The sequence below is a fragment of the Podarcis muralis genome, chromosome 13 (genome assembly GCF_964188315.1).
Source record: "Podarcis muralis chromosome 13, rPodMur119.hap1.1, whole genome shotgun sequence".
NCBI classification, from domain to species: domain Eukaryota; kingdom Metazoa; phylum Chordata; class Lepidosauria; order Squamata; family Lacertidae; genus Podarcis; species Podarcis muralis.
In genome coordinates this window covers 50664002-50734772 of record NC_135667.1, presented here as the reverse complement: position 1 = coordinate 50734772, position 70771 = coordinate 50664002, and the positions used below count along the sequence as shown (strand labels likewise).

Below are 70771 nucleotides of genomic sequence, written 5' to 3'. Positions count from 1 at the left end.
CAAATGCTTGACAAAGGGATCACTTAGAGGCTCCCAACGACATGTTGCAGAACACATCTGCGAAACAAAATGGGAAATGGGAAAAAAGAGTCCTGGCTCTCTACCTACTGCTTTAGAAAAGGACATGCCTACATAATGGAAGCCAACTATTGTTAATCCAAAGATATACGTTTTCCTAGGTTATTACTAAGTTCTTGTTCCTGTGTGCATAGGCTTGTGTTGCCAGTGAGGACCTACCTTGACTATTCGTAGGTCTTGTCTGTTTTCATTGGCAAATCTTTTACGTTCACTGGCCTTTTGTTTTGCGCGGATAGGCGGAGACCCCAACCCCAGGTTGGCTCCCGCTTGGAATAAAGACACACAACACTGTGTTATGGGATTAAAATTGGCCACAACTTTATTTAAGATTCAGATGTAGGGAGACATTATGGTGAAGTGGTTAAGAGCGGTAGACTCGTAATCTGGTGAACCGGGTTTGATTCCCCGCTCCTCCACATGCAGCTGCTGGGTGACCTTGGGCCAGTCACACTTCTCTGAAGTCTCTCAGCCCCACTCAGCTCACAGAGTGTTTGTTGTGGGGGAGGAAGGGAAAGGAGACTGTTAGCCGCTTTGAGACTCCTTCAGGTAGTGATAAAGCAGGATATCAAATCCAAACTCTTCTTCTTCTTCTTGGCTTAGGCCTTGGGTGGTTATTCCCCCCAGTCCCCAGCTGGGGATCTGGGGAACATCAGGGTTATCCAGATTGGACTGTCTCTGGAGAACGTCTGTTCAAGCAGAGAACTCGCCCCCCAATTCGCCACAACATGGGGGAGACCAATGACATCCTCTTCACATATGGCCAATGACTCCCCTCAGAACAACCCCTTTAATGGGGAACCCTGGCATCGCCGCCGCAGGGGGGGGGGGCGTGGATCACCGCTTCATTTAAAAAAAAAAAAAATTTTTTTTTTATTGCGTTTCTTTCCATATATTCACAGAGTTAAGAACGTACAAGAGCCACAAACAAGAAACAGATTTTGAGAGTAAAGAAGATAATAACAGAAGAAAAAAGAAAAAGAAAAAGAAAATATATGCTTGTCCAATCATCTTTCCATAATTTATCACTGTCAATTAGACCTCCTCAGATCTTCCAGGCCCTGTGTTCCCTGTAATACAGTATCAATATCAGCAATTTGTTACCTTATTTCGCAACTCAATGTATCTTTCAATTATTATGTTTCCAATTTCCAAAAGTTGTAGTTCCATTCCAATTCCTTTCACAATAAACATAATATATTTGTTTCAAATTGTCTCTTCTTTTTTGTTATAACTTACTTTAACTTTTACCTCCTCAATTTACAGAAGCATAACGTTTCCTAATCGTGCACCATCTTAACATTCAAACAACTTATAATGTTTTTGCAAATAGTCTTTAAATTTTTTCCAGTCCTCCTCTATTGTTTCCTCGCTCAGATCTCGAATTCTGCCAGTCATTTCAGCTAGTTCCATATAGTCCATCAATTGCGTCTGCCAGTCTTCCAGAGTGGGTAGATCTTGTGTCTTCCAATGCTTTGCGATGAGAATTCTTGCTGCTGTAGTTGCGTACATAAACAAAGTTCTATCCTTCTTTAACACCTTCCGGCCCACCATGCCCAGAAGGAAGGCTTCCGGTTTCTTAGGAAAGGTATATCTAAATACCTTTTTCAGTTCATTGTAAATCATTTCCCAGAAGGCCTTCACTTTTGGACAGGTCCACCAGAGGTGAAAGAATGTCCCTTCTGCCTCTTTACATTTCCAACATTTATTATCAGACAGGTGGTATATCTTAGCTAACTTGACTGGGGTCATGTACCACCGGTATACCATTTTCATAATATTCTCTTTCAAGGCACTACATGCCGTAAACTTCATACCGGTGCTCCATAACTTTTCCCAGTCCTCAGCCATAATGTTGTGCCCAACATCCTGTGCCCATTTTATCATGGCAGATTTAACTGTCTCATCCTGTGTGTTCCATTTAAGCAGCAAATTATACATTCTTGAAAGTACCTTAGTCTTTGGCTCTAACAGTTCCGTCTCTAGTTTCGATTTTTCCACCTGGAAACCAACTTTTTTATCCATTTTAAATACCTCTTGAATTTGAGCATAATGTAGCCAGTCTCGCACCTTACTTTTTAAATTATCCTGGCTCTGCAGCTTCCAATTGTCTCCAGTTCTTTCAATTAATTCCCAATATTTTGGCCAATAGGCCTCCATATTGGGTCTTTTTCGAGCCTTGGCCTCCACCGGTGATAGCCACCTCGGGGTCTTACCTTCTAATAGGTCTTTGTATTTCATCCAGACGGCAAAAATTGCTTTTCTGACAATATGGTTTTTAAACAATTTATGAGCTTTCACCTTGTCGTACCACAAATATGCATGCCAACCAAAGACATTGTCAAACCCTTCCAGATCTAGGACATCAGTGTTCTCCAGCAGAAACCAATCCTTCAGCCAGCAGAAGGCTGCAGCTTCATAATACAACCTCAGGTCCGGCAGGGCAAACCCCCCTCTATCTTTCGAGTCAGTTAGTATTTTAAATTTTATTCGGGGCTTTTTGCCCTGCCAGACAAACCTAGATATGTCCTTCTGCCATTTTCCAAAACATTCCACTCTGTCCACGATCTGTAGGGCTTGAAACAGAAATAACATTTTCGGCAAGACATTCATCTTTATAGCTGCAATTCGACCCGACAAGGTGAGTTTCAATCTTGACCAAATTTCCAAATCTTTTTTGATTTCCGACCAACATTTTTCATAGTTATCTTTAAATAAATTCAAGTTCCTAGCAGACAAATACACCCCTAGGTATTTCACTTTTTTAACCACACTTAACTCTGTTTCTTTCTGATACCCCTCTGTTTCTGTAAATGTCAAATTCTTAGCCAAAACCTTGGTTTTTTGCTTGTTCAACTTAAATCCCGCCACCCGACCAAACTCAGAGATAAGTTCTAAAACTCTTTTTGTACTAGATTCTGGCTCCTGTAATGTTAAAACTAGGTCATCTGCGAAAGCTTTCAGTTTATATTGTTTCACTCCGACCTCTATTCCTTGTACCAACCGGTCCTGCCTAATCATATTCAGCAACACCTCCAGGACTGAAATAAATAAAAGAGGGGATAGAGGGCACCCCTGTCGTGTCCCTTTTTCAATTTTAAATTCCTCCGTCACCACATTATTCACTATCAGTTTTGCTTTTTGCTCTGAATAAATTGCTTCTATTCCATTTTCAAACCCCCGCCCCACTCCCATCCCTGCCAAGTTTTTCTTCATAAACATCCAAGAAATGTTGTCAAATGCTTTCTCCGCATCAATAAAGATTAGAACCGCCCTTGTGTTCCTCTTGGTCTGCAAAAACTCCAGGATGTCAATAATGTTCCTGGTGTTATCAAACATATGTCTGCCAGGGAGAAAGCCTGCTTGGTCCTTATGAATTACTTCATTTAGTACCTTTTTAAGTCTATTTGCCAAAATGTCTGCAAATATTTTGTAATCCACATTCAGGAGTGAGATGGGACGGTAGTTCTTAAGCTGGGTCTTTTCAGTTTCTGACTTAGGTATCAATGTGATGAATGCTTCTTTCCACGTTTCCGGTGCCCTCCTCCCCTCCATAATCTGGTTGCATACCTCCATCAAAGGTTGTATCAAATAGTCCTTCAAAGTCTTATAGTATTTGGAGGTAAGCCCATCCGGGCCTGGAGATTTGCCAAGTTGCATGTTCTGAATGGCGCCTTCAATTTCCTGTTGAGTTATTTTACAGTTCAAGATTGATCTTTTATCTTGACTTATTTTTGATAATCCATTTGTCTTTAAAAATTGGTTTATCTCAAACTCTTTCTGTGGCCCCTGAGCATAAAGTTCTTTAAAATATCTATGGAAACACTTCCTGATTTCTTCTGGTTTCTGAACCATTCTTCCATCAACCTCTAGATTTGTAACCGTATTTAACTTTTGTCTTTTTTTCAGCTGCCATGCTAGCAGCTTTCCACATTTATTTGCTGATTCAAACGATCTCTGCTTCATTTGTTTAATTTTCCATTCAATCTCTTGGTTAATCAATTTCGAGTATTGTGCTTGATGGAATTTGATTTCTCTCAGCACCTCCTTTGACTTTGGTTTAGTTCTCAATTTTTTCTCTCCTTCGCTTATTTTCTCCAAGATTTTCTCCTTTTTACCATTCCAGAATTTTTTCTTGATTGAGTTCTGTTGTATCAGAAACCCTCTCATAACAGCTTTGCTAGCGTCCCAGATTGTTCTTTTCTCCACCGCAGTATTCAAGTTTATTTCAAAATAGTCCTTTAATGTTTTTTGGGCCTTCTTCACAATCTCTTGGTCTCTTAACAAGGTGTCATTCATTCTCCATCTAAAGGATCCGGTTGAGGTAAGTCTCAATTCCATTTTCAGAGCATTATGGTCGGAGCAGGTTTTTGGGCAGATTTCCACTTTTCTTGTTTTAGGTGCCAGCCCTCTAGATATCCATATTTGGTCGATTCGTGTCCATGACAGGTGGGCCTCAGAAAAGAAAGTTCCTTCTTTACCTAAGGGGTTCTTTGTCCTCCATATGTCAATCAAATCCATATTGTCAGTCATTTCAAAAAATGTTTTAGGGAGTCTGCCGTCTGTTGTTAAGTTTTGATTTTGTGATTTGTCCATATTTGTTGACACCACCCCATTCATGTCTCCCATCACAATGATGTTGATATAATCCAAATAGTCCAGCATGATCTCATGCAGCTTCTTGTAGAATTCTGATTTTCCATCATTTGGTGCGTAGATTCCTAATATCAAAATTTTCTCTCCTTGTGTTTGGATTTCAATTGCCAAGATTCTTCCTTGGTCGTCCTTGAATAGAAATTTTGGTGACAGGTTCTCCTTTGCATAGATTACCACTCCTCTTTTCTTGACCTTGTCCGATGAAATAAATTCTTGGCCTAGTCTCTTGTTGATTAACACTTTCCTATGGAGCCTAGTCACATGTGTTTCTTGTAAACAAATTACATCCAGTTGTTCTTTCTTTAAAATATGAAATATCCTCTTTCTTTTTTCCGGAGAGTTTCCGCCATTTATGTTCCAACTAAGTAGCTGCAGAGACATCCTGTTCTATTTTGTTGTTCTTAAAGTGGGGTGTCTTCCTATTCCTCAGATCCCGAGAGTGTAGGTATTGGCCCGCCTCCCGGCGGTGCAGGTGTAGATGACGGTAGTGGCCAAGCTGCTCCTTTTTGGAGATCTTCTCCGTGGTCGTGCAGGAACTTTTGCTGGTCTTCAGTTGTTCTAATTTTAACCTTCTTTCCTTTGTACGTAAACGATAGTCCTTGTGGGAACTCCCACCTATAAGGGATTGCGTTGTGTCTCAGCAGTTTTGCTAACTCCTTATAGGTGGCTCTAAGGTCCAATAGTTGTTTTGGAATATCTCGGTAAATTTCCACCCTTTTATCTTGAATTTCAATTCCTTTCTTAAAATGAAGGCCTAAAATTTTGTCTCTCTCTTCCCTTGATCTCAAGATTATCAAACAGTCTCTGGATCTGTCCTTCCTTACCAATCTTCCCAGTCTGAATGCCGAAACAATTTTAAAGTCTGTATCTTCCTTTATACCCCAGAACTTGGAAAATTCTTGTGTCAAATATCCAATCAGGTCTCCTTGCTCCAGTTCTGGTATGGCTCTTAATCTGAGGTTGTTCTGCCGTTCTTTCAATTCCACCATCGACAGGTAGGCTTGTTGTTCGCCTACCTGTTTATGCAAAGGCTTGACTTCTCCTTTAATCTCCTCAACCTCCTTCTGTAATAATCCTACTTTTTGAATGGCTTCTCCAGCTAATTCCCGATTTTGGGCCGTTGCTCCTTGCAAATTTTCTATTGCTTGTGTATGCTGGGAAACCTGTTCAGTCAGTTTTTGAATCGAGGATGTTGCTTGGTCAATTTTCAATGACTGGTTGTCCACCTTTTGATTTAACGTTGATAATTGCTCCAATATTTGTTTCAACACTGCCTCAGAACTGCCTAATGCCATATCTTCTTCCCCCTTCTGTGCCACCAGCACAGCTGGGACTGATGATCGGCGTCCTTGGGTCAAAGTTGTTTGCACAAGTTGTGCAGGTTTTTTCTCCTTTTCTTTTTCCTTAGCCTCCTTGGCTTCTTTCGCTTTGGATGCTCTTGTCTTCCCTGCACCACTCATTACACATCTGTCAGTACTCAAGGTCAAATTATTTGTTATTCCATGGGAAAGACAGATCCAGTTATAAACAATCAGTAGAGAGAAAGTCAAAACAAAAATCAGTTCCCAGGCCTTTATAATCCCACAGCCCTCTAGGGGGAGTTCCAGCAAGCTACAGGAACAGAGAAGGAAGTTTCCGCCATTAAATTCCAAACTTAACTCAGTTCAAAGAGTACAATAGTCCCCTCACAGCCAAAAAGTTCTCCAGAGCTCTTTTTAAAAGTCAAACAAAGTTTCATAGAAGGTGCCTGCAACAGTATCAAATCCAATTTATTTCTGCTCAAAAGTATCACCTAAGTTCCATTAAGTTTCAGTAACTGTATCCGCAGTTTGACAGTCCTCTTCTGGCTAGCAGCCCGACTACCTTGTCAGCAAGAGGATAGCTCCAATTTAAAGTCCCTTTCAAATTAGGAAATCATTTGCTTGTTTCCCCCTTTAACTTCACTGAAATGCACGATAGTCCCAACTTTTGACAGTTCCTTTTAAAGCGCTTCCCGCTTCTTACGGTCTTTGCCTTGATCTTGTAAACAGAATCGGAAGACTGACTTCCTGTTTTTAGTCTTTCCGTTTTCGGCCGAATTTCAAAAAATTTAGTCCCGAATTTTAAGCCCTTACTCACGGGTATGTTGTTTATATCCTGATGTTCACGCTCCCCCCCCCCCCAATTTTAGGGAAGAAAGACTAAAAGATTCCACCCAAGGCCTGAAACTGCCAAAGTTGTGACGTTTTGCTACGGGAAAGGCAAAACTTGCCTATGCAGGAAAATTCCTTTCTGGCCCTTCAACAGCAACCTTGACATAGCAGCGCCCGCCTACCAGCGGAGAAAAGGTTAACCTGCAAAAGAAAGCTTAACTGAGGGAGGGCAGGGTGGGAGAAGCTCTTCAGCCGACTGTGATCTCCCAGGTAAGTTCCACCCTCTATTGTGTGAGTAGGGAAGCCCCACCCCCTATCTGGCCAACTCCCCTGGCAACGCCTCCCCCACCGGGATTGGTTGATTGTTCAAGGTTGGGCGGGAACCTCCAGGTATCCAGCTTGGGCTGGGCAATGCCATACAAATACTACTAGGAGCTGTGTAGGATCAGGGGTGCTGGGTGCGACCACGAAAAGTACGCCCCCATTTGATGTGGGGAGCGGTCATTACAGAATGTGCTCATCCCTGAGTTTAACGATTGTTGTTGATCTCGTTCTTTCACCTCCACCAGCTTGTTGCTTTTCCCTGCCCTCCAAAAAGAGAGACCTAGAAGTTAGGTGTACTTTGAATTTTTCAGTTTTGACATAGCGACAGATTCATCAACCTAAATTTAGAGTGCGACCTGCATTCTGGAGTAAATTCAGCCCTCTGATCGAGCAGGATTCCTGATCACAGGGAGGATTCTAGACAGGCTCATTCAAGCATGCTTAGAATCTCTCAACATGGGAAGGTCTCAATTGGATCCAGTCCTCCAGGTATGGGGCACCCCTGTTCCTTCCCTCCTATTAGCCCACATAAGGACTTTGCACTCAATACTATTTACCCCAGCTCCAGTGCACTCTCACTGGTGGAGTTTGCTTCAGGATGAGAACAGAAATTGTGCTCCAGCGGCGCGGAAGCAGCAGGAGGCCCCATTAGCTAAAGTGGTGCTTCAGGTTAAGGACAGTTTCAGGTTAAGAACGGACCTCCGGACCGAATTAAGTACTTAACCCGAGGTACCACTGTACCTCATGAGCAGAATTGTTAAAGGGTGGATAACTGAAAAAATCACTGTATGAAGGAACCAGACCTATAACGCCAAAAACAACCGAGAGCGAATTAAAGTGAAATTGCACTGTATTCCTGAAGTAACCTAAGTTTAATCCATTTGTGTTATTTAATACAGTGGTACCTTGGGTTACATACGCTTCAGGTTACATACGCTTCAGATTACAGACTCCGCTAACCCAGAAATAGTGCTTCAGGTTAATAACTTTGCTTCAGGATGAGAACAGAAATCGTGCTCTGGCGGCGCAGCATTAGTACAGTTTCAGGTTAAGTACGGACCTCCAGAACAAATTAAGTACTTAACCCGAGGTACTACTGTATCTAGCCTTAAATAAATCTTTATTGTTAATTTAAAGAAAGCCTGTCTGAGACTCCAACTTACTAGCTACTCCCTCACAAAGGTCCCCTGCAGGGCATTCTGGGCTAAAATTTAAGGGGAAAGGTAAGAGAGACCTTCAGTTAAAGGGTTGTTCAGTGGGGTGGGGGCAATTTGCCTAAGTGAGAGCGGGCCCAACGGTGTGAGAGGAAAAAGTGCCCCCACGCCTGTCGCCGCAGCCCACAACGCTGTTGGAGTTTAGTAAATATACCACAGCTATGTGCAGAGAGACATAATTTGGTGAGGCTGCTGGTTGAAAGGATGGAGAAAACTCAAGGTTTATTTCTCATGGCAAACAAAGCCATTCTAAGGATAGATTTTAGATGCAGCAAAGATGGATCCAAGATGTGAATGCTAACAGATGCCAGCTCATACTGAATGCTGGCTGAAACTGGAGAAGAAGAAGGAAGGAAGGACGTAAAGGCTCAAAGGAAGTAATCACCTTCACCAACAAGATGTTACTAAAAGATAATGAATTGGTGAGAAGGGAGAACTGGTTGTCTTTCTGTCTGCCACCTCCCACTGGTTCAGATACCGAATTGCACTGTTGCATTACTCCCGCAGTGGGTAGATGTATACCAAGATCTCAGTCACCATGTCTTCATTCACCTGGGGCACACGCAGGGAGGAAAAGGCAGAGATAACCTGATCAAGGGAAGGGTTTTCAACCATGTGTCAAGTAACCACATCTAGAATCAATCTCGGTGGAATCTACACACACATTAAAAAAAACGCTGTGAAAATGCTTTTCTAAAAAAACGTTTTGAAAAACACATTGAATTTTGCATAGCTCACTTTCGCCATCTAGTGTCACACTTGTATTTTGCACTTTACAACGCATTGAAAACGTTTTATTTGCAGCTGTGTAGCCGAGTCCCTAGATTGAAAGCAGCATGAAGAGGAAGAGCCTGAACGAATCCACATTGAAAAACTACATTTCTGTACCGCAAAGGAGATTAGGAATTACGTAGCCTACAATTCAGTTCTCCACATTTCTGACGCAATTTGCATAAAAAAAAACAACTTGTCATCATTGTAGTACTGATTTCTCCTAATAAACGTGTTTTGTGTGCGGTTTTGCTTAACAAAGTTTGCAAGTGAATAATAATAATAATAATAATAATAATAATAATAATAATTTATTTATACCCCACCCATCTGGTATTTTAGTATGCTGTTTTCACCAGTATATCTACTTTCTGCACCCTCTCCTTTAATGTATGCATTGTTGTACAGCGATTTGGTTGGAGGGCTGCATGACAAAATCTGAAAATGTGCACATTTCGAAGGAAAACTGTTAAGTTGTGGGCGAACATATCAGATGACACAGCGATTCTTCCAAAGCAGCTCTTTATTTGTAAGCTGGAACAGAACTAACTGAGGAGCTCAGTCAGCCTGCTTATATAGAGCTCCAGAACAATTGTAACTGTTGCAACTTTCTAAAACTATCCAATCACAGAACATCACTTTTCGATCCTTCATTTGCATACAAACTATCCAATCACAGAACGTCACTTTTCGATCCTTCATTTGCATACAAACTATCCAATCACAGAACGTTACTTTCGATCCTTCATTTGCATAACTATCTACAGTATCCCCCTGTTGGCCCGGGGTGAGAACTTCAGTACATAACAGTACCAAAAGTGAATAAGGAGTGGGCTATCTTTAAGGAATACATCAAAATTTACGTGGAAAAAGTAGAATTTCTGACAGATACTGAGTGAATCCAGAAAATGATTAGAGTGAAAGGAGAGTAAAGTTAAGAGAAAAGAAGAGATTAAAGAAATAATGAAATGCTTTTAAGCTAGTTGGAAAATTAAAGTAGCGTAACAAGAACGGCTGGAAGTCAAGTCACCTGGTGGGTGTCCGTGTGGGGTAGGTGTGTAGGTAGGTTGATATGTATAGTATAGGTAAGTATTATATAGAGTAATGTAGGTATGTTTTATGTTATGAAAATTAGGTAATGTGTTGTGTACATGTATTGTGTAAATGTATATGTATGTGTTTTATATGTTAATGAAAACAACAACAACCACCTGACGGACGTGGTCTTCAGTCTTCCAGCTAAACTCATGCCTTCTTGTTACTCATGATGATCTAAGAAAGTTTAACGGGCACCCTTTCAATTCAACCCAGCTCCCTTCATCCCTGAGGTTCTAGAAGCCTCAAAACAAAAACTATTGGCTCAAGGAGTGAACATTTAAATAGTTTCCCATCAAAATGCAGACAAAGAAGCATTTCTCCCCTCTTCCTTCATAGAAGTCCTAATCAAGCCAAAAGATTTACCTCACAAATCTCATCAAAATGAATGGGCGTGCATAGAATAATATGACTATTGCACTCTTTTACAGATCCTTCACAACTCTGTTGGCTCATACAAGAGAGCTTGCAACAATTGTGACCAAAGGCTCTCACTCTTTTCCCCTCTTAAACTTCCAGCTTGGTAAGTCGTACCTGGAGATGAATGGTGTTGATGGGAGTAAGCAAGGTCAATTCTTGGATGTGTGACAGTGGAATTGCCCAAGAGTCGAAAGAACAAAACCTCTGCAAATTATCAAGGCAGACTATGGCTAATTATCACCTGCCTGTCACATTTTAACTAGCTACTCCCTGGTGTACATATGTAAGGAGACTGAGAATCCATATTTTGGTCCTGTCAGGGACTGGTCTGAAGAGGGGGGCTGCGAAAGGCCCTCTCCCACTTTCAGAGGGGGGGGGGAGTCCACCCCCCGCCCCCGTTCTCCAGTAGCTGCAAGAAGCGACAGAGACAGGACTGATTTACGACAGGACAAAGAACTGCCAAGTTTCGAGGTATTGAGAGAAGGAGAGGAAGCTGGAGAACAGATAGCAGACACATCCTTAGAGAGCCTGGGAAACCCACCCACCCCTTCTCCAAGGACACGCCGGTCCATCAGGAGTCAAGAGCAAAGAATGCGGAGACATTTGACTCCTGAGATTTTCCATAAGGACACAGGATGTTCTTGGGGAAGGAAAAGGAGGGGCTCAGAATGAGCAACGTCATGTTGTTGTTGTTGTTTAGTTGTTTAGTCGTGTCCGACTCTTCGTGACCCCATGGACCAGAGCACGCCAGGCACTCCTGTCTTCCACTGCCTCCCGCAGTTTGGTTAAACTCATGCTGGTAGCTTCGAGAACACTGTCCAACCATCTCGTCCTTTGTCGTCCCCTTCTCCTTGAATGTGGGGATGTTTCCCAACATCAGGGTCTTTCCCAGGGAGTCTTCTCTTCTCATGAGGTGGCCAAAGTACTGGAGCCTCAGCTTCAGGATCTGTCCTTCCAGTGAGCACTCAGGGCTGATTTCCTTCAGAATGGAGAGGTTTGCTCTTCTTGCAGTCCATGGGACTCTCAAGAGTCTTCTCCAGCACCAGAATTCAAAAGCATCAATTCTTCGGCAACCAGCCTTCTTGATGGTCCAGCTCTCACTTCCATACATCACGACTGGGAAAACCATAGCTTTAACTATATGGACCTTTGTTGGTAAGGTGATGTCTCGTCATAATGGCATCCAAGTCTAGATTCGTTGTTCTGCTCCTCGATTGCTGAATAAAAGCATTTTAAAAAAGAACTTCCTTGTTTCTTCTTTGATCGTGGACGCTACCCGGGGAGGAGAGAACCCCTTGAGTCTGACACGTCCCTGAATGCCCCCTGCCCCCTTCCATGGGTCTGTCTCTCGTTTGATGCAAGCGAAGCATCCCAAAGGAATGAGGAAGGCCCAGCCTGCTTGCAGCCAGCTTGCCTATCAGAACACAAGCCAAGCATGAAAGCGAAAGGATATAATTACTAGTATAGTCTAGTTTGGGTTCCAGTTTATTGTTCCGCTTGAGAATTTGGGCAGGATTCTTGAAGAGGTGCAGCAGACCAGGTGCCTGCTCAATCTCTCCCCCCCCCCATCCTGGCTGATTAAATCTGCTAAACTGGGACTGTCTGGACAACAGATGTAATTGCTACCTTGGTGACAGAGGGTCATGTTCCAGCTGTTCTGAGGGAGGCAGTAATGTGTTCTGTATTCAAGGCACACCCACCCACCCATATAATTACCATTTGTTCTCAAATAGTCCATTGTTAAGCACTGGAGGCTGGTAGAGCATGAAACACTTAATCTCAGGGTCGTGTGTTGAAGCCGCACATTGGGCAAAAATATTCTTGCATTGTAGGGGGTTGGACTAGATGACCCTCGTGGCCCCTTGCGGCTCGACAATTATATTATTCCAACCTCACTCTGCCCATAGCCAGACCCTGCCTGCCTGGCTATCGTCCTTCTTAGATAGTCTCAGCGTTGCCCTTGTAGTTCTTAGCAAAGAGGTCTACGGGCACAGAAGCAGGGGCGGACAAAGGCATCGTGTGCCGCACATAGCGGTTTGCTGGCAGCACCGCTCCAGCGCCGTACGGACAGTGGCGGGATCCTCTGCTTACAGCTGCAGCCGCAAACGGAGGATCCTCCGTTTTTGGCTGTAGCGGCGATGGAGGGATCCCATCACCGTTTGTACAGCGCTCGAGCAGCGCCGGTGGTAAACCGCTATGTACAGCGCATGTGCGGCGGCATTACGTACAGCGAACGGAGGGTCCTCCACATGCGGTGGCAGTGGGGCGAAGTACAGAATCAGAGGCAGAAGTTGAAGCAGGAGGGTAGGAGGAGAGAGGACAGGGGGCAGAGATGAGTCAGGCTGCTGAAGGGTCATGGGTGCCTCTCCTCCCTGTTTGTCCCCCAGAACCAGAAGAGGCGTGAAATGGGAGGAGCAAAAGAGGCATCCGGGGACAGTCTCCAGTTGTTTGGGGGGGGGGAACACCCTGATGAGGAGGGGACTGTGCTCCTTAGGCCTGACACTCCTGTGCAGACTGCATTTTCGCTATGTTATGGGAAAGAGCACATGGAGATTTTGTGTGAGAGCAAACAGCATACAACCGCCCACAGCCAGCTCTCCCAATCCTTTTCATCCAACCAGGGAATATTAAATCTAGCGCTTGCTGGGCGCTTGCTAGCTACTTAAAGCACTCAGGGCACTGCTCTGGGACAGGAACCTGCATAAAGTTTGCATGTGCTCATTTATGTGGATAGCTTCCTCTGGGCAAAGCAAGATGGTCAGCTGCTGGGATCACAGTGGAACTTCGTTTTTTTACTGTGTCAAACTGCCTTATAACCGGGGGAAAAAGTTTAGTGGTAGTGAAAGGGGCAGGATATCTGGAGAATGGTTGCGCTGTATATATAGTTGATTTCAGGTGTAGAAAAAGCATGGGTAGACTTTGCAAGGGGCAAGATATTGCAAGGGTTAAGTAGGGACAGAGCAGCCAAAGTCGCCTTTTCTGCACTCCTCATTTCTGTTGCTTCTCATTCACTTAGGTCAACCTCTCAGAGCGACTGTGACGCATTATACCGGGGCCTGTGGCTGTAGCACCACCTAGCGCCGAATTCTGCACTGTGCGAATTTCCTAGGCAGCAACAGCTCCTGAAGCTGAGGCTCCAATACTTTGGCCACCTCATGAGAAGAGAAGACTCCTTGGAAAAGACCCTGATGTTGAGAAAGACTGAGGGCACAAGGAGAAGGGGATGACAGAGGATGAGATGGTTGGACAGTGTTCTCGAAGCTACAAACATGAGTTTGACCAAACTGCGGGAGGCAGTGGAAGACAGGAGTGCCTGGCGTGCTCTGGTCCATGGGGTCACGAAGAGTCGGACACGACTAAACAACAACAACCCCTGAGAGAGATGGACAGCTAGAACCATAGAGCTAGAACTCTGAGCGACTTCCTACAAATATAAAGTATTTTGGCCAAAGTATTGGAGCCTCAGCTTCAGGATCTGTCCTTCCAGTGAGCACTCAGGACTGATTTCCTTAAGAATGGATAGGTTTGATCTTCTTGCTGTCCATGGGACTCTCAAGAGTCTCCTCCAGCACCATAATTCAAAAGCATCCATTCTTCGGCGATCAGCCTTCTTTATGGTCCAGCTCTCACTTCCATACATCACTACTGGTAAAACCATAGCTTTAACTATACGGACCTTTGTCGGCAAGGTGATGTCTCTGCTTTTTAAGATGCTGTCTAGGTTTGTCATAGCTTTTCTCCCAAGATCTCTCAGGGGTGCCAACGTGAATTAAAATATTGGGGTGGGAGTGGGGCCTCAAGTAAGCCCCGCTCCACATCAACCACATGACACAGCGTGCGCACACTATGTGAATGCCAATGTGCATCAGCTGGGAGTGGGGAGCGGCCCCCTCAAATATTTTATTGGGGGAGTTGACTCTGTTATGTACTGAGTTGAATAGGATCCAAACTGCAGCAGTCTGATTGGTCCTAGAACAATAGGATTCAGAATGCAGCAGTCTGATTGGTCCTAGAATAATGCAGCAGTATGATTGGTTGGCAGGAACCACCCAATCATGCTCCAGATTGAAGTGAATCCACAACCTGATTGGCTTACAGTAGAATTCCGGAATTAGCCAATCACTTGCAGCCCATTGTGTAAATAATGTATATAAAGCAGATACTTGGAGGGGACTTTCATTCATTCCTCCTCACCACTATGAGCTGAATAAAGAGCATGAAATCACTTTGCGACTCGAATGAGTATATTTCAGACTCCCAGGCTATCCATCGCTCTATATACATGTTCCACACTTTCTTTCTTTTTTAAAAAAAATTATTAGATTTTCCACAATGATAATAGAAACCACAAAGCAGAATAATACACAAAAACAGAAAAAGAAAAAGGAAAAAAGGAACAATAAACACATAAACAATAACAACAAACTTAATCATTCACAAATCCAACCTTTTAAACATCTTCAAAACAAAAAAAAATCCTTCCAGTAGCACCTTAAAGACCAAGTAAGTTAGTTCTTGGTATGAGCTTTCGTGTGCATGCACACTTCTTCAGATATAAAGGAGACCCATATTGTCATGTATCTGAAGAAGTGTGCATGCACACGAAAGCTCATACCAAGAACTAACTTAGTTGGTCTTTAAGGTGCTACTGGAAGGAATTTTATTTGTTTTGACTATGGCAGACCAACACGGCTACCTATCTGTAATTTTAAACATCTTGGTTGACTTCCTCAAGTCCCTCCCTTCTGAGTTTCCTTGTAGTTAAAACTAACAGCTTTCCAATATCATTATTAAACTAAAACAATTTCCAATTATAATCCATCTTATTCACTTTTCTTAACATTCTAAATCCCATTTATTTAATTATAACTTAGTTTAATCCTATTTTTTTCTTTCAAGTAATTTCTAATCTTTTTATATTACAATATTTATCCAAATAGTCCTTAAATTTCCTCCAGTCCCCTTGAAACTCCTTTCTGATCGCGCACGCTCCACCCTTTCTAGCTCTATGGTGATATCCATACATCTACCTATCGGATCTCTTTGTCACTTCTCTAGCCGTAGACACACTCTACTCTTTCGTAGCTCTACGGTGTGTTCGGGTTGTTGTTGTTGTTTTTCGTACGCCATGAGGTAACGGCGCCGCGCCCCGGGACGCCCTGGGGGAAGTGAGGGCGGAACGCGACTTCGAACCTCGCACCGAACCCTTTGCAACTCGCGTCTCTACGTTCTATCTCTATGGTGATCTTTTCATTTACCCCACCCTCGCGAGTGAGAGGAGAGCGCGTACGCCGTGAGGTAACGGCGACGCGCCCTGTAACGCCGCGCGCGCGCGAGAGAGAAGAAAGCGTACGCCGTGAGGTAACGGCGCCGCGCCCTGTGACGCCGCGCGCGCGCGCGCGCGCGCGAGAGAGAGAGAGAGAGAGAGAGAAGAGAGCGTACGCCGTGACGTAACGTCGCCGCGCCCTGTGACGCCACGCGCCGAAGGGGCTCCGTAGGGCCTTGTGGGAATTGTCGCGTAGGAAGTATATAAAGCCGGGAAGGAGGGGGCGGGGCTTTCGGCAGGAGGAGGAGGAGGCGGGGCCGCGAGGGGGGAAGAGCCTCCATTTTGCTCGGCGTCCTGAAGGGAGCAGCTCCTGAAGGGGCTCCATCCCCCTCCCCGTTGCCTCCCTCGCGTCCTTCGGCTGCGCCGCTCCCACCTCGCCTCCCGAGACTCCTCCGCCTCCAGAGAAGGCCGCCGCCGGTTCTTCTTCCTCCTCCTTCCTCCGCCGGGGGGACGATGGCGGCCGAGAGCCGGGAGGAAAAAGGTACCGCCGCCGGGTGTTTCCCTTCCCCTCAATCTCTAGGCCGCTCGTTGCCATGGCAACCGGGGCTGGGGGGGGGCTGTAGCGGGAGGGGGCGGCCAAGGCCCAGGGGATGTGGGGGGGGGGGAGAGCCCTGAGGGGCTTAACGAAGGAGGGCGAGGGGCTTTTTGGAAGACTTACTGCTGCCTCCTTCTCCCCCCCCCCCAGGGAAAAGTGGGCAGGGGGGCGGCGGTTTAATTGCATTGAAATGAAATGCTACTCGCCATCAGCCTTGGGGGGGGGGTCACGTTTGGGAAAGTAGGGCGGCGGGGGGGGGCAGTAAGGTAAGGGATGACCGTTTAATAGGCCTTGAAATATTGGTTCTCTTTCAGCCCCCACCCCGGGAAAAGTGGGCAGGGGGGCGGCGGTTTAATTGCCTTGAAATTAAATGTTACTCGCCTTCAGCCTTGGGGGGGGGGGTGTCACGTTTGGGAAAGTAGGGCGGCGGGGGGGGGGAGCAGTAAGGTAAGAGATGGCCGTTTAATAGGCCTTGAAATATTGGTTCTCAGCCTTTGGGGGTCACGTTGGGGAAAGGGGGGGGGCGCATAGGTTGGGGGCTGGATGGAAAGGCAACGTTGTTGGTTGCCAGGCTTGGGAAAGCAAGGGGGAGGCATAGGGTTGACGCTTTAAGGGGGACAAAATGAAATCTTGGTCACCAACACCGTCATTTTGGGGGTATTTTATTTGTTTACTGAATTTATATATCGGTTTGCAGAACAAATTCAAAATATTAAACCACAGTGTATATAATCAAAGTAAAAGCAACCCAATAACACACAGACACACAAACCCTTGCAACACCTTTCCGTAGTTAAAACCAGTCTGGAGGCAGCTTACAAGATGAAAAGTTTTGCATACACAACCGGATTGGAATAGTTGCCACATAAATTGTAACAAGATCTTTTTAAAAAAGGGGGAAAAGTTATATCAGTCGTTGTTGGCATCTGTCTGTCTCAGAAGACAATGGAGGAGGGCACATTTGGGGTTGAGGTCAAGCTGTTGGATCATTACAGCAACAAACCCGCAACAAAAAGCCATTGGTCTCAAGTAGGAAACATTTTAAGCTTTCCATTTAAAATTGGTTAAAATAGATAAAACATATAAAAAGTATGCAGCCAAACTGAACAGTTTCTGCGTAAAATCATATTAATATCTAAAAATTAGAATTGATGTTAATAACGGCAACAAACCCGTCCAGCGAAACATCCTAAGCAATGGTGCTGTCTAGCCATTGGTTTCAGGTAAAAAATGTCCATAGGCTGTTTGTGCTTTAAAATAATGATTTAAAAACAAAAAAACCCTGTTTTTTAAACAGTCTCCTAGTGAGTTTTGGCTGATTGCTTTCATCCTCCTCCCTCAAATTCTGTGAATATTAGCTAGTAATCCTGGAAATTAAAGTTAAAATGCTGCTGTGTTCCGATAACATCTCAGTAAGACTTATAACTGCCTTGTAAGATGGACCACTTCCGTTTTCCTAATGCAGATGAGATTCTGAGGATGAGAGGATAGTAGTGTACCTAAGACCAGCCAGTAAGTTCTTGGTTGGCCTTACGTTTGAGCCAAAAGTATCTTGGCTATATTATAAAGTTCACACACTTGGCCGCTATGTTAAACTAGCTTTCTGTTTTTTCATATATATACACAGCTCTTAGGCAGGGATATTATACTAGTGACCCCCTCCACTCATTCAGCTGATGCTGACTAGATTTGTGTGTTTCCCTTCTAGTTGGCATAAAAGCAAAACAATAAAACAGCTGATCTGTGTTATTCCCATGTCATGAGATGAAGTACAGCTCTGCAGCGCTTGAAGCTTTTTGTTTGCCTGTGTTAGGTTTATGTTACTGTGCTATTCAGCATTTATTCAAACTGCATTACAGGATAAGATAAAACAGTGGAGGAAATGTGGTGAGCAAGAAGGTATCTGAGGTTAGAGGTGAAGGCTGCAATTTGAAACATACAAGATTTGATTTAGATGATGTATAGTCTGACAGGACTTATTAGTAATTCTGGGTACCATTGAGCTGCTTACAAATATAGAAGACAGGGGGGGCAATAATATGGTGGAGCAGGCTTACCTTACAAGAGGGCTGAACTAATACTTGGATGGTTTTAAAAGAGGATTAGACAAATTAGTAGAGGATAAGGCTATGTTCTACCTCCATTTTTGGAGGCTATGTGCCTCTGAATACCAGTTGCTGGGAATAACAAGTGAGGAGAGCAGTGTTGGTGAGTTCTGCTTATGGACTTTGTATCGCCATTTCTTTAAACACTGTGATAATGGGATTTTCACAGAGTTGGAAGGGACCACAAGGGTCATTTAGTCCAACCCACTGCAATGCAGGAATCTTGTGCTCAATGCGTGTCTTCAAGCCACGACCCTGAGAATCTCTTGCTCTATTGAGCTGTGCTGGGCTAGGTGAGACGTTTGCCTGATCCAGCTGGTTATTACATTCTTTTGACCATGTTTAACTATGCAGCTTGACCACTGGCATAATTATGTATTGTTTATGTACATACTTGTTTCCTAAATAGATTAGCTTTAGAAATCCTGTTGAAACAAGAGGGACAGCTTCTATTAAAAGCTTGCTTTTTGCATCTAATAGGAGCAATATGACTGCAGAGCAGTGACTGCAGCAGTTCTGCATTGTGTGTGCTGAAGGGAATTTTGTCTTGCATGGCCTGGTTTATGTAGAAATATATTGATGAGTACGAAGCAAACGGAGCGATAGTATATCTACCAGCTGCATACTGGGGCACTATGTATTTAGAGGAGTAGTAAGTATCATGGACATTGCACCAAATATTTATGTCAGGTATTTGAGATCTACCACATCTCCATAGCTCTGTTGTTATGTCTTTGCAGTTGTATCTAAGAGGCTCCTGTAAGCACGACAAGGAAAGGTCCTGAGCTGGTCATAAGCCACCCTACTTTGGGCCTTTTCCAAAATATAGGTTAGGGTATTGTATGCAGTAATTAATTTTATTGGCAATCACTCTAGTAGATAACAGTTGCTTGTTTAAGATAAACTGCTACAGATTTTTTATCTAAATGGCACACCAGTAAAAAACAGTGGTACCTCGGGTTAAGTACTTAATTCGTTCCGGAGGTCCGTTCTTAACCTGAAGCACCACTTTAGCTAATGGGGCCTCCTGCTGCTGCCGCGCCGCCGGAGCGTGATTTCTGTTCTCATCCTGAAGCAAACTTCTTAACCCGAGGTACTATTTCTGGGTTAGCAGAGTCTGTAACCTGAAGCGTATGTAACCCGAGGTACCACTGTGCACTGTTCAAGAACCGAACCGGTGCTCAGAAAAATTGTTTGGGATGCCCTGTCATCCTAAAAGCATTAGGGTGTTTGAAGAAGAAGAAGAAGAATGTGTACAGACACAAAAACTAGAGCTGTATACTACAAGATGTTTGGTGGTTTAATTAACGAAGTCACCTCCAAGAGACTCTTGGACTTGGGCAGTCTTCCAATAAGAGACTGTGCTTCCTTGCAGTCCTATGTCTAATGTGTAGATGGTATGCATTGTTAATGAAACACAGTGGTGGCGGGAGATAAATGGAGCTCTGGTCATTCAGGACTCCCAACACTTAAGGGGTGTTTTGCGCAGAAGTCAAGATAGGGCAAGTGCAGATAATGGAAGACAAATGCAATTTGCTCCTGATGTCTCATATCCAGAAGGCTGCAGGTCTCTGGCACTAGCTGAACCTTCCAAAGTCATCATCAAAAACAATTTCCTGTGAAGTACGTTAAAATAGGAGTGGAGATAAGTTAGGTCCAAATTTAAGATTGTTGGCACTTAGACGTGGTGAGTAAACCAAGAATGCCTCAAGGCAATAAATTATTTTCAATATGAAAATACTCCCCCCCCCCAATAGATCTGAGTTTCAAGAGACCATTGGATTGAGGGTCCCAGCCATACCCCACCCCCAACAGTTGCCATTAGTTGAATATTGTCTGGATTAGGTTTTAGTCCGTATACCTGTATCATTGAGAAATAATTGAGAAGCTCTTGAAAACCAGAGAGTCCAGAGAAGCAAGACGAAATAAAGAGAAATGCAACTGATTTTTCAAGGCAGCTCCATTTTTAATGGAGTTTTGTTCACCACGTTAACTGTAGTTGAATCTTTGAAAAGCTCTTTGAATTTGATTGTAGATAATTAAATTTAATAATGTTTCTCTGTAGTTAGTAGTGGTTTTGTACTAGTCTACACATGATTTGTTAAAACAAATCACAACTGCTCAAGGAGATAGAATTATGAAACAAATTCTTGCTGTGGTTCATCTTAAAGTAAAATGATTGCCTGAAATGGAAATTTCAGGAATTGGAGTCCTTCCTGTTGCATGCCAAACCACTTTCAACATTGAAGGAAGTTTGAAAAGGTGCTCATGATATGACAGTAGGGGGTCTGATTATGTTTTATATTGTTTTTAGATATGCCGTAAGCCGCCCAGAGTGGCTGGGGAAACCCAGCCAGGTGGGTGGGGTATAAATAAAATAATTATGATTATAATTCTAAAAACGGAAAAGTAGAAATCTTTGTGCACCAGTTGCTGGGATCCTAGTCCATATTTTTACAAGCTTTAATTACACTTGGATGCCTGAGAAGAAGAGGTTAGCCAGAAGGGGGAGGTGCCCTCAACTGTTTGACTCCTCCCTTTACAGAACTTGTTCTTCAAGGACCATTCCACCTGGCTGTATTTTCAGGAAAGGTGGCCTAGGTACCATATAGTCTGCCCTTACTGGAATCACTGCTCTGTGACTAATATAGAAAATACTACAAGACACATGGGGCATACCTGTCAGATTTCCCCAAAATATTATTACTTTTTCTAGTAGTGAATGATTGATATAAAATCTAGCTCTTTAATATACACAGCTCTAGGATGAATGGTTCTGCAAACCTGTGAAGGATCACAGGTTTTTTTTTGAGGAGGCTGTTCCTTACCTATGAAATTTCATGAGAGTAAAATCAGTGCAGACACATCCTAGCCTCTATGCCTTCTTTGATAGTCCATGTTTGTCTAATTATGGCCCAGTCTGTGGTCAGGAAGAAATCTCAACTGACTGGTGTGAAGAAAGGTTGCAGTTAACATATTAATCTAATTGCCATAATTGCATTAAACATTTTAATGTCCTGATTAGGGTCTAAAGCAGGGGTCGGCAAGGTTTACCTCGCCTGGACCAGTTCACTCCAGCAGTGATCCTACCGTGGGCCAGATTTTGCATGCCTGTGATTTCTGGCATCTGCGCAGATGCGATTTCCAGGGTTGCGGAAGCGAGTCCCCGTGTTGTGCTGCACTGGTTTAGTGCAGCGCATGGGGACTCGCCAAGCGGGCAGCTCAGTTCGGGGGCGGCTCCTGGGTCAGTTAAACGACCCCCGTGGGCTGCTTGTGGCCCATGGGCCTTAGGTTGCCGACCCCTGGTCTAAAGCAAGCCTATAAGGTTTACCAGGTCAATTGTCCCTTATGTAGTTTAGGGATTAATGCAACTGAAAGATAGATGAGAGGTTTGTCAGTGAATTTGGTTAAACCTGTAGTAGGGAGTTCACCCATATCTTGCTTCTCCTCAATTTAAACAGTTTTGATTGGCAGCTATCCAAATTAGTCTTGTGGAAAACTGCCTTGCTATTCAGTTTTCACTCTTAATTTTAGAAAAGCTTGAAATGGGTGGGCAGATGTAAGTGCTGAAAGAAAATGTGTGGTTATTGGATTTTAGTATCACTTTAAACCATTTTAACAGCTCACTTGGTAAGAGCATTGCAGCGGGTTGGACTAGATGATCCTTGTGGTCCCTTCCAACTCTAGAACTTTGTGGTTCTAATTCCACAATTCTAATACCATTAAAGCAAAGGGTGCAGCTCTTCTGAATGCCATTTCTGAACCTTGTGTTTTGTTTACAGATGGCGAACTGAATGTTCTGGATGATATATTGACTGATGCACCTGATCATGATGATGAACTGTATAACCCTGACAGTGAGCAAGATAAAAGTGAGAAAAAGGGTATGCTTCTTTACTAGTTGGGTGCCCTTTTGAAAAGGTGGACAGCAAGATCAGCCAACCAGCTTGAGGGCTGCTGCCAGGGTGCACAGAGACTTGTGCATGCCCACTGGGCAGCCCCTCTTTTTCCTAAGAGTTCTTTGCTCTGCATTACAAATTCCTTTTGAAGTATCCTTATCTCCCTACCACATTTGATTTTTTTCAAAGGCAATGTGAGCTATTAAAGTAAAATATTACATGTCACATATGTGCAAAGAACTTGCTGTGCCGATACCTTGGTTGTAGTTTTCATATCTGAATGTTTTTAAAGGCTTTAAGATCCTTTGTGGAATATGGCATCCCAAACAAAACAGTAAGGTAAAGGTACCCCTGCCCGTACGGGCCAGTCTTGACAGACTCTAGGGTTGTGCGCCCATCTCACTCTAGAGGCCGGGGGCCAGTGCTGTCCGGAGACACTTCCGGGTCACGTGGCCAGCGTGACATCGCTGCTCTGGCGAGCCAGAGCCGCACACGGAAACACTGTTTGCCTTCCCGCTAGTAAGTGGTCCCTATTTATCTACTTGCACCCGGGGGTGCTTTCGAACTGCTAGGTTGGCAGGCGCTGTGACCGAGCAGCGGGAGCGCACCCCGCCGCGGGGATTCAAACTGCCGACCTTTCGATCGGCAAGCCCTGTACAAAACAGTACAGTTTGGTAAAAAGCAACTACTGTCATTGCTTATGAAATATTAACAAGTTGAAATAGTTTTCCTTCCTCAAGCATGTAATCTTGGCTCCTTGGCTATAGAAATACATAGGGAGCTGTCTTTCTCCTGAGGAAGCCAGAAGCAAGGTTCTATTTCAGCTTATTTCCCAAGTCAACTTTCCACAGCCTGGCGCCCTTCACATGCTATTGGAATGAAACTCCCATAATCCCTGACCATTGGCCATACTGGCTGGGCCCAGTTGGAGTTGTGAGTCCAATAACATTTGGAATGATACTACACTAGGGTTTGGAAGGTCTGTCCTAAGTTGTGTTTTGGTCTTAAGTCATTCCAGCCATTGGTCATCAGTTTTCTCATCTTTAAATAGTGAGAGATACTAGGATTTCCAAGGAGGCAGTTTAGTTAACACAGCATCCCGGTTTTAAACCTACTAGCTTTATGTGCTTTGTCTCATGCTAAATGTGAAAAAAGTTTGCTCATCATGTTTTGTGAAGATAGCTTTAGCAGCATTTTGTTAATGCTATCAAGTAACTATGAAATGCTGATTTCAAAATTTGTTGGTGCTTTTCTAAAAAAAATATTTCAGGATCCAAAAGGAAAAGTGAGAGGATGGAGACAGCTGAGAGCAAAAAGCAGAAGCCTTCTGTGCATTCCTCGAGGCAGTTGCTACCCAAACCTCCAAGCTCATCCGTTAGCAGCAACAAGCGAATAGTGAGCACGAAAGGAAAGCCAGTATTGGAGTATAAGAATGAGGAGTATCAAAGGTCTGATAGGAGCAAGCGCCCAGAAGGTGACAGAAAGATGCGTATGACAAGCAGCAGCTCAAGAGACACCTACAAAGGGCAACCTGAGAAGGCATGCATGAGGAAAAGAGATGCTGACAGAAGGGCAAAGTCTTCCACTCCAGATACCTCTGGGGTAAGCAGCGGCTTTTGCAGTCATTAAATGCACCAGTTCTTTAAGGTGCTTGCTCCGAACTCTCTGTGCATCCTGACATGTAAGGCGTTTGTTTTATTCTCATTTAAACAGAGGCTAAGGCTTGAGGTGGACAGACAGCCAAGCAGGTCCAGTCACTCCTCAAAAGAAGAGGTGAACTCTGAGGAGTACGGGTCGGATCATGAAACAGGCAGTAGCGGATCCTCTGACCCAGGAAACACAGAGGAGGAGGAGGAGGAGGAGGGGATGGAGGAAGAAGAAGAGGAGGAAGACGATGACGGGGAGGAGGAGGAAGAAGTGGAAGAAGAGGGAGATGATGAAGAAGAGGATTATGATCAAGATGAAAGGGATCAGAAGGAGGGAAATGATTACGACACACGAAGCGAAGCTAGTGATTCTGAATCTGAATCTGCATCCTTTACTGATGGGTCAGTCCGATCTGGTTCGGGCTCGGATATATCAGGTAGCTGATATCATTTCTTTCTGCTCTGGGTCTTGTCATATTCAGTTATTTATTTCTAAATCGTACCACAGATGATTGGCTCTGGTGTGATTTCCTGGTGCCGGAAGAGCACCACCAGTAAGGATAGCACAGCAGCAAAGTGTTCATTTTTGTCCAAAGGGCTTCCTATGGCCACTGAGAACAGTGCTGGACTAGATGGGTCCTTGGTCTCATCCAGCAGAGCTCTTCCGATGCTGTGGTGCTCATTAGTGTCTCACTAAGCAGTTTCCTTCATAGTGCTGGTCTCTTGGCCAGAGGCTGTGAGGAATGAAAGTGGAAACATAAGATGAGTATTTTGGCGGTGTACTTTACGTTACATTCTTTTAGAGGCCTCTTTCATGGGGATGAGAAAAGATCTTCAAACCAGTGTGTCTCACAAGTTCAACTTACGTTTCAACGTGAATAATTCTATGGACCAGTGTTTGTAATACCAGTCTAGGTTAGCCTTTCTCAGTCTTGGGTCCCTAGATGTTGTTGGACTACAACTCTCATAATCCATAGCCAGCAAGGGATGATGGGAGTGGTAGTCCAACAACATCCAGGAACCCTAAGTTGAGAATGGCTGGTCTGGGTGTATTTCTGTGGTGAAATAATTGATTTTTAAAAAACATTTTTTTAAAAGAGTAGATTAACTGAAGAAACATTAGTGTTTCCAGCAGTATAGAAAGCTATTTGGCACATTCTGGTTTAAAAAAACCTGGAAAGAAACAAATCAGAGCAAAAGCAGCTGAGGTTTAGCTGAATTTCAAACTTCTAGTCAAATACTTACGTTCTGTTAATTTATTATTGTTCACATTTTATTTAAGCGATGTCCCTCCCAACTCCGCCTTTATATTTTGGTGTCCCTACTGTCCGAAGTCTCGTGACAGGGACAGTTCCATTTCAGAAGCTTTGGAATGGTATTGTCAATGTGATGTGGTTGTCGTGTCACATGGCTAGATCATTTGAATAACATGGCAAACACCCCAATCAGCATTGCACTTCATTGGGAGTCTGGCACAGACTCCTTAAGCGAGTCTGTTATCCAGAAGTAGGTTCACATCCATGGTGTGCAGAAGAGGCAAGCGTGCATACCTGGCAGTGTATAAATCCGGCTTTAGGGGGATGTGTTTGCTGTATTCCTAATAATGTGCATAAAGGTTGTGGTCCAGGGGCATGCTGGGGCTCCAGTAGGAGGATTGATCTGTACCAGTCGATTCCTTGACTTTGTGAAGACCTCACACTCGTACACACGTGTGCACACCATACCGTATCAGAAACTGCTTTTGCAATTTCTGTGTGCTTCAAAAGCAGCTTTCCATGTAATGTGGAATATTACTGTTCAAGGCAAAAAAGTTTAAAGCTCCCTTGAGCTCTGCAAAACAACTCCATGGATCTTTGGATCCTGACTAAAGAATGAAGGGCCAATGAGATGATAGTTCTGAATGTTGAGAGCCAAATATGCATTTAGCTAATGTAAACTGTATTGACCTCCTTGCAATCATTCCTGATAAAGTTTTTGGTGTCGGCCTTAAAAGTACTGCTGTTGCTTCTTTTGATGGTCTTAGATGAGAAAAAGAAGGCGAGAAAAAGAGCTAGAGGCATCTCTCCGATTGTTTTTGATAGAAGTGGAAGCTCTGCATCAGAGTCATATGCAGGTATTATTATGTTATCGCTTATCTTACTGAAATGATCTGTAGCAAAACCCTTGAACTGCATTTTCCAAAATAAATAGTGGGCCATAGAAACCTATTGGACATGTAGCTAAATAGTGAAAATTGGTATTTTGGCATGTTCTGTGTGAATAATTTGGGGAAGTAGGTTTTCTTGTTATGTTAATGCTATTTTGTTGCTTAAGTGGAATTTTCACTTTTTAAAACTTGGAAGATGATGATTCATTGACTAGTTTTCTGAAGAGAAAACTGGTCCACCAAAACAAACAAACAAACAAAATGAAACAACCCAAAAATCCAAAACAAACCCTCGTGCACATTGAGCAGCATTCTTTGTGTGTGTGTGGGTGCGCGTCAGGAGGAATAATTTGTCATGAATGAAAATAGTATGTGAAAAGGCTGTAGAATTTATATCGTATCTCTATTAAGGCTCAATCTGAACAAATGTACTTTGGCTAAACACAGGTTCAGAAAAGAAGCATGAGAAATTATCATCTTCCGTTCGTGCTGTCCAAAAAGGTATAATTTAAATTCGAATTTTTTAATGCATGCTCCCATTGCAAGCTCTTGTGTCAAGTCTTTGTTAACATACATCAAATGTGGTAATGTTCCGATGTATAGTGGAACTAACTCAAGTGAGCAAATTGTATTGCCTCTCAAATTACTTCTTGCATGCATCTTCATAGTGGCAAATATATATATCTTGTTGCTGAATTGGCAAGCAAAGAAGTAATGAAATGGTGCTGTTTGAAAGATAAATTTTCGTATGTTCTTCATTCAAGAATGTATTTTACTCCAATAACCAGGAAGCAAACATATCGGAACATTACTGATGTTGCATTGGCTTTTTACTTGAAATAGCTTATTTTGCTTTCTACGCTTAGCATTGCATGCTATGACACAGGTTTCAAGTCTGAAATATGTGGTATTCAGCTACTGACCTGCAGCACAATTCCTCAAAATTTGGTCACATAGCTTCAATATATTAAAATGGAATTTGTGCAGGAGACCAATATAAGCCCATCTGAAGTGAAGAATAGTTATACCACAATATAAAAGGGCTTGTCCCACAAAGGGGCTATAAATATGTGTTGTGTGTTTACTTAGGAGGTGCAGAGGGAAATGCCAATAAAATTACATTTTGCTTTGTTTCCACCCCCAGACCAAACTAGCAAACTTAAATACATTCTCCAAGATGCAAGATTTTTTCTTATCAAAAGTAACAACCACGAAAACGTCTCACTTGCCAAAGCTAAGGTATGCCACATTGCGCTTACAGACTACTTTCATTATGAAGATAAAGCTCTGATTGCAGAATACGGAATAGGGGCCATTGTTCTTTTAATTATCAAGCCTTTCATTAGTTCTCTTACCTCAACCCTGTCACAAAGAAATAGAATTAGTTAGCATCTCACCAGCTGTATCTCTGTTACTTTGAATCTGCTGGGAGCCTTGCAGAAAGAAAGGGGAACAACAAATTCTGGGTTAATGCTTTGTTTTTACTGTTTAATGCTTTCCATAATGCTTTGAACTTAATGGATTATGATTTTCCTGGTCCTCCCCAAGCTTTTGTTGGGTATGTGAGCATTTATGAAATACGAAGCTGTATCAGTCATACTGGCTTGCCTGTAGTGGTAGTACCTCAGTTAGAGATCTTTCTCAGCTGTCCCATCTTTTAACTGGAGATTACAAGGACTGAACCTGGGACCTGGTGCATGTCCAGCATGTGTTCTAGCACTGAGCAAGGTGTCCCTGATGCATCCATTGAACAGTTTGGGTTTTATAAATTACGTGTCTGCTCATCTCTCTGCAGGGTGTCTGGTCAACCCTCCCAGTCAATGAGAAGAAGCTCAATGCTGCCTTCAGACAAGCGAGGAGTGTTATCTTGATATTTTCTGTGAGAGAGAGTGGGAAATTCCAAGGTAAAGAAGAGGGAATGCCTGCACTCAACATTAACCCAAAGTTGTTCGGGTTATGTCGTCTCATTGCAGTGTTCTGATTCTTTCAGGATTTGCAAGGCTGGCTTCTGAATCCCATCACGGGGGATCTCCCATACACTGGGTGCTACCTGCAGGAATGAGCGCAAAAATGCTGGGAGGCGTATTTAAGATAGATTGGATATGCAGGTAAAAGGGTTAAAATGTGAAATTTCTGGTTCGTAATGTTTGCTTTTGGATATTCTGAGTAGGTTCACAAAGTGTATCCTCAAAATAGACATGATTCATTTGCTGGAACAATAGGTTACCACCCATTTGCATAGACTGGAGATAGTACGCAGATAGCTCAGTTGGTAGAGCATGAGACTCTTAATCTCAGGGTTGTGGGTTTGATCCCCACGTTGGGCAAAAGTTTCCTGCATTGCAGAGCATTGGACTAGATTATCCTCATGGTCCCTTCCAACACTATGATTCTAAAAGACTTTCGTCTTAGTGGAAGGAATATTTTTGCCCTACCATGAATAGGGTATATATCTTTTGTCTTTTATTTTTGCCATGCTTCAGAGAGTTTGTTATTAACCATCATCTTCATAGGTGGCAAATTATTGCCTTAAATTCAGTCCTATGGTCTTGCAAGTGTGTGTGTGTGTGTGTGTGTGTGTGAGAGAGAGAGAGAGAGAGAGAGAGAGAGAACACATACACAGACCTGCCATTATTAGCATTCTGTGCTCCCTCAACTGATTACGTAAGGCTCTTGATAGCTGCCTCTAATGCATGGATTTTGAGACATTGAAGTATAGGATGGGAATAGGGAGCCTCTATCTGCTGCAGTAGGATGTCGTCAGAAATTGACACTCAAGATACTGACTTTCAGACTAGTAGTCTATGAAGTTGGGAAACCAGAGGTTGAGCTGCAAAAGATGCATTCTTCACATCCCCAACCCTGTCATTGAAGTCTAGTTTTTTGTTTTGCATTGGTTTTCTCTTGTCTTTGAAAATAATCAAACTTAGATAAATAATTACCTGATATTCAGAAGACATCTTAAGGCAGCCCTGTTCAGGGAAGTTTTTAATATGTAACGCTGTACTGTTTTTAACACTGATTGGGAGCCGCCCAGAGTGGCTGGGGAAACTCAGCCAGATGGGCGGGGTATAAATAATATATTATTATTATTATTATTATTCTCATGAAACACATATTCTATATTATGAATGTCCAGCTTGGTTTTTGTCATCACTTACCTGAAATGTTCAGAATAGTGATGGGTGAGTTTCCCCAAGGCTTAATTTTAAATCGAGAGAGAGAGAAGAGTTTCTCAATCTGTGAAGATAACAATCCTTTTGAACATCTTCCCAGCATTACTACTGTACTGGAAGTCCACATTTTTTCCAGTAGTGCTTTCATAGTTTGTTTACTTCCTAGAAAGTAATAGCAGCATTCTAGGTGTTAAGAACGCTGCCAGAATGTCAAAACAGTGTGGGTGGGTGGGTGGGATGCAAAGGAAAGGCTTAAGTTTCCTCCTGGAAGAGAACTTAGGGTTCTCATGCTTGCTTCATACTAGGGTGAGCATTATGAACCTAACTCAATTGGTCTTCCAAGCTGCACTTTGATAATATTTATATCTGCCAGTTCAGAATGCTCATCTTCCTGGTTTTCTGTTTTCTTTTTAATGTTGAAGTTATAGTCCGTAAAAGCATCCTTGTATAAGATTTAATTTAAATGCCAAATACACAAAATGTATTACATGTCACTTGTACATTTAGGCGTGAGTTGCCATTCACGAAATCTGCTCACCTGACCAATCCTTGGAATGAGCATAAGCCAGTAAAGATTGGACGTGATGGACAGGTTTGTCATTTGTGATAATTATTCCTCTTCAGTATCTTAAGGCCAGTAGTTAAAATTTTGGAATGCATTTGTTCTTATTTTTATTTGATAGTTGTCCACATTTGAAAGACAGCCACCATTAATCCGAGCACAAAGAGATCCTAGACCAGTGATGAACAGTAACCTCTTAGAAAAAAAGTCACAACAAAATATCTTCTTTTGAAGCATCTTGAAGTGTAGTCCATTCTTTATTAAAGCTACTGTTAGGCTACTTTCTGCCAAAAGCAGCCTTGAATCTAGATGAACTGTGACTCCCACCATTCTCAAGTCTCTAAAATGGGTTCATTGTGAGGGAGAAATATGGGCTTGTTCTCCTGCTATACTAACTGGGAGAGTAGGGTCTTGTGAAAAAGCAGCCCACATAAACTTATGACTTCCTTCACCTTGCATGGGTATTTGCAATCTCAGTGTGCTTTTTAAAAAGATAGCTGTAACACTATTTGGCATGCTGCAAATACAATTTTTGATAGCTAACAAAATAAAGATATGCATTCTTTGTTGCTTCATGGGCAGCATATGTCCTAAAATTCCGTAAAAACAAATTTACCTAATCTATTTGTTTGTGCCGGTGAGCTTTTGATCCATGATTCTGGGCTACACATGTTGGTTGCGCAAGGTATGTGATACAACTCTTTCTTACTTACGCTGTAACATTTTTCTAGAAATCCCTCTGTTGGTATTTATAGCTGTCTCTAGTATAACTTTCTCGTAGAAATCAGCAAAAACATGTCATTGAGCGTTATGCTTCGTTGTGTCCGTCTGGTTGGCTGCAGAAGCTGTCTTTTGGAAATTTGGATTCATTCAGAGTTCACCTTGTAAAACGAGCGTTTAACTGTTCCAGGAAATTGAGCCCGAATGCGGAACCCAGCTTTGTCTCCTATTCCCTCCCGATGAAAGTATTGACTTGTATCAAGTCATTCATAAAATGCGGCACAAGAGAAGAATGCATTCTCAGCCCCGGTCAAGAGGACGGCCGTCCCGCCGAGAGCCACTCCGAGACGTGGGAAGGTTAGAAACGTTCTTTGGACTGATAATAGGCACATGTGTCAGAATTACGTGATGGAGGAATGTGATTCTTCAAAAAGCTTTCCCTGCAATCAAGAAGAGAGAAAATCCTCACATCAAGCTGCATGGACGGGTTTGTGGCTTCATTGAGGATTTCACACTGTCCCCCCTCCCCCCGTTGGTCACTTTCAAGAGGAAAACGGGGACCTTTGGCTCATGCAGAAAATGCGTTCTTGTAAACCTAGCTTAGACTAGATCTTTGGTCAGATAATGCAGATAATCTGTCCGTGTAGGTAAGCGGATTTACCATGAGCAGGCTAGGTGGAGGAAGAGCAAGTCTGTGTGTTCCAAAATGTGTTAATATCTTGTAAAAGCCTTTTCTTTCAGGTATATCTCTCTGGATAAGCCTTGTCAAAATATGGGACTTTTATCAGGATCACTTATAATTTTGCAGAAGATGACCGCCTCATTTTGAGGATAAAAATATTTGTGTTATTTTGCTGTTCAAGAAGAGCGTGTTTGGGACTTTCTCAAATTGTATCACCGTGCTGGGCTTAAGCCCATTACCAAATATTCTCTCACATCTTGCTGAGCTTCTGGAAGCCGTAGGTTCTCTCCGAAGGGGGAGGAAGTGGCCTTGGAGACCCGGCAACAAACCAGAAAGAATGGCTGTTGCTGTGTCTGTGTACACAACCTTTCCAGATGCGGGCAGCACCTGTGGACTTAAGAGTGGTTTTAGAGGATCGCCACGATTATTGATCACTGCTCTATGAACTTGCCAACATTCCCCAGAAAAGAGGGGCATATCTTGTTACAGAATTGGAGAAGTCTTTGCAAAGGACTGATATAAGCCCTTCTACCCATCACGATTCCCTGACCCCCCTGTGTAGCCACTTTGCTTTCTGATAAATCTAAAGCCTTTCCGCTAAAGACTGTGTAGTTTGGGCTGGAACCTTTTCGGTTGCAGTTTCCTGTTTGTGGAAACGTCCTGTGGTAGGTAACAGATATCCAACGAGTCCCCATATCCTTGCTGTTTAAAAAAAAAAAAAAGGACACCGTAACCTGTAGGTAGGAGGAATCCTGGCAGCACCCCCCTTTCTTTGGGCATAAGAGGACTGAGCAGCGATGGCTTTTGAAGTTAAGCCTGAGAGGTTTCCAGTGCAATAAAGTATTTACGAGTGAAGGTTTTGCAATGGACTGCAAACTATACATTATAACACCACCACACCTTCTCAACCCTGCCAGGGCCTCCATTTATGTATGTGGCTTTCAGCTTAAAGTCAGTAGTTGGACTACTATATGAACTGTTACTATCATATATTATACCGGTCGTAAGTGCACACTCAAACTACAAGAAAGCGGTATGTTTATTCTTTACACCAGCTCTTTTTTTCTAAATCTATTTCTGCTGTGCATACAGTTGCTTTGTTTGCTCGGAATTGTGATACTTGCTTTTAAAATGGTAATGCAATATACTTTAATGGTAGTTGGGGAGGAGGGAGGGGGTCATTGCCTTTGGCCTGTATAATTGTTTCACCTTTTGATGGTGTATTTGAAGGGTTTGGGGGGGGGGCATTCGGTGACCCGCTGGTGGTGAGCAAAGGAGAAACCCAGGCTGGCAGCTGCAAAATACCTTCTTCGGAAAGCACAACCATTTTAGCTACTAATAAGAATTTTGAAAAATCTCTTAGCTCTAATCTCGAGAACATAGCAATAGGCCATATTGTATAGATCCTTCCTGGCTAGTAATCTTTGTATGTAAATCGGGGGCGGGGGAAAAGAGAGATGGGTCCGAATGATATCAGTCCAAGTGAGGCCGAGTATTTAGAGGTTTGGAACACGTCCGTAAGATGCGTCCAAATTGTGTGGCTCTGTGCTTGTAGGGCGAGCATCAATATAGCAATTGCACAAGTTACAAGTAGGGTTAGATCAGGTTTATGGCTACAGTTCTGTGTGTAACGGGGAGTAAGCCCTAAAGAAATAGGTTGGAATTAAGAGTTATGGCTGGGTCAAGGATTTCAGGTTCTTTGCAACCATAAAATGCCAGTTAAGCATATTTACATCGACACAAGAAAGGATTGAGCGGTGAATTTGGTAAGGCTCACACAGCTGCCTGGGACTTCAGAAGCCTCCCAGAAAGTCGTCCTGGGTTACCTCCTGTTCCTTCTGAAGGTATTTACTTTAAGGTTGCTCCAAACAATTGTTTAATTATTGTCTAATTTATGTAGGCGTCGACCAGAGGATTATGATATTCATAACAGCAGAAAGAAACCAAGGATTGATTATCCCCCTGAGTTTCACCAAAGACAAGGTTAATATCTCGTTATGCAAATACATTTGCACAAACGTACAGATTTGTGTATTAACAATCTTGAATTTGTGTAGAATGTGAAGGTTGAAATAAAGCTTTGAGGGTGCATCAGGGCTCTAGTTAAAGCTCATTTTGAATAGGAAGACTTAACGGAATGTGGGAGATCGTGGTGTCCTTCTTGGAACATGGTAGGGGGGCCTAGCTTAGAGCAGAGACAAAAATGTTATAAATGTCCTATTATATGAGTGAATATGTAGGTATGTCTTAATCTCCTACAAAACAGGCTACATTGTACTTTTGTTGATGTTTAGATTAAATCTTGGCATGTAGCTAAAATGACCAGATTTTACATTCTTTATCCAATAGCTAGATAATTACTGGAGTCTGCTCTATTCTGCTATAAAGAAAAACTCGATACATTTTAAAGCTCCTTACACAAATTGCTGAAGCCACCATTGGGAACAGCAGAATTGCCTTTCCTTGTTCTCTTTGCCAAGGCAGGTGCATGCTTGTGGGAAAGATGCTAATTTCTGTTTATGTATTGCTATAGCGGTAAATATGATATATAATGCTGCTTGGTTTCAAACAGGCTATATAAAGGATCCCAGATACCAAGATGCAGACAGGTAAGAGATGCTTTAGTCTTTGTTCATTTTGTGCTGCGGTATCTTAGCACTGTGTTTAAATCCACAAATCTCATTCCCAACAGACGATTTTCAGGAGTGCGGAGAGACGTCTTTCTAAATGGGGTAAGCGTCTGCCTTTTCGTGTGCTGTAGCTGCAAGTGCTTTAATGCTGCCTGTGTTTATGACATTCCCTGTATGTGTTTATTTTCCAGTCCTACAATGATTATGTGAGAGAATTCCACAGCATGGGTCCGCCGCCACCCTGGCAAGGAATGGTTCGTATTTTTAAACGCACTTTACTTTTGACAATGCATTTGATTGAATGATAAGGGTAGTTCCATTTATTTTTTATGAACTTCCTTAGGGATCCAAAAATGACAAGCGATTCCTGCTGAATCAGACCAAACCCCATCTAGTCCAGCATTCTGTTCTCATGGCGTCCAACCACATGCCACTAGGAAACACTGCAAGCCAGGATATAAGCGTAGAGTCGTGCTCTTAAATCCATGCAAGAAAGATTAGCTACGTATAAAAGAAGCGCAGGTGGAAAAGAGCAGGCAGTATGAAAGAATGATGTTGGGGGGCTACCAAAGTTGTAGCGAAACAAAGACACAGAAAAAAGAGGGAAATCTGCAAGCCTTATACTGTTGAAGTACAATTGGGGGGAGGGACACGGGTGGCGCTGTGGGTTAAACCACAGAGCCTAGGGCTTACCGATCAGAAGGTCGGCGGTTTGAATCCCTGCGACGGGGTGAGCTCCCTTTGCTCAGTCCCAGCTCCTGCCAACCTAGCAGTTCAAAAGCACTTCAAAGTACAAGTAGCTAAATAGGTACCGCTCCGGCAGGAAGGTAAACGGCGTTTCCGTGCACTGCTCTGGTTCGCCAGAAGCGGCTTAGTCATGCTGGCCACATGACCTGGAAGCTGTACGCTGGCTCCCTCGGCCAATAAAGCAAGATGAGCGCCGCAACCCCAGAGTCAGTCATGACTGGACCTATTGGTCAGGGGTCCCTTTACCTTTACTTACAATTGGGGGGGGGGCACAAACCAAAGGAGGCTAAAAGATGACTTGGCATACCCAATAGCTGACCTCTTCAAAAGGAAAACTGAATGTTGTGGGGAAGCTGCACCTAGAATGCAGACTGGAGTGGTCTGTTTGGGGTGCATGGAACCCAGGGCTGGCAAGATTTCTTTAGGAAGGATGATATACCACAGCAGGCCCCACTTGTAAAGTACACTTAGATAGTATCCAGGTAAATGAACCATTCAATCTCAGAAGTTCCCAAACTGTTGCAGTGTGTCTGGATTTGTGGTTGGAGATGGAAGACAGCACAACCATACAACATCTAGCACAGGGGTACAGTGCATAGCTGTCAACGTTTCCCTTTTTTAAAGGGAAATTCCCTTATTCTGAATAGGATTTCCCTTGAAAAAAGGGGAAGGTTGACAGCTATGTTACAGTGGCTACAACAGGCAGAAAAACCATTAATTGGTTGCCAAAACCCTCAGCGATTTTCAAGTGGTCCATGACACGAGTGTTTGTAAACTACTGATCTATGTAATAACATTGAATTTCAATGTTCTTGGGTAGGTTTGGTATCAGGACACTTGTGTCAAACCACAATATCTGTTCGGCTCCAGCCTCCCACCTGCTTTTGCATTCAGTTCAAAGCAAATGTATGCATATTGATTTTGACTGTAACATTAAGAGCATGTTTTTGGCATTGCGATAATCCTCACCCCATTCATCCTCCCTAGCATTCTGGAAGCCTTTTATTTTACCTTGCAGAACATGGCCCCCAGTGGCATGGTGAATATCCCCACTGCCAGTTTAATTCTGCACAAGGTACGGGCGCCCCTTCCACACGGAGAATCGTGTGCATAGTATGTTTGTACCTATACAAATTACACTGTTCAGTCGCTGCAGCCTCCTCCTGTGTCTGGTTGTGGAAATGTGGGGTTAGGTGTACGGTTTGGGCTAGTTTTTAACCACTATAAGGTATTTTAGCGTGCCACACTCGGAAATGCCATTGAATCTTTGAAGCACTTTCTTATTACAGTTGCATTTGAGTGTTCCTTGATGCCGATTGTGTTCTAAGGAGGAGAAATGTAAGCGAATAACACCGTTTTCTTTTTAGCCTCCTTACCCGGGTATGGAACAGCCTCCCCACCATCCTTACTACCAGCACCATGCTCCTCCACCACAAGCTCACCCTCCTTACTCAGGGCACCATCCCATTCCACACGATGCACGATACAGGGATAAGCGGGTGGTAAGTATGCCCAGAAGGGCTGGTACCATGCCAGTTAAGGATCATGGGCAGATCTTGCGCTGTCGAGAGACCTTTATACAGTCTTAAGTGTCAGGCCTCTACGTTCATTGAAACGTTCCGTGCGTGTTCTGTCCCAGCCTTCAGAGAGCACATTTTAAAGCTGCCACTTGTGCCAAAATAAATACAGTGGTGCCTTGCAAGACGAAATTAATCCATTCCGCGAGTCTCTTCGTCTTGCGGTTTTTTCATCTTGCGAAGCACGGCTATTAGCGGCTTAGCGGCTATTAACGGCTTAGCGGCTTTAAGAAAAAGGAAACAAACTCGCAAGAACTCGCGTCTTGCGAAGCAAGCCCATAGGGAAATTCGTCTTGCGGAACGACTCAAAAAACGGAAAACCCTTTCGTCTAGCGAGTTTTTCGTCTTGCGAGGCATTTGTCTTGCGGGGCACCACTGTAGTAGAATGCAGGCACACGAGACAGGAGAGCAAAACCTATGATGTTGTTTTACAAAGTTGTTCCTTTTGCACATGCCCATCACCGACCCCTTTGCATATTTTTGCATGTGCTCCCAAGTTAGTTTGAGCCTTGAGAGTCTCAGTTGTTGAAGACTTGGAAGATTTGCAAGAAGTATTTGTATGTGGTTTGAGTTTTCCCTTTCAAAAGAGAAACTACGCTCCAGGTGCACGTTGAATCCAGATACACTGGTACCTCGGTTCTCGAACGTCTCCGTTGACAAACGCTTCGGAACTCGAACCGTCTTCCGTAACGGATTACATTCGAGAACCGAAATACCACTGTATTTGAATGCAAAGCCCGTTTTCATTTGCGATTTGTTTTGATCCTTTTAAAGATTAGCATAAGGAATGTTAAAAAGGGACGCGGGTAGCGCTGTGGTCTAAACCACAGAGCCTAGGACTTGCCAATCAGAAGGTCGGCGGTTCGAATCCCCGCAACGGCGTGAGCTCCCGTTGCTCGGTCCCTGCTCCTGCCCACCTAGCAGTTCGAAAGCACGCCAAAGTGCATGTAGATAAATAGGTACCACTCCGGTGGGAAGGTAAACGGCGTTTCCGTGCGCTGCTCTGGTTCTCCAGAAGCGGCTTAGTCCTGCTGGCCACATACCCGGAAGCTGTATGCTGGCTCCCTTGACCAATAAAGCGAGATGAGCGCCACAACCCCAGTGTCGGCCTCGACTGGAGCTAATGGTCAGGGGTCCCTTTACCTTTATAAGGAATGTTGGAGGGTTGAGGCCTCCGGGTCCATAATAACATCAGAGCACTGGTGGGTCAGTCCAAAGGTCTGTCTAGGCCAGCATCCTGCTTGTCTCAGTGGCCAACCAGATACCCATGAGAAGTCCTTAAGCAGCATTTGAGGGCAATAACCTGTCCTGCAGCATTGCCTAGTGACTGGCATTCAAGAGGCATACCACCCCTGATCTTGGAGGCAGCATAAAGCTATAGTGACCAGCAGCCTTACCTGTGCTTTGTAGCTTTTTAACATTAGGTGATCTATACAAACATTTCTGTCTCCTACAGCATGATTATGACATGAGGGTAGATGACTTTCTACGTCGGACACAAGCAGTTGTCAGCGGCCGAAGAAGCAGACCCCGAGAACGAGAGCGGGATCGTGAGAGGGATCGGCCCCGGGATACCAGAAGGGACAGAGATCGGGATCGGGGCAGGGAGAGGGAGAGGGAGAGGATATGCGATCGGGACAGAGACAGAGGAGAAAGAGGAAGATATAGAAGATAATGCATTGCGGAACTGCAGTCACTTAAAGCAAAGGCTTGTATATTTGTGTGTTTACAGGTAGTAAACTTCTATTTTCCTCTGTCTACCTACTTTATTGTGTAGAAGGATTTATAATTGACCCTCTTTGTTCTAAGCATGCAGTAAGCTGTGAACTGGAAAATCCCCATCGGCTAAACAAAAAGACAAAAAAAGTGCAAACTTGACCCTTGAGTTGGTGACTTTCATTTGAGCAGTTTCGAAAAAGTTTAAAGAAGGTAGATTAATGATCCCTATGTGTTTATCTTAACTGTAATTTAATCATCTGTTTGTTTGAATACCAGTTGACAACTGCCATAATATTTTTGCTTTTGTTTCCTTCCATGTAGTTTTTTACATGATTCTGTGGGGGGAAATGCTGCTATCAGGTATGCAAATACTGGGTGTGATGGTTTGGCTGTGTGTCCGTGTTGAAACAGCCACGTCTTGGTTTTTCTGGTTGTTCCTTTTTTTATGGGGAAAAAAAAACCTCTGTAAGAGTCAAGCTTGTTCAATAATGAAAGCAATATTAAGATGACAATATTGATATCTAATTTTTAACCTTTTAAACAGCTTTCCTGTGTTCTGCTGGCATTTTGGTTAATGCTATTGTTTGTTCGCCTCTCCCACTTCCATATTACACCCTCCCCCCCCCCCCCCCCGAAAAAAATGTCCATATTGTTTGGAATGTCCACCGTGTGTGTGTGTGTGTGAGCACAAAATCTTGCTGTATTCTACATTGCTACCATTTTTTTTTATAATAAATTGGTAACAGTCAACTTTCATGGATGTGCATGCCTCTGATGAGTTGTTTTGTTTTGTTTTTGAAGGGGGGGGGGGTGGAGCAAAAAAGCCTCAATCCGAAAAGGTCACTTCTGGCTCAATAGATCCCTTACCTATTACTGGTGCGGCAAAAAGCGGTTTTAGTATGTTTTAAGTTACATCCTAACTGCAGATGGGGCAGTGGTGAGCCCCATCTCTCCCTCCCCTGACCTAACAAAGTGCCTCACATGGACTGAATTTGCACTCTCTGAGCATCTTCAATATACTATGTTTCTGTGATGGACAAAAGAGTTCCTGGAAAGTAGAAAGCTTGAGACACATTGATTTAGGAAAATGGATAAAATTCATTGTAGAAGAAGAGATTGAGTGGGGGGCGGTGAGCAAAGTATTACGCGTCACTAAGAAATGTGTTCATAATGCAAAAGGTGGACAGGGGCAAGGTTTCAGAGGTAGAAAAACCTCCTTCTGGGGAACAATAAGTCCACTGTGGTCAGAGCAGGGTTTGGGTTTAGAGTGAGATGATGGCTGGGACAGAGAGCTGTCCTATTTATGCAAAGCAAAAGCTAGGATGATCTAGTGGCAGTGACAAAGGTGGCGTGATGGAATTCTGTGCCATGAAAAGCTGAATTATATGTACATCCACCTTTGGCCTCGCTCCTATTTTGCTAGTCATGGTGAGGGTCAAGCAGCTAGTCAGGCACCCAAATCTGAACTGCAAGCATTGCAAATCTTCTGAGGTTTTACTAGACATTTCCAAGTATACTGTTGCTAACATAAAGGCGAAAGTTGCTTTAAAATATATATATTCCCTATGATCCTGAGGAAACTGAATTCTACACCAATATCATTTATTCCAGTCCTGAATTGAAGTATGCGTGCAGCTCTATCACAATGGAAAAAAACCATAATTCTTAAGAATTACAATATTAATAATTTCAGCAGATGTGCAATTAGACACATTTTTTCCTGGATCACTGTGTCATTATTGGAACGGCTTCGGTGCGGACTATCCAGCATGTGGGACTTAAACATTAAATTTTGCATTTTCAGTCCATTGATTCCAAGCGGATTCAGGCATGACTAGTGTCTGTTGGATCGTATCGATTGTGCACGTGCTGTACTCCAGCAGCAGGTGACAGATGTCCACAGGAAACCTTGACTGCTGTGTTTCAGAAATAAACGGTTCTCGATCTTGAAAAGGGCCACGTTGTTTATGCAATTTCCCACTTTAGCAACACTTAGATGTATATTTTGAGAGATTCATAGAGAGTGTCACTGCCTCCAAATAAAAAGGTTCTGTGCTACTTTGCCAGGTGTGGAGTTTACAGAATAAGCTCAGTTCAAAACAAAAACGAGCGATCTCGAAGTGTGAACCATCATCAATACATTACTCACTCAGGTGCTGAATGGAGCAGAGTTAAGATTGGCTTGCTTGTACATCCGTTTGAGTTGAAAAGTGTGGCAAAAAAATTAGAAGTTTTAGGTGCAGTTTTCATAAAGGGGGGGTGGGTATTAACATACCGAGTCATGAGCATGCTGAATAATGCAGGCCACACAACGATGGCCGGGTCCCAGGGGTAAGTTACTCTGTTTTTGTTTTCCTAAGGACCCTGCCACATTTCCGACAAAAAAATGAGCAGCATTTAACAGCAATGAATATGAAAACTGCCATGCAACCGATCAAGAAGGCAATGACGTCCAGGGAGTGATATTGGTACCAGGTCAAATGATGGGCAGCTGCTCTCAAGTGCTTGGCACCTTTGTGGCGCATGACAAACTCAATCCAAAAGACAGCCCGGTCCAGTGGCTTTATCGGTTGGTCGTGGTGGATCTGTGACAGTCTCATTGCATTTTCCTTATATCTGGAGGAAGATAGAGAATCAAGAACAAATTAATATAGAGCCAGAACTCAAAGGACGGCAGTCTTTAATTGCTCCCAGGATTTAAAAACAAGACTGTTGTGGCAGCTTACTAACTAATGTATTATGGCAAGTAACACAGGGAAATTAAGGGAAGACATTGCTCTGATTTGCCTATAACTTCTGCTGATTTTCTTAGGCAAGTGGCCTTGTGAATGTTCCAGAAACATGCTATGTGCATTTTGTAGACTGGTAGCGTAATTTGTTGCAAAAATCTGAATGAGTGACTGACTGGCACTCGAAAATCATAGACTGAAGAGATTGACTACCGTTGCAGTGTTACTTTTGGCTCCATAACCCTATGGGGGACTGAATAAAAGGAGATATACCGTATTTTTCGCTCTATAAGACACACCAGACCACAAGGCGCACCTAGTTTTTGGAGGAGGAAAACAAGAAAAGAAAAAATTCTGAATCTTAGCCAGAACAGCAAGAGGGATCACTGTGCAGTGACAGCAGCAATCCCTCTTGCTGTTCTGGCTTCTGGGATAGCTGCGCAGCCTGCATTCGCTCCATAAGACGCACACACATTTCCCCTTACTTTTTAGGAGGGAAAAAGTGAGTTTTATAGAGCAAAAAATACGGTACTTTCGGGGTCGTCTGCCCCTCAGACTGAGGGCATGAGGTGTTTGGGGGCAAAAGCCTTTGAGTTCCGTAGTAGAACTCAAGTCAGAAAGTCAGTAGTAGAAATGTCAGAAGGTGCTAGATTCAAATGTGGTTTTGGCAAGAGAAAATGTATCCCAACGTGGTAGAAGCAAACACTTGTGGCAAAAAGATGACCACAGCAGGGCAGGAGGAAATGGGGCCAGGTGGGAATGGGCTTGGCTATAGAATATTAATAATATGTGCTAATGATTTCTCGGCTACATTTTTCTCTTCCAAAACCTATTGCTGAAGTACCTAGCTTGCTCTAGGCATGGTACAGAGAAGGCGATCTGTGTCTCACTCACGTGGCATTGTGAATGACAGTGTTCACGGCATCCACTAAGTCTTCTGTCTTCATTGTATGAATGTCCAGCTGTACAGCCATCCCCTTTGCCTTCATGTGCACAACGTTATCGGGTTGGTCAGCAAACATGGGGATCCCAACCATGGGAACACCATGGTAAATAGCTTCATAAATCCCATTGGTTCCACCGTGTGTTATAAAGGCTTTCGTCTTGGGGTGTCCTGGAATGGGAAGATGGGTAAAATGTGATAAGGAATCATTCATAAATTTCCCCATCTAAGTACCCCCCCCCAAAAAAAATTTTGATACCACTGCATACTTTGTATATGACATGCTATTTTTTCACTGGTTCCAAGACCCCAAAATGCCTAATTTCGTTGAAATATCCGTTTACATTTCCCCATCCTATACAGTCGTACCTTGGTTTTCAAACAGCTTAGTTCTCAAATGTTTTGGCTCCCGGACGCTGCAAACCTGGTAGTGATTGTTCTGTTCCGGTTTCCAAACTATTTTCTGGAAGCCGAACATCAGACACGGCTTCCGTAGCTTTCTATTGGCTGCAGGAGCTGGTTTGAGAACGTTTTGGAAGTCGAACAGACTTCCAGAACGGATTCTGTTCAACTTCCAAAGTACGACTATAGTGGTTTATATCTTTTGATTACCATGATCGCCCATATTTTTCTCAACTAGTAGTGAGTTGTTGAGAAAAATATGGGCGATCATGGTGATCAAAAGATATAAACCACTAGTAATCACTTGGGAGTTGGCGACACGGGTGGTGCTGTGGTCTAAACCATAGCGCCTAGGGCTTGCCGATCGAAAGGTCAGCAGTTCGAATCCCTGCGACGGGGTGAGCTCCCGTTGCTTGGTCCCAGCTCCTGCCCACCTAGCAGTTCAAAAGCACGTCAAAGTGCAAGTAGATAAATAGGTACCGCTCTGGCGGGAAGGTAAACAGCATTTCCGTGCGCTGCTCTGGTTCGCCAGAATCAGCTTAGTCATGTTGGCCACGTGACCCAGAAGCTGTCTGCGGACAAACACCGGCTACCTCGGTCTATAGACCGAGATGAGCATGCAACCCCAGAGTCTTCCATGACTGGACCTAACGGTCAGGGTTACCTTTACCTTTTTAGTAGTCAGTTGATACCTGCTGAGACCTCCAAACTATCACAACTCCAGCTGCTGATAACATGAGACCAGAATAATTATAGTAACTTGTTGGCATCTGTCTGTCTCAAGAAACAATGGAGTGCACCCCTGGGAGTGAAGTCAAAGCGTTGGAGAATCACAGCGCCTATTGTGGCAGTAGAGACCAGTACAGTGGTACCTCAGGTTAAGTACTTAATTCGTTCCAGAGGTCTGTCCTTAACCTGAAACTGTTCTTAACCTGAAGCACCACTTTAGCTAATGGGGCCTCCTGCTTATGCCGCGCCGCCGGAGCACAATTTCTGTTCTCATCCTGAAGCAAAGTTCTTAACCCGAGGTACTATTTCTGGGTTAGTGGAGTCTGTAACCTGAAGCGTATGTAACCCGAGGTACCACTGTAGTTAATGTTGTAAGTTATGAGTGTCTTGACCCTTGCAGCTGTCCCATACAAGGCTAAGACCTGCAACTTTGGTGTTAACCAGCACCACGCTCTAACCATCAGAGATATCCATAGATGACAATGCTTTTTAAGATCTGGACTCCATCTAATAAAAGCAGATTATTGCAACTGATTACTGATTACAGCATTCAAGTTTAGTCCAGTTGACATGCAATCCCTTAATATCGCCATTCACACACACACACACAAAATGTGTTTCTAGAACCCAAGGATTTTCAGCGCTCAATCACAAAATAGCGCTTTCTAAAATGGATGAATTTTGCAGTCACCCAAATTATGAATAGTTGGAAACGGGTTTTCAAATACATTTTGTGGGTTCCACAGTGCTTTGCGTATGTAGTTTCCAACATGGAAATGCAGGGGATGTATTTCCTAGCAATTGTCAGAATGGAGCAATGAAGCCAATGTTTGCAGCATAAGATCTCTCACCCAGAAGGTCGTTTTGTGGGATCCAGTCATAAAGTCTGGTGTTGGCTCCTAATGTGTCTGGCCTTTTTCCTTTGTAACGCCAGAGAACCTGGGATTTGGGGGGGGGGGGGGGAGCGGGGAGAAATGAAAGAATAATTGCAAAGATGATTAAGCTTGATGCTGGCCCACAGGTTATATTGACCTTTTATCAACACAAAGGAAAGGAAAAAGATTAAAAGTTAAAACATTGAGCATGAATACAGCTAAAGCCGAACATTTTTTTTTAGCACATTGCTTAAGTATATGCTTAAATGCTCTCTATAAAAACCAGTGCTTCAGCAGTTGTGGTATTTTTTTTTATTTCTTTATTTTTTTGTCTTTACACAAAAAACAACCAGTTTTCTTTTTGAAAAGCTCAAATATGTGCCTATTTTAAATGGCCAACAAGACTTAAGTTCTATTCTGTTCATTGAACTATTAATATGTGGCACCGTGGTTGAGATTGTACCCAGTCCTAGACATAATGATGTTTAATTAAAATGTGAGTAGTATACCTATTTATATTATGCCTTACATATTTTATTTAGCTAAACTTTCTCCAGTGTTATTTTATGTCCCATATTGGTATTCAATGGACATTTACTCCCATGTATCTTTTCCCAGAAGAATTAGTACATCATTTGCGAAGTAACTTTTGCCTCTCGCCCACTATGTTAAAGGGAAGTGTATGTGTGTGTGTACAAATATATAAATATATATAAACAGCTTCATATTTCAGAGAAGTATAGCATTCTGAAAATATCACAAACAAAAGTCAAATGCAAAAATAAGGTTAAAATTCCACATTTGATAGCAGCATAGATAGCAATTGCATACGATCATAGAGTTGGAATAGACCACAAGGGCCATCGAGTCCAACCCCCTGCCAAGCAGGAAACACCATCAGAGCACTCCTGACATATGGTTGTCAAGCCTCTGCTTAAAGACCTCCAAAGAAGGAGACTCCACCACACTCCTTGGCAGCAAATTCCACTGTCGAACAGCTCTTACTGTCAGGAAGTTCTTCCTAATGTTTAGGTGGAATCTTCTTTCTTGTAGTTTGGATCCATTGCTCCGTGTCCGCTTCTCTGGAGCAGCAGAAAACAACCTTTCTCCCTCCTCTATATGACATCCTTTTATATATTTGAACATGGCTATCATATCACCCCTTAACCTCCTCTTCTCCAGGCTAAACATGCCCAGCTCCCTTAGCCGTTCCTCATAAGGCATCGTTTCCAGGCCTTTGACCATTTTGGTTGCCCTCCTCTGGACACGTTCCAGTTTGTCAGTGTCCTTCTTGAACTGTGGTGCCCAGAACTGGACACAGTACTCCAGGTGAGGTCTGACCAGAGCAGAATACAGTGGCACTATTACTTCCCTTGATCTAGATGCTATACTCCTATTGATGCAGCCCAGAATTGCATTGGCTTTTTTAGCTGCCGTGTCACACTGTTGGCTCATGTCAAGTTTGTGGTCAACCAAGACTCACATGTACTGCTCTCAAGCCAGGTGTCCCCCATCTTGTATTTGTGCCTCTCATTTTTTTTGCCCAAGTGCAATACTTTACATTTCTCCTCTCAGACATCACCATTAACTGAAATCACGTAAGGGGACCATAACGACAACTACTATTTATTAAATTTGTTAGTCATTTTATCTTGCACAAGACAACCCAAAGCAACCTACAAACAAAGCAAAACCCCACATAAAAAACTAGAGCATTAAAATCCCACCCATTTCTAAAAAGCCATAGTTGGTTAAAGGGCATCCGCCGCCACAGAAGAGACCTGTTCTTATGTTGCCACGTTCCAAACTTCTCATGGAGGGTACGCATGGAGAATATCCTCAGATGATGATCTCATTCAGGGGTTGGCAACCGTGCACTGTCTTAAACTGGCGCGGAGCAGAGTGGGGACCACCTTCCATGATGCTGGCTGGCTTTCCATTGGCTGCAGGAGCCTCCTGCAGCCAATGAGAAGCTGCGCATGCCTCCTCCGCACCAGAAGGAGTGCCAGAAATAGCGTCTGTGCATGCAAGCGCACTCCAGCCCACTGCAGCATCTGCGGGACCATGAACCAGCCCAAGCCACAAAAACTTTGCCAACCACTGATGGTTGGTTCATATGGAGAGAGGCGCTTCTTTCAGTATTGTGGTCTTGAGGTGTTTAAGGCTTTATAGGTCAAAACCCAACACTTTTAGTTGGGCCTGGAAGCTAACTGGCAGTCCATGAGGTTGGACCAGGATTGGTGTTATATACTCAAGCCATCTTGCCTTGATGAGCAACCTGGCTGTGGATTCTACAGAGACAGCCATTTCCCCCACACCCAGTATGCAAGCAAGTTTTTATCCATGGGTAGGCAACTCCTGCCCACCTAGCAGTTTAAAAGCATGTCAAAGTGCAAGTAGATAAATAGGTACCACTCCGGCGGGAAGGTAAACGGCGTTTCCGTGCGCTGCTCAGGTTCTCCAGAAGCGGCTTAGTCATGCTGGCCACATGACCTGTACGCCGGCTCCTTTGGCCAATAAAACGAGATGAGCGCTGCAACCCCAGAGTCGGTCACGACTGGACCTAATGGTCAGGGGTCCCTTTACCTTTAGGCAACCTAAGGCCTGGGGGCCAGATCTGGGCTAATCGCCTTCTAAATCCGGCCTGTGGACAGTCCGAGAATCAGAGTGTTTTTACATTAGTAGATTGTGTCCTTTTATTTAAAATGCATCTCTGGGTTATTTGTGGGGCATAGGAATTCGTTCATTTTTTTTCTTCCAAAATATAGTCCGGCCTCCCACAAGGTCTGAGGGACAGTGGACCGGTCCCCTTGCTGAAAAAGTTTGCTGACCCCTGTATTTTATCAGTAGTAGGAACACCCTAGCCTCTCCCGCTTTCTTCCCAACTGAAGCATTGTGTTCACTTTTCCAAAATCCAGCATACAACTTATATATATATATATATATATATATATATGCAGGTTTTGGTGTCCTCGGGTATCTTCCCGTGTAAAAGTTGGGGTGTCTAGGCGACGTTTCGACGAGGTCTCACTCGTCATCTTCAGGCTTGTGCTTTCGGCTTCTTGTTACTGGAACAGAGCAGGATCTCAGTGTTTGAGTTCCTATAAATACTGTAGAGGAGGTATGGTGTATGTGCCTTTTCTTCTTTTGTTCCTTAATTGCTTGAGGGATATCTTGAGTGATTTCTTGAGTGATATCCTGAGTACCACTTAGGTGGGTCATTAGGTGTGGATTAGTTGCTAAAGCCTTTGTGTCTTGACCTCTTGAACTTTGTGAAGAGTTTTTCTGAGAAGATGGGTGTACTACATTTAGTTGTGCTCTGGCTTGGCTTCGTGTATAGGGGCGAGCTGTGGTTTTGTGGCCTGTGCCAGCCAGATCTGTGTAGGGATTGCAGGGGGGTGCAGCATCCGGAGGTGCCACCATGGTTTGGCTACTGGATGGTGTCTGTAATTTATCTGTGGAGAGGGTCTGGGTTTGGGTCTGGTGTGGTTGATTGGTGATGGCGTTCTGTGTGCCTCTGGATCTGGTGTCAGTTTTTGTGGGGAGGGCTAATTTCCAGATGTCTGGCAAGCGGGATGTGTCGTCACGCTTGTTCATGTTGTGAGGGTGTTTCTCTATCTCGATGGCTTCCATGATTATTCTCTTGTGGTGATGTTCCATGTTAGAGAGCAATTTGGAATCTGCAAAATTAATTTCGTGTCCTGTTTCTTTCATGTGTTGGAAGAGAGAGGAATCCTCCATAAACACAATATCAAAACAGCCTTTTGCGCCAACCAAAAAATAGCCAATATCCTCAGAAACCCCAAGGATAAAATCCAGTTGGAAAACCAAGGGGTCTATGAAATACCCTGCAAAGTCTGCCCAGCCACGTACATTGGACAAACAAACAGACGAATAAATGCACGTATCGCAGAACACAAGAATGCCGTCAAAAAAGAAGAAAAAACTTCCTCTCTCTTCCAACACATGAAAGAAACAGGACACGAAATTAATTTTGCAGATTCCAAATTGCTCTCTAACATGGAACATCACCACAAGAGAATAATCATGGAAGCCATCGAGATAGAGAAACACCCTCACAACATGAACAAGCGTGACGACACATCCCGCTTGCCAGACATCTGGAAATTAGCCCTCCCCACAAAAACTGACACCAGATCCAGAGGCACACAGAACGCCATCACCAATCAACCACACCAGACCCAAACCCAGACCCTCTCCACAGATAAATTACAGACACCATCCAGTAGCCAAACCATGGTGGCACCTCCGGATGCTGCACCCCCCTGCAATCCCTACACAGATCTGGCTGGCACAGGCCACAAAACCACAGCTCGCCCCTATACACGAAGCCAAGCCAGAGCACAACTAAATGTAGTACACCCATCTTCTCAGAAAAACTCTTCACAAAGTTCAAGAGGTCAAGACACAAAGGCTTTAGCAACTAATCCACACCTAATGACCCACCTAAGTGGTACTCAGGATATCACTCAAGAAATCACTCAAGATATCCCTCAAGCAATTAAGGAACAAAAGAAGAAAAGGCACATACACCATACCTCCTCTACAGTATTTATAGGAACTCAAACACTGAGATCCTGCTCTGTTCCAGTAACAAGAAGCCGAAAGCACAAGCCTGAAGATGACGAGTGAGACCTCGTCGAAACGTCGCCTAGACACCCCAACTTTTACACGGGAAGATACCCGAGGACACCAAAACCTGCATTCCTGTACCCGTGAAAATCTACGAAAGCAAATATATATATATATATATATATAAAAAAACAGCACCAAGCAGGCATCCAAAAGAACATACCTTCTGTGGAAGCTGGCTGAGGGCCAATGCGATCATGTTCCCCTTTTCCTCTGTTAAGTTTTTAATCATTGAGCCCAGGGAGAAGACCACAATGCCATGTTCTCCTGAACTCTGGACAAATTTTTCCATTTCCTATTAAAAGGCAAAAGCAATTAAAAGTAACGTTCCCTCTGCTGCCTGAAATGCGTACATGACTAGCTGTGGTAATCCATTTTTTCTTGGCTTATTTTATAAGTTGTGCTGTAATAACATCCTGAACATTGGCCGTGCTGACTGGGAAATGGGAGAGATCTTCTAAGTAAAGCAGAGTGTCTAATGCTTGGAGCACACCAATGTCTGGAGGGCCACAGGTCCCCAACCTCTGAGAGAGAGAGAGAAAAGAATAAGTAAAATGCAGAAGACAACAGTAGTGAGGAATTTAATTTGTGGTCCTCCAGTGATTGTTGTATTCTCCAGCTCCCCTCAGTCTCAAACACCATGGTCAATGAGTAGGAATGAAGAGAGTTGTCGCCCAACACGGTCTGCAGTTCCTGCTCCCCCACCTCTGTTTTAACCATAGCTGCCAACTTACAGATTTGAAAATAAGGGACCAGCAGCCTCGAAAATAAGGGATCAGCAGCCAAAATAAGGAATTTTCCAAGCACAGGTATGTTCAACTTCTGAACCCCTCCAAGCTAAAGGCAGAAAGCCCAGCCAGCAGCCAAACAAAGCCTCAAGCGGTGGTTCCCACAGCGCAGCAACCCGGCAAAGGGGATGCAGCAAGAAAAACCACTGTCACCTCTCCGCTGGGAAGCGCTGAGCACAGGCAACGCAGCCGATTTGATCGGCACAAGGCATGCAAGCTCCACCCCCCAGTCATTCTTAGATTCCTTATTGGGTGAGCAGCGCAGCCAAGCAACACAGTTGGAGCCTCCCTCCTCCCTGGCCAGCAGGGAGGGAGGGAGAGGAGCTGCTTCCTTTGAAATTTAAGGGACATCGTTTAAGGGACATTTAAGGGACATCCATCAATAAGGGACAGCAGCGGGACACAGCTGTCCTGCCAAATAAGGGACAGTTGACAGCTATGGTTTTAACTGTTTGGTAAGTTCTGTGTTTGACCAGATGAAAAGCCAAAGAAGATTACCAGTTTAACCTACAAAATATGTGAAGCAATTGTGAGAAAGATACATTTTTGTTTAATATCAGTGGAATTCCATCATTCATCATAAGGTGGCAGTGTCCCCCAGCAATACATTAAATTCATCTTCCAATTTTTGAGAATTACCGTACCTTGAGAGATATACTACTATTACTACTAATAATAAATATCAGGCTTCAGTTAATGAAGTGTTTTTGTACTACTAAGCCTATAGTATTTACGATGATAACAAGGACAAAAACTGCTTCTCCTTCCTGTTACGGTTGTCAATCGAAGTATTAAATCTTGGGAACATATTTTATAGCTTTGTGAATTGCAATTCATATATAGTATTACTCTGCCTTTGTCAACTTGCCTTATTTGACAAGTTGAATCTAATCTACCTTGTGTGTGTGTGTGTGTGTGTGTGTGTGTGTGTGTGTGTGTGTGTGAGAGAGAGAGAGAGAGAGAGAGAGAGAGAGAGAGATTGGGGAGGGAATTAAATCCCAGTAAACTGGTTGGCTAGCCCTGAATATAATAATGACAAGAAGATCAATATCAATACCTGGCCTACTTTATCAGTTCTAAAGTCCTAAAGGGGAAATGATAACTAAGGTCTTTCCTGGAGCTGCCTACAATGGACTGTTGTTTCACAGAGCCATTCCTGCCCCCTGGTCTGAAGCCTGTTTCTTGGGGCTGTGTGGTAAGAGTGGCCCTTTAGAAGAAGAAGAGGAGGAGGAGGAGGAGTTTGGATTTGATTTCCTGCTTTATCACTACCCGAAGGAGTCTCCAAGCGGCTGACATTCTCCTTTCCCTTCCTCCCCCACAACAAACACTCTGTGAGGTGAGTGGGGCTGAGAGACTTCAGAAAAGTGTGACTAGCCCAAGGTCACCCAGCAGCTGCATGTGGAGGAGTGGGGAATCAAACCCGGTTCACCAGATTACGAGTTTACCGCTCTTAACCACTACACCACACTGGCTCTCCACACTGGCTCTCTTTAGCTGCTGAGCTACTGACTTGAGGGCTGTCCTAGCACTCTGATGGCTCCTAGGCCCTATTCCCAGCCTTTTGCTGCACCCCAGCTTGCGCTTAAATATGTCTAGGACTTGAGTGGGACTGACATATCTCTCCACTCCACTTTCGGAAGCAAACGTGATGCTAGCAGGTTAATCATCTGCAGCCCGCAACTGCAATCTCTTTGCCACTTCTAGAGAAATCTGAAATGGACTGAAACCCAGACCAGAATCCATCCCCACATAAACATGGGACACAATCCATGTCTCTCCACAAGCTCCACTGGGATGAACACAAGATAGCCCTGGCGTCCTCAACCTTGGCCCTCCAGATGTTTGGGACTACAATTCCCAGCATCCCTGACCACTGGTCCTGCTAGCTAGGGATCATGGGAGTTGTAGGCCAAAAACATCTGGAGGGCCGAGGTTGAGGAAGCCTGAGATAGAATGTGTCCTCTGTGTCAGATCTGTCCATCTTCCAGGCTTCCACTCTGAATGTCACCCCTGAATTTGCCCCTAAATAAACCTTCAGATATGGATGCTGTGAAACCACCAACTACCTCAGATTTGGAGCTGATATTCATAGCAAGCCCATGAAAGAAAGCCATCCTCCTCCACATATACGTAATTAAGCGGAAGAAATGGAGACAGTGAGAGATTTTACTTTCTTGGGCTCCATGATCACTGCAGATGGTGACAGCAGCCACGAAATTAAAAGACGCCTGCTTCTTGGGAGAAAAGCAATGACAAACCTAGACAGCATCTTAAAAAGTAGAGACATCACCTTGCCAACAAAGGTCTGTATAGTAAAAGCTATGGTTTTCCCAGTAGTGATGTATGGAAGTGAAAGCTGGACCATAAAGAAGGCTGATCGCCGTAGAATGGATGCTTTTGAATTATGGCACTGGAGGAGACTCTTGAGAGTCCCATGGACTGCAAGAAGATCAAACCTATCCATTCTTAAGGAAATCAGCCCTGAGTGCTCACTGGAAGGACAGATCGTGAAGCTGAGGCTCCAATACTTTGGCCACCTCATGAGAAGAGAAAACTCCCTGGAAAAGACCCTGATGTTGGGAAAGATGGAGGGCACAAGGAGAAGGGGACGACAGAGGACGAAATGGTGGATAGTGTTCTCAAAGCTACCAGCATGAGTTTGACCAAACTGTGGGAGGCAGTGGAAGACAGGAGTGCCTGGCGTGCTCTGGTCCAGAGGGTCACGAAGAGTCAGACACGACTAAACAACTAAACAACAACAACTTGTCCTCGCCACCACACGTCCTCCCCTTTCCTGGTGGTGTTTTGTAGGAGAACCAGGCACGATTACCACGACCAGTTGACAGGCAAAGGAGGGAATTACCTCTGGCAAAGCCTTGGCTGGCTGGCAGTGCAGACCCCCCACAAATTCAAAATTGGGTAGGAAAGGCCGCGGGAATTCAAAGTCCCAGTAGGTGCGAATCAACCAGATCTCTGCTTTCCCCATCACTTCACATAATGTTGTGGGTCTCCCTGTTTAGTGAGAAAAAGGAAGGGGGTTAAATTCAGCTCGACTCTTCTTCAACTGCTTTGGCAAACTTGCTTCCAGAAATACTGTGGTTCAGACATTACATTTCAGCAGTGTAAGGTGCACCTGAAAAAAGAAGACAATAAATGTGAACCACAACAGGGGGCTGAGCTTGCAGAAATGAATGTACTGCACATGCTTGCTTGTTAGGATTGGCTTTGGCTCCTTGGTGGATACTCTTTCAGAGGCACACCCAAGCTCACAGTTGAGTAATAGTTGAAAGAACCCATTGCTTCAAAGTCAGTGTTGATAGCTGAAGGCACATCACTGTTGTTTCCAAACTGCTTAGATCAGCTTTTCCAACCTGGCTCCTTCCTGAAGTTTTGGACTACAGAGTCCATCAGCCTCGGCCAGCATGTCTGCACTGACTGGGGCTGATGGGAATTGTAGTCCAAAACCTCTGGAGGGAACCAGGCTGAGGGAGGCTGGCTGAAGCTGCATTTCTCAGGGTTTTTGAGACCTTATGGGCAAATTCTCAGTGACCCACTAGGAAAGAGTTTGGAATGAACCATCTTGAATATTTTTTTTTTAAGAAAAGGGAGGAATAAGAAACACCTAATACAGTGGTACCTCGGGGTACATACGCTTCAGGTTACATTCTCCACTAACCTCCGCTAACCTCGGGTTAAGAACTTTGCTTCAGAATGAGAACAGAATCGTGCTCCAGCGGCGCGGCAGCAGCAGGAGACCCCATTAGCTAAAGTGGTGCTTCAGGTTAAGAACAGTTTCAGGTTAAGTACAGATCTCCGGAACAAATTAAGTACTTAACCCGAGGTACCACTGTATTGAAAAGGAAACACAACGTTTATTTTTCAGGAAGGATCACTTCCTGCTCACAGGTCATTCCTATATATCTCACACAGTTGTTGTCTTCCACTGCCCCAGTTCTGTCATATTTCTCCCATTCTTCTGCTGCCAAAAACATTCCCAGTGCCCTCCTGTGCTTACGATGAAAGCAAAAGATGAGCAACTCAGGATCAGACCGAAGTCCATTTAGCCCAGCCTGGTGTTTGCAGCAGTGGCTGGGCAGATCTGCTTCTAGCAAGTTTCCAAGCTGGGCATGAAGGCAATGCCTCTCTGCTTCCCTCTCTCCTTTCCCAGCACCTGGTGCTCAGGGATATATACTGTACCACCTTCAAACATCTGGTTGTTCGTTGAGGAGGGCTGAGTTAGCCTTCGCATCTCTTTGGTTACACTTTTTAGAATGCACCCCTCAAGAGTCCAGTATCTCGGTTGGCAGGTGTCAGGAGCCGGTCGGCAATAAATCACACGGCGTCAGTAAAGTTAACTCTTTATTCAAGGAAACAGGGTCGGCTCAGGAGGCCAGGCCTACTGAGCACAGCAACTCTTCCCGGTAGATCTTGCCCCTGTGAGGCCATTCCCTTCTGTGTGTCCCCACCTTCCCAACAGCTCCCTTAGTCTCCTCCTCCCCTGGGTACTTTCCAAGCAATCTGAGCATCCACCAGCATGCCCATCTTTGCCCCATCCTCTTCATACTTCTTCTGGTTCTGGGTGACCAGGCGGGAGGGGAGCTGGTCACAGCAGGAGGGGGAGACCCCCTGGTTTCTTCAGCAGCCTGCCTCATCTCTGGCTTCATGGTCCTCCTCTTCTCCAGCCTCCACTTCTGCCTCTGAGTCTGAACTGCTCTCTTCCACAGCCTCTTCCTGCTCACTAAACCCTGTTGTCTCTTCAGCTTCCAATACCACCTCCTCCCGGTCTGCTTCCTCTAACCACTCACTGCCTTCCCATCCCACCCCCCCCCCCGGGCTCTGAGCCTTCTTCCTTTGGGGGTTTCCCAGCTGGTGCCTCCCACTACTCTGCATCCAGCCAGTCCGTGACACCAGCCTCAGCTTCCACTTTATCACAGCCCACTTGCTGCCACTTGGCTCCTCCCCTGCTGCTGCCAGCAAGTAAACAAACCCGGAAGGGGATGGCTCAGTGCTACTGGGATCACAAGCCAGCCTCAAACTGCTGCTTGTTACTGGTTTTATGACTCCTGGCTTGTTTAAAGTCAAATGAGATGAGTCACTGTTGCTCATGCCATGCATATTTCTCTGTCCCGTTATCGTCTGTGGTCAAACAGGTTTTGCAATCTTTTCCCGCGTACTTCAAAGCTCCACAAATCAACAGCAAACAACAGCAGCACCCTGTTGGCCAAAGATGATAACATTTTCAACTTTTCGGGGTGGAAGCATCAGAAGATAGGAAGCTGCCTTGGTCCATCTTGCTCAATTCTGTCCACACTGACTGGCAAGGGCTGTCCAGGGGTCTCTCTCACAGCTACCTGGAAATGCTGAGAACTTTCTGCATGCAAACCTGATGTTCTGCCACTGAGCCACAGCCTGCCCCAGAGCATCTGACTGTAACTTTGGATAAATAAAACCCTGGCCCCTCTGAAGAACAAAAACCCTACAGTTTGCCTAAGGTAAAGGTAAAGGGACCCCTGACCATTAGGTCCAGTCGTGACCAACTCTGGGGTTGCGGCGCTCATCTCGCTTTATTGGCCGAGGGAGCTGGCGTACAGCTTCCGGGTCATGTGGCCAGCATGACTAAGCCGCTCCTGGAGAACCAGAGCAGCGCACGGAAACACCGTTTACCTTCCCGCCTATTTATCTACTTGCACTTTGACATGCTTTCGAACTGCTAGGTTGGCAGGAGCAGCGACCGAGCAACGGGAGCTCACCCCGTCGTGGGGATTCGAACCGCCGACCTTCTGATCGGCAAGTCCTAGGCTCTGTGGTTTAACCCACAGCACCACCCGCGTTTTGTAAAGTTTGCCTACACTTACCTAAAATCTCTCTGTAATATCGATCCCACTCACTTGCCAAGGAATACAGGAAAAATCCATCGCTGAAAGCATAGAAGAGGACATTTTTCATCCTCTCAACAAAGCTCATCCTGTCACTCATCCCTCCAGTGCTGGCACCGACATAGGAAGGAGGAGCAGGGAGTTGTCCACAGAGTCTCTCCATGCTGTTGCCATCTGAGAACCGAAAAGTGTACAGAAAGGGGATTCCGAGCAACTCAGCCAGCAGGTCACCGCAAGGTGTCAGTGGGTCGGAGATGAGGACATTAAAGTCCTCCTTCCTCAGCATCGCTATCCGTGTCTCATTGTAGAAAATGCTGTCGCAGACCTGTTTAGACACTTCTTCGAAGGAAGCAACTAATTCTCTCATCTTCTGCATAGCTTTCCAAAAGGGGAGCGTGGGCAACTCGTACGTCGCTACATCCAGGAATTTCTCCACAACAGCCAACACCTCCTCTTTGGTGAAGGTCACGGGCAGGACCTCAATGCGGTAAGAGGAAGACGATGCCTCTTTCGGATCGATCAAGTAAGAGGCTGAGGGTATCAACACCGTCACTGAGTGGCCCCTCAAGGCCAGCTCATTGAGCATCATCTTTATGTTAATCCAGTGGCTGCCATCTGTGGGCCAGACAAGAACTTTCCCACCAGAACTGGTGCCCCAACAGCACACCTGCAGCCAGAAGAGGATGAGAAGCTTGTTCCCCTGCATAGCGGCAAACAGAAACGTTTCCCCAGCAGAGGTACAATGACCCCAAGCTGATGATTGCACAATTAAATAATGAGTCTATTTGCCCAGCCCTAAGCGGAGCAAAGATCCTTTATGCGATGAGTATCAATGGCATGTAACAAATCCCGGAATGGACTGCTTCAATACAGTACCTTGGTTCTCAAATTTAATACCTTGGTTCTCGAATTTAATCCATTCCGGGAGGCCATTTGACTCCCGAAATGGTTCCAGAACCAAGGCACGGCTTCCGATTGGCCGCAGGAGCCATGGAAGCCACACTGGACATTCGGCTTCCGAAAAACATTCGAAAATCGGAATAATCACTTTCGGTTTTCAATCGTTCAGGAGCCAAAACATTTGAGTTTAAAGGCATTTGACTCCTGAGGTTCCACTGTATAGGCTGTTCAAAAAGATAACGTCAAGTCACTCCCTCTACTAGATTCTTCATGTAATATACAGCTCGTTTCTGAAGCTAGGCTCCCATTCACAAAAGGCAGGAAAACTTCATCACATTTATCACCCTCTCTTCATTAATAAATAATAATAATAATTTTTTATTTATACCCCGCCCTTCCCGGTTCAGAAAACCAGGCTCAGAGCAGCTAACAACAAATTTAAAACGCTTAATTGATGCCACAAAAAACAGCATAAAAAACAGTATAAAACGTGAACAATAAAATTCAGAATTCAAAAATAAGTTAGGGGGGAAATCCATCCAATAAACATTAGATGATCACCAGGGCTAGCTGGCTAAATTAGTCCTATTTGGGCCAGTGAGGAGACCAGGGGAGAATTAGCTGTGGGATCCCAGAGCGGGTAATCTTCATAAAAAGGAGAGGGGGAGGGAAGGAAGGGGAATAAAAGATCAGGCTAAGTTCAAATTGAAAGCCAGGCGGAATAGCTCTGTCTTATAGGCCCTGCGGAAGGAAGTTAAATCCTGCAGGGCCCTGGTCTCATGGGACAGAGCATTCCACCAGGTTGGAGCCATCACTGAGAAGGCCCTGGCCCTGGTGGAGGGTAGTCTGACTTCTTTAGGGCCCAGGACCTCTAAACTATGATTATTCGTGGACCTTAAGGTCCTCTGTGGGGCAGACCAGGAGAGGCGGTCCCATTGCTGCACTGCTGCAGGCAGTCTCAGAGTGGAGAACAATACTTAAAACTGAGCCGATACAATAAGACACAGCTAAATATATCAGGGAAGATAGACTAAAGGATTCCACCCAAGGCCTGATACCACCAAAGTTGTGACGTTTTGCTACGGGAAAGGCAAACCTGCCAATGCAGGGGAATTCCTTTCTGGCCCTTCAACAGCGACCTTGACGTAGCAGCGCCCGCGTACCAGCGGAGAAAAGGTTAACCTGCAAAAGAAGTCTTAACTGAGGGTGGGTAGGGTGGGAGAAGCTCTGGAGCCAACTGACGATTCCCAGGTAAGGTCCTCCCCCTATTGTGTGGGCAGGTAGTCCCTCCCCCTACCTGGCCTGATCACCTTGGCAACGCCTCCCCAGGCGGGATTGGGCAACTGGCTGAGGTAGGCAGAGACCTCCAGGTATCCCACCTGGGGGGAGGCGAAGCCAAGCCTGTGCCAATGGTGCCACATAGGGTCCAGGGGGCTGCGCGCAACCACGCAAACGGCGCCCCCCTTTAATGTGGGGAGCGGTAATTGTGGAATGCTCTGCCCAGGAAGTGGCGCTGTGGGTTAAACCACAGAGCCTAGGACTTGCCGATCAGAAGGTCAGCGGTTCGAATCCCCGTGACAGGGTGAGCTCCCGTTGCTTGGTTCCTGCTCCTACCAACCTAGCAGTTTGAAAGCACGTCAGAGTGCAAGTAGATAAATAGGTACCACTCCGGCGGGAAGGTAAACAGTGTTTCCGTGCGCTGCTCTAGTTCGCCAGAAGTGGCTTAGTCATGCTGGCCACATGACGTGGAAGCTGTACACTGGCTCCCTCGGTCAATAAAGCGAGATGAGCGCCGCAACCCCAGAGTCGGGCACGACTGGACCTAATGGTCAGGGGTCCCTTTACCTTTACCTGCCCAGGAAGGCAAGCCTAACACCATCACTATCCCTGCTTGGTTCCCTAAATCCCCAGTCCATCTCCCCCTTCCACTCCAGTGCTGGAGCTAGACTGCGTGAAGGACCAGGCAAAATAGAGAGCGAAGCAATACAACAGACATGTCTCCATGCATCAGACCTTACTGGTACGGATGTCAAAAATACAGTAACCGAAACTCGGAGCAGGATCTTACCTAGAACATCGCTATAGAACTGATGCCAGTCTCCATAGAGAACTTGATGGTAGAGGAAATCATTTGAGAGGTAGAAGAGCATGTTTTGGAGTCGCTCCATGAAGGACATCCTGTCTGTTAGCGCCTTCATGCTTGCAGGCACATAGGATGGAGGGGCTGGCAATCCTCCACAAAGACGCTCCACTGTGTTTGCCACAGAGAATCGATAGGTGTATATAAATGGGATCCGGAGTTTCTGAGCCAACAGTTCTGCACAAGGATAGAGTGGGTCTGCAAGGAGAACATCGAATCCAGCTGATTCCATCTTCTCCAGCAGTTTCTCATTCGTCACAGCCATCTGACAGAAAGTTTTCTGCCGATGCATTGTCACAGTTACGATGTCAGACAACTTGTTGAAAAACTCCCAGTAAGATAGTTCATGAACATCATACGTCATAAAATATACTAAGTTCTGCAGCAGATCTTCCATCTCTGCCCTTGAGAATGGAGCGGATATCACTTCTATCTGGAAAGGAGAAGGTTCACTGGGGTCAATTTTCCGGAAGAATGAAGGCAGGAGCACAGTCACTCGGTGGCCTCTGGCTGTGAGCTCATTCGTGATGAATTCCATATTGATCCAGTGGCTGTCGTCTGCCGGCCAGATGAGGACATTCCCACTGGAGGCTGAGCCCCAAAAGAACACCCAAACCACGGAAAACACCAGCAGCCATTTTGCAGCCATTGCGTCCTGGCTTTCCCACGCTTGATTCAGAGAGCTCCAAGGTGGTTGTGACAGGCTTGGGCTTATGCAGGGCACTCCTCTAATCTGTGCCTCTCCTCCCTGTTTCACCTTTGCCGTACTTTGGCACAGAGTTCGTCAAAGCAAAGGTGGTTTTCTGCTACAGCAAAATCCTGTTACATAGCATGATCCTGTCGAAACGTGGGTTCATGATTCTTACTCCGCCTAGTTACGAAACAGCCTCTCTGTTCAATATACACTTTTGTTTGTCTTACTAGGAATTACTCTCAGGTAACCTCTCTATGGGGACGCGGGTGGCGCTGTGGGTTAAACCACAGAGCCTAGGACTTGCTGATCAGAAGGTCGGCGGTTCGAATCCCCGAGACAGGGTGAGCTCCTGTTGCTCGGTCCCTGCTCCTGCCCACCTAGCAGTTCGAAAGCACGTCAAAGTGCAAGTAGATAAATAGGTACCGCACCGGCAGGAAGGTAAACGGCGTTTCCGTGCGCTGCTCTGGTTCACCAGAAGCGGCTTAGTCATGCTGGCCACATGACCTGGAAGCTGTACGCCGGCTCCCTCGGCCAGTAAAGCGAGATGAGCACCGCAACCCCAGAGTTGGCCACGACTGGACCTAATGGTCAGGGGTCCTTTACCTTAACCTCTCTATGTGGTCCATAATATTCTCACACAAAACTTGAAGCAAATGAAATGGTTTTCCTATAAGCACAGGATTGGAGAAACTTTTTTTGCTTGTGGGACCATAGTTTCTTCTGGACAACTGTGAACAGTGGCAGATTGAGGGCAGCGTGACCAGTTTCCCAGCACTGGTCAACCATGCCACAGGGGGCATCGCAGGGCTTTGCAGCTATGGCGTAGTTGCACCTGCAGATGGAAGGTTGGAGGTTGTGATGGATTTTGGCCTCTCGCAGGACGCCGCTGAAATTTGAAAGACCAAAGTCCACACCTACCGTAAATATCAGCCTCAAATGCAAAGGTATTTGAGCAGACTCGCTGATATTAAAGAATCTAAGGTAGTCCGTCATGTCCATTAAGCTCAATAGGTCTACTCTGAGTAGGGCTAGGTCTAAAAATCTCTGGCAACCCAATATCCTTTGTTGCTGAGGTGCTAGGGCCATTCCCAGTGGCTCTGATGACCTCTAAAGCCTACAATTAGACACATAGAGAGTGTTTCTAGCATACACAGGTGGGGAGATGCATGCCAAGACAGAGTAAAGATGGCTATTGGCCAAGACGACATTCTCCTGCAGTTTCGTGCAGCAGATGAGGATGCAATCTCTGTGGTGCTAGTGGTTAAATCATAGAATCATAGAATCATAGAGTTGGAATAGACCACAAGGGCCATCGAGTCCAACCCCCTGCCAAGCAGGAAACACCACCAGAGCACTCCTGACATATGGTTGTCAAGCCTCTGCTTAAAGACCTCCAAAGAAGGAGACTCCACCACACTCCTTGGCAGCAAATTCCACTGTCAAACAGCTCTTACTGTCAGGAAGTTCTTCCTAATGTTTAGGTGGAATCTTCTTTCTTGTAGTTTGGATCCATTGCTCCGTGTCCGCTTCTCTGGAGCATCAGAAAACAACATTTCTCCCTCCTCTATATGACATCCTTTTATATATTTGACCATGGCTATCATATCACCCCTTAACTCAAATGAATCAGTGTCAACTGCTAAGGGATGCTGTGCAAGGAACAAGATTATGTGGGTAGTCGGTTTCACAAGGCAAGTCTTGTATTGTCTCCAGTTAGTTACATCAATAGGGCTAGGGGTTGTTGTTGTTGTTTAGTCATTTAGCCATGTCCAACTCTTCATGACCCCATGGACCAGAGCACGCCAGGCACTCCTGTCTTCCACTGCCTCCCGCAGTTTGGTCAAACTCATGCTGGTAGCTTTGAGAACACTGTCCAACCATCTCGTCCTCTGCCGTCCCCTTCTCCTTGTGCCCTCCATCTTCCCCAACATCAGGATCTTTTCCAGGGAGTCTTCTCTTCTCAGGAGGTGGCCAAAGTATTGGAGTCTCAGCTTCAGGACCTGTCCTTCCAGAGAGCACTCAGGGCTGACCTCCTTAAGAGCTAGGGCTAGGGGTAGTCTTGGGTGAAGAAATGTCAAGGGTAAGAATTCACTCCTGCTCTCAGAGAACCTAAGCCTCCCTCACCTGGGGTGATGCCTCTGCCAGAGAAGGAAGCAGCAGTGGCAGGCTGGCCCCCTGGACCTGTAAAGATGAGCAGGTCCTCAGGCAGTGGGAGGTTGCTCACTGCTGGGCTGTCAAGTACAGGAAAATCCTGGCTGGCTCATAAGAGCACCCCTCTTTCTACCTTGTCCTGAGCCCAGCACCTTCCAACTCAGGTCTTTCCGCCTCTTGTCCGCAGGAGCACCTCCTGCGTTCTTTTACGCTCCACCTCCTGTGCCTCATCAGACCACTGAAAATGGTCCTGACTTCACCAGTCTACCATTCCCTCTCACCCCATCAGAGCGCTTCGTGGATCCAGCCAGCAGCTAGGCCATAGCTGTCAACTTTCAGATTTGAAAATAAGGGATCAGCAGCCTCAGCTGTCCCGGGGACAGTCTACAGGATATCTAACAATCCGGGATAGGAGCAGGAAGCAGCAGGAAATGGCACTGGAATAAGGGAATTTCCCACACAAAAAAGGAAAGGTTGACAGCTATGAGCTAGGCAGGATCACCGTAGGGGGTTACAGGTAGGGATGCTTGACAGTCTCATTTGGTCCGTGTGGACCAAACCAATTCACACTTTCGCAAACCACCGCACAGAATGGAACAGAACAGCTAGAGTCAGATATCGCACCTCCCAGAATTTCATCATGTAGTTTTTGGCTCAAGCAAGGCATAAAATACTTGTTTTTAAATTGTAGCCCAAAACGTGGAAATATAAGCGGATACAGGAAATATAAGCAGACGTTATATGAAATATGGTAACAATGTGCATCTCTGCTTGCATTTTAGTGTGATATATCCACAAATTAGCAAAAAACAACTACTTACATTTCTGCACTGTTCTTCTACAAAGTGGGGATGCAGAGTTCAATGGTAGCATCAGAGAGAGATGTACAGGTAAGGGGAGCTGAAACACCTTTTTCTCTTGCACAAGCTTCATACCCCATGCTCAGTTACCTAAATTCTGCTTTCCCTGCCATCTCCCACCTCAACACTGGAGCTGGACTGGGTGATGGACCAGGCAAAAATGAGGAAAACCACAGGACAGAAATGTGTATGTGAAACAACACTTTTTGATGTTGATGTCAAAAATACAATGACCCGAACGAGGAGCGAGCTCTTACCTAGAACATCACTATAGAACTCATCCCAGCCTTTATATTGAACGTGCTGGAATAAGAAATCTTGGAAGAGGTAAAAGAGCATGTTTCGAACCCGCTCTGTGAAGGACATCCTGTCTGTTAGTTCCCCTGTGCTAGCAGGCACATAGGATGGAGGGGCTGGCATACATCCACATAGACGCTCCACTGTGTTTCCAAAAGAGAATCGATAGGTGTATATAAATGGGATCCTGAGCTTCTGAGCCAACAGTTCTGCACAAGGAATGAGTGGATCTGCAAGCAGAACGTCGAAACCAGCTGATTCCATCTTCTCCAGCAGTTTCTTATTTGTCACAGCTATATGACAGACAGTTTTGTATCGATCCATCACGTGTGTTACTAAGGCATTCAACTTGCTGAAAAATTCCCAGGAAGAAAGTTCTCGGATCCCATAAGTGCATAGATGTATGTAGTCCTGCAGGAGATCTTCCATCTCTGCCCTTGAGAACGGAGCAGATATCACTTCTATCGGGAAAGGGGAAGGTTCACTGGGGTCAATTATCCGGAAGAATGAAGGCAGGAGGACAGTCACTCGGTGGCCTCTGGCTGTGAGCTCATTCATGATGAATTTCAAATTGATCCAGTGGCTGTCGTCTGCCGGCCAGATGAGGACATTCCCACTGGAGGCTGAGCCCCAAAAGAACACCCAAACCACGGAAAACACCAGCAGCCATTTTGCTGCCATTGTGTCCTGGCTTTCCTCCACTTGATTCCAGGCGATCAAAGGTTACTGTGACAGGCTGGGCTTGTTCACAGCACTCCTGAATTTCACTGCTCTCCACCCTGCTTAAACTTTGCCGTTCTTTGGCACAGAGACTTTCCAAGAAAGGAAGGTTCTCTGCAGCAGGAAAATCCTGCTGGGGATAACATAGCATAGTTCTTTTGAAATCCGGACTCCTCCTACAGCCAGTAACAAAACAGGTTCTCTGCTCAGTGGACAAGTTTGTTTATTTCTCCAGGAATAACTCTGAATGAGTCATCCAATGGCTTCAGCTAAACTCTCCATATGGCCCATAATATTCACACCTAGAGCTCGAAGCATATGAAATTGTTTGCCTGTAACTCAGGAGTGGAGCAACTGCAATATTCAGGACATAATATTGACATGGCAGCAAGGGAAAAGTTGTGGCAAGTAGATATGAAATTTACTGCCTGTTACACATTAAAGGAAAACTATTTGGAAATGATATACAGATGGTATTTAATACCTAATAAACTGGCTGAGATGTACAAGACTGTATCAAATAAATGTTGGAAATGCAAACAGTCCAAAGGGTTATTTTTTTCATACGTGGTGGACTTGTAAAAAAGCAACAGGCTTTTGGGAAATAATATACAGTGGTACCTCGCAAGACGAACGCCTCGCAAGACGGAAAACCCGCTAGACGAAAGGGTTTTCCGTTTTGGAGGCGCTTCGCAAGACGAATTTCCCTATGGGCTTGCTTCGCAAGACGACAGCCCATAGGGAAATATCCGGGACAGCGGGGAAGCGCAGCGCGTCTTCCCCACTGTCCTCGGACCTCCTCTGAAGCCTGGCGGCGGGGCGGGAACACCTCCTCCCGCCGCCGCCGGGCTTCGGAAGGCTCCTCCGAAGCTGGGCGGTGGGGCGGGAACACCTGCCCCCGCCGCCCGGCTTCGGAACGATGCTCCGAAGCCGGGCGGCGGGGAGGGAACACCTGCCCCCGCCGCCCGGCTTCGGAACGATCCTCCGAAGCCGGGCGGCGGGGCGGGAACACCTCCTCCCGCCACCGGGCTTCGGAACGATGCTCCGAAGCCGGGCGGTGGGGAGGGAACACCTTCTGAAGGCGGGCGGGGGGCAAAAGTCTTTGCTCCCCCCTGCCTGCCTTCCCGGGAGAGCGGAGAAACACAGCGTGTTTCTCCGCTGTCCTGGACGGCTTTTGAAGGCAGGCGGGGGGGAGCAAAGACTTTCGCCCCCCGCCCGCCTTCAGAAGAGGTCCTGAAGGCTGGCGGGGGGCAAAAGTCTTTGTCCCCCCTGCCTGCCTTCCCAGGGGCTTTTAAATCGCCCCGGACAGCGGAGAAGTCCTCCGCTGTCCCGGGGCGATTTTAAAATGCCGCCCGCCAGCATTTTAAGATCGCCCCGGACAGCGGAGAAGTCCTCCGCTGTCCCGGGGTTTTTTAAAATGCTGGGGGTGGGAAGAAAAGCCCTTGTCCCCGGACAGACTGTCCCCGGACCTGGTCTGAAGGCGGTTTCCCTAGGAACGCATTAATTGATTTTCAATGCATTCCTATGGGAAACCGTGCATCGCAAGACGAAAAACTCGCAAGACGAAGAGACTTGCGGAACGAATTAATTTCGTCTTGCGAGGCACCACTGTACAATGATACACAATTTTATGTTATAGTTGTAGCGCCCCCTGCAGCGCTCCTGAGGCTCCGCACCCAGCCCCAAATCCACCTCTGAGCAACCATGGTGTTGTAAACAAAAATTGCACATTCCTATCACAATGGTCAGCCTAGGAGAGGTCCTGGCATGTCCATGCTATCTCAACATCCGCTGTTCGTGGGAGACAGCTCTGTGGCTTGGATCAAGCCCCCGCTGCACCACTGATCACAGCAGCGGGATAATTGTATCCTCTCTTTTTTCATTCCGTCACTGTGTTGTTGGAACTGGAAAATAAATAGCTGACTGCAGCAGAATAGTGATAAGAAGCTCAGGGAATGTGGGGTCAAGGGGCCATACAACGTATTATGCCAACTGCAACAGGAATTAATTCTGCTGATAAGATAACAATCTTCAGATTTGCACAGGAGCCAAGGGGAGTTGAAGAGGCCCTGCAAAGTGCAGGATGGAACCCAAGATACACACACCCAACTTTTTGGAGGCCTGTTCACAAGCCATCAGGAATGGTTATATAAACCATTGTCCCCACTGCAAAGCAGATCACGTAAACACCAAACCATTCAAAACAAAGAGCCTGCATGTGAACTGCAGTGTCAAATTCCTGTGTGTGTATTTTGCTTAAGCGTGTTCTCACTAAGGGAGAGCACGTGTTGCGGCTGGGGCCAGGCAAAGCACCCTTTAGTTGCCAGGCAGAATCGTGGGAAAGGAACTGGCCAGGATTGGTGTTGGTGTTGCTGAGGCAAATTGTATGTTGCCAATTTGGGGGTGGAGATCAGAGGATATTTAAGCAAGGCCCACAGAAAGTTGCTTTCTCTTTTGCTGTGGGCATCGGATCACCCACCCGCCCTCCCTTGTTTGGGCTTCGCTTTGACCTTGCTATTGCCTGTCATGGGGTCGTTCGCATTGATGCGGGGGCCCGGTAGGAATTTTGCCATATGGCTGATTAGTGTGTGCCATTTGGTTTTTGCCTACCGCGTAGCAAATCGTCACAACTTGTAAGGTTGGCGGTTAGGCATTGGTTTAAATTGGTTGGTGGAGGGGCATGGATTGGCTGTGCCTGCCCCTCAGGTGATGCTGCTGCACGGGAATCCCGTTAAAGGAATTCAGGGGCTTACCATCCTTTTGTCCAAACCCCTGGAATCGGGTTTGGGCCGAGTAAGGCCCCTAGGAGCATGTGGGGAGAAGCTGAGGGTCTGTGTCGCAGCTCCAGTTATCCCGGAACTTGTTCCTCCACACTGGCTTCCGCTGGAATCCGGAAGTCAGTTCTGTCCCCAAGGCGGGGGGACAGATAGTCTTAACCAATGCCTAAGCAACCACTCACAATTATGTATGATAATAAAGTTGTGGCCAAAATTATGCCAAAAACCTTAAACAAAAATTATGTGTGAAGTGTGAGTTATTGGGGAAGGGGTGTTTTGGGGGACCTCAGCACGCAACAGAACCTGAGCTTCGGCTATTTGTAAAAATAATCTAATTACAAGAAAGCATGGGGGTCGAGGGGGTTGTGATGTAAGCAAATCTCCAGGCACAAAGAAATCTTTGTACCTGCTGAGATATTGAGATGGCTCATACTGTCTTTTATTCCCTTTTTTTAAAAAAGCTGTTAGGTAAGTCTGCCATACGAAGTGTGTTCAGAACATAATAGAACATACAGTTTAGGGGCATTTTCATTTAGTCCTCCCTCTATTGTTGCAGATTTGCAAAGAAGAAATGAAGCCAAGGTGTTGAGATCTGGCAAAAGAATTTCCCTGACAGATGCTGAATGGATAAGGTGTTGACCTCTTGCCAGCAAGTCTCGGTTCCAAATCCTCATTCACACATGAAGCAAACTGAGTAGCCTTGGCAAGGAAATAAATGCCACTCCACCCTGTTGGTTTTGTATAAGAACCAGAAGATGTGCATCTACCCTCACATTGTTGGGGTGGTGGAAATAATAATCTACAAACCCCCACTCCACAAAATACAAAAAAGGGGGCTGAGTTAAGACAGGAGGGATATATATCGTTTTAAACTGGCCTATGGGGTGCCCCCCAAAAGACCAGAAAGTGACTCTGAGGAATCATCATGTGAGCATGCTATCATGGTTATGTTAATAATAATAATTTATTTATACCCCGCCCATCTGGCTGAGTTTCCCCAGCCACTCTGGGCGGCTCCCAATCAAATGTTAAAAACAATACAGCATTAAATATTAAAAACTTCCCTGAACAGGGCTGCCTTCAGATGTCTTTTAAAGATAGGATAGCTGCTTATTTCCTTCACATCTGAAGGGAGGGTGTTCCACAGGGTGGGCGCCACTACCGAGAAGGCCCTCTATCTGGTTCCCTGTAACCTCACTTCTCGCAATGAGGGAACCACCAGAAGGCCCTCGGCGCTGGATCTCAGTGTCCGGGCTGAACGATGGGGGTGGAGACACCCCTTCAGGTATACAGGGCCGAGGCCGTTTACGGCTTTAAAGGTCAGCACCAACACTTTGAATTGTGCTCGGAAACGTACTGGGAGCCAATGCAGATCTCTCAGAACTGGTGTTATGTGGTCTCGGCGGCCAGTCCCAGTCACCAGTCTATCTGCCGAATTCTGGATTAATTGCAGTTTCCAGGTCACCTTCAAAGGTAGCCCCACATAGAGCACATTGCAGTAGTCCAAGCGGGAGATAACTAGAGCATGCACCACTCTGGCGAGACAGTCTGCGGGCAGGTAGGGTCTCAGCCTGCGTACCAGATGGAGCTGGTAGACAGCTGCCCTGGACACAGAATTGACCTGCGCCTCCATGGACAGCTGTGAGTCCAAAATGACTCCCAGACTGCGCACCTGGTCCTTCAGGGGCACAGTTACCCCATTAAGGACCAGGGAATCCCCCTCACCCGCCCGCCCCCTGTCCCCCCAAAACAGTACTTCTGTCTTGTCAGGATTCAACCTCAATCTGTTAGCCGCCATCCATCCTCCAACCGCCTCCAGGCACTCACACAGGACCTTCACCACCTTCACTGGTTCTGATTTAAAGGAGAGATAGAGCTGGGTGTCATCTGCATACTGATGAACACCCAGCCCAAACCCCCTGATGATCTCTCCCAGTGACTTCATATAGATATTAAAAAGCATGGGGGAGAGGACGGAACCCTGAGGTACCCCACACATGAGAGCCCAGGGGTCTGAACACTCATCCCCCAGCACCACTTTCTGGACACGGCCCAGGAGGAAGGCGCGGAACCACCGTATAACAGTGCCCCCAGCTCCCAGCCCCTCTAGACGGTTTAGTGTCCTAACTCCCCACCTTCTTTCCTAACCTTTATGATCAAGGAGAAAAGGCCCTGAAACATGTGTGTGTGATTTCTAGTTTTAATAATCTGCACATCTTCTTGATCAGCTGCTAGCAACAACTCCTGGCACCACCTAAGATATCAGGAAGGACTTCAAGGGAAGTAGGGAACTCCTACAGAGCTATGAGAAATCTGCAGTTTCTAGGGCTGGGGTGAGGGAAGTGTGGTCCTCCAGAAGTTGCTGACTTGCAACTCCTGTCATCACTGACCATTGGGCATGCTGGCTAGGTAAGGGCTGATGCGACTTGCAATCCAGCAACTTTTGGACTCCACAGATCCACCCCGCTCTGCAGGCTAGAGCTACTCCTCACAACTTGGGCTCTTTGAATCCCTTGAAAGCAAAGCAACAGCACAATCTTAAACATTTCTTCTCAGAAGTAAGCTCTACTGGATTCAAGGGGGTTTATGATCAGGTAGGTGGAGTGAAGGGGACGCAGGTGGCGCTGTGGGTTAAACCACAGAGCCTAGGACTTGCTGATCAGAAGGTCGGCGGTTCGAATCCCCGCGACGGGGTGAGCTCCCATTGCTCTGCCCTGCTCCTGCCAACCTAGCAGTTCAAAAACATGTCAAAGTGCAAGTAGATAAATAGGTACCGTTCCGGTGGGAAGGTAAACGCTGTTTCCGTGCGCTGCTCTGGTTCGCCAGAAGCAGCTTAGTCATGCTGGCCACATGACCCGGAAGCTGTACGCCGGCTCCCTCGGCCAGTAAAGCGAGATGAGCGCCGCAACCCCAGAGTCGGCCACGACTGGACCTAATGGTCAGGGGTCCCTTTACCTTTACCTTAGGTGGAGTGAGGGTTGCTGCGGAATTTGAAAAGATATATACTGTATAGAGACAAGGGATTTGGAAGGTAGTCAGGGTGTGGGGTGATAGGAAAAGAGTTTCTTTAGCGAGGTGTGCTGGGAAAGATCAAAGGCTGGGCTCCATCTTAGGAAGGCTCTCTGAAGGAAGGGGCGTAGGAAGGGGGGCGGGTCGCCCCAGTGCCATCATGGAGGGGGGTGACAAATTATCAAGGAACAGTTACTGCCCTACTAGGGCGGTTCATAAAAAAAAAACTTTTTTGAAAATGCCTGCTCCAAAGGTCTTATCTTACTACACTAGGGATTATATAGCTATATATGAAATGTCATGCATATCAGTTAATATCTTGACCCTCCTCCACGAAAATAGCTGTTTATTTGGCCGTTTTCCTATGTCGTGAAGGCTGAAATTTAAATTCAGTGGGGCAGGGTCGAGATATTAACTGATATGTTTTTTTGTTTTGGTAAACCACTTTACAGTTGGCCAGGCTACCTGGCTTGGTAGTGTCTACCTCCAACTGAGAGTGGCTCCACGAAGCCTCAGGATGAGGCCTTTCCAGTCCTGCAACCTGGGCCCCCCTTTTTATTGGCTATGCCAAGGACTGCTCCAAAAAACCCTCTGCATTTTTGGAGCAGCTGCTCTACCAAATAATAGTACTCTGAGGAGGAGGAGGAGGAGGAGGAGGAGGAGGAGGAGGAGGAACAAAAACAGGCTTACCTAAAACCTGACTGTAATAAGAGTCCCATTCTCCCCAGTAGGTCTGGAAAACATAATCCTGCAGTTGGTAAGATATCAAATTTTTCACCCTTTCCCCAAACGACAACCTGTCCGTGAGCTCAGACAGAGTAGCAGGAGCGTACGAAGGAGGGGAGGGTATTTTCCCACAGTGTCTCTCCACCGTTGAGGCCGGAGTGAAGCGCAGGGTGTACACAAATGGGACGTCCAATTTCACAGCAATCAGGTCACCACAGATTGTCACAGGGTCCACAAGGAGTACGTCGTATCGGCTCTTTGCCAGCCGGGCCATGAGTTCCGGATTGGCCAACACCCCTTCGCACATTTGCCTGTTGAGCACGACTGCTTTCTCCATCAGTTTCCCCAGCTCTTGGTAGAACCTGTGGAAGGTCAGCGTGGTGGGCATATGGTTGAACCACAACATTATGATGTCCCTGATAAAGTCTTCGAAGTCGCTCCTTACGAAGGGCACAGGGTAAACCTCAAACGTGGCACCTGATACATCATCACTGGGTTTGATGGAGATGGCACCTGTAGGAACTAGGATGCTGACATTGTGACCTCTGTGCAGCAGTTCTTGAATGATGACCTTAACGTTGAGCCAATGGCTGGCTTCTGTTGGCCAAATAAGCACATTCCCACAGAAGACGTTTCCTACTAGGGTGACCTGAAGTATTACCAGCTGGATTACAGCCGCTCTTGCTGAGATGGAGGTCATGATGTGCTTTTTTTGCATAGCCACGTTGTCTTCTTCAATAATTCCCCAACAGTGGAGCGTTATTCACTATTTCACTTCTCTGGAGAAACCTTCTGTCTCATACTCTCCTTCACTTTTGACCAAAGGTGTTTAACGTTTATAAAGTCTCTAACAGGAATGCTGCTGGTGTTGAAGAAGACGCTAAAATGAAAAAAGGCAGAAGGGTCATTTTTTCACCTATTCTGCACAACTAAAACCAATGCATATTTCACCCATCTTAATATATACAGTGGTACCTCGGGATGCGAACGGGATCCGTTCCGGAGCCCCGTTCGCCTCTAGAAGCAAACGTAACTAGCGACGGCACATCTGTGCGCACACACGTCGCTTTTCGCCACTTCTGCGCATGCGCATGATGTCATTTTGAGCATCTGCGCATGTGCGAGCGGCGAAGCCTGGAAGTAACATGCTACATTACTTCCGGGTTCCTGTAGAGCGCAACTTGAATGTACTCAACATGAAGCATATTCAACCCAAGGTATGACTGTATATGGGTGGCCCAGAAACCACCAACATTTGATTTTGGGCAATTTTTAGTGAAGGGGGAGAGTGATTTCAGACCCCGAGCAAACAGCTATTCAATCCACCATTAAACAACCAAAAACC

General features: G+C 45.3%; 2 protein-coding genes and 1 pseudogene across 9 annotated transcripts; 1 reads left to right on the top strand and 2 right to left on the bottom strand.

The window, feature by feature from the left end:
- The first annotated feature begins 16253 nt into the window (after nt 1-16253).
- On the top strand, nt 16254-38913 carry YTHDC1 (YTH N6-methyladenosine RNA binding protein C1). Of its 6 annotated transcripts, none has more exons than XM_028705128.2 (17): nt 16256-16494; nt 22436-22525; nt 23823-24154; nt 24239-24635; nt 26222-26311; nt 26792-26845; nt 27489-27583; nt 28140-28248; nt 28335-28452; nt 30028-30112; nt 30993-31159; nt 33385-33467; nt 34057-34093; nt 34177-34216; nt 34306-34368; nt 36229-36363; nt 37895-38913. In XM_028705128.2, exons 1-17 carry the CDS (start codon nt 16467-16469, stop codon nt 38111-38113), a joined length of 2142 nt encoding a protein of 713 aa, XP_028560961.2. In that variant the 5' UTR covers nt 16256-16466; the 3' UTR covers nt 38114-38913. The 6 variants fall into 6 exon arrangements, with proteins under 6 accessions (XP_077773709.1, XP_028560961.2, XP_028560960.2 ...); XM_028705127.2 differs by having other exon boundaries at nt 22436-22537; XM_028705129.2 differs by having other exon boundaries at nt 16258-16494; nt 22436-22537; nt 24266-24635.
- Nucleotides 38914-39742: 829 nt separating this feature from the next.
- On the bottom strand, nt 39743-63066 carry LOC114583729 (UDP-glucuronosyltransferase 2C1-like). Of its 3 annotated transcripts, none has more exons than XM_028705135.2 (6): nt 62155-63066; nt 52140-52288; nt 48652-48783; nt 43812-43899; nt 41781-42000; nt 39743-40773 (listed from the first exon to the last, which is right to left on the bottom strand). In XM_028705135.2, the coding sequence occupies exons 1-6, from the start codon at nt 62873-62875 to the stop codon at nt 40494-40496; spliced, it is 1590 nt and encodes a 529-aa protein (XP_028560968.2). In that variant the 5' UTR covers nt 62876-63066; the 3' UTR covers nt 39743-40493. The 3 variants fall into 3 exon arrangements, with proteins under 3 accessions (XP_028560968.2, XP_028560969.2, XP_028560967.2); XM_028705136.2 differs by lacking the exon at nt 62155-63066 and adding an exon at nt 58121-59094; XM_028705134.2 differs by lacking the exon at nt 62155-63066 and adding an exon at nt 55132-56446.
- Nucleotides 63067-69313: 6247 nt separating this feature from the next.
- Nucleotides 69314-70311, bottom strand: LOC144325379 (UDP-glucuronosyltransferase 2A2 pseudogene; annotated as a pseudogene).
- Nucleotides 70312-70771: the final 460 nt, after the last annotated feature.

Coding starts and splice junctions, on each gene's coding strand:
- YTHDC1 (XM_028705127.2), top strand. CDS start 16,467: ATGGCGGCCGAGAGCCGGGAGGAAAAAG. Junction 24,155..24,238: donor CCACTCCAGATACCTCTGGG/GTAAGCAGCGGC, acceptor CTGACATGTAAG/GCGTTTGTTTTATTCTCATT. Junction 33,468..34,056: donor TGAGTTTCACCAAAGACAAG/GTTAATATCTCG, acceptor GGTTTCAAACAG/GCTATATAAAGGATCCCAGA.
- LOC114583729 (XM_028705134.2), bottom strand. CDS start 55,858: ATGCAGGGGAACAAGCTTCTCATCCTCTTCTGGCTGCAGGTGTGCTGT. Junction 48,784..52,139: donor CAGCCAAGGCTTTGCCAGAG/GTAATTCCCTCC, acceptor GCCTTTTAATAG/GAAATGGAAAAATTTGTCCA. Junction 43,900..48,651: donor TCAGCCAGCTTCCACAGAAG/GTATGTTCTTTT, acceptor CCCAAATCCCAG/GTTCTCTGGCGTTACAAAGG.